The sequence below is a fragment of the Mustela putorius genome, unplaced genomic scaffold (genome assembly GCF_011764305.1).
Source record: "Mustela putorius furo isolate JIRA1106 unplaced genomic scaffold, ASM1176430v1.1 tig00003853_pilon_pilon_pilon, whole genome shotgun sequence".
Classification (NCBI taxonomy): domain Eukaryota; kingdom Metazoa; phylum Chordata; class Mammalia; order Carnivora; family Mustelidae; genus Mustela; species Mustela putorius.
The window spans coordinates 19,335,663-19,406,029 of record NW_025422005.1 but is presented as its reverse complement, the minus strand read 5'-3'; the positions used below and the strand labels follow the sequence as shown (position 1 = coordinate 19,406,029).

The 70,367-nt window shown below is 51.7% G+C and overlaps 1 protein-coding gene across 4 annotated transcripts; it reads right to left on the bottom strand.

Moving 5' to 3' along the window:
* Positions 1-11,585: 11,585 nt before the first annotated feature.
* Positions 11,586-50,321, bottom strand: RPS6KA1 (ribosomal protein S6 kinase A1). 4 transcript variants are annotated; one of them, XM_045064008.1, is made up of 22 exons: positions 50,084-50,321; positions 43,986-44,030; positions 35,287-35,403; positions 34,948-35,029; positions 32,695-32,775; positions 32,439-32,518; positions 31,052-31,158; positions 30,323-30,360; positions 29,833-29,975; positions 29,397-29,467; positions 29,034-29,122; positions 27,938-28,002; positions 27,566-27,668; positions 26,001-26,131; positions 24,556-24,681; positions 24,248-24,337; positions 23,724-23,882; positions 14,613-14,774; positions 14,304-14,380; positions 13,956-14,073; positions 12,895-13,032; positions 11,586-12,556 (listed from the first exon to the last, which is right to left on the bottom strand). In XM_045064008.1, exons 1-22 carry the CDS (start codon positions 50,144-50,146, stop codon positions 12,434-12,436), a joined length of 2,208 nt encoding a protein of 735 aa, XP_044919943.1. In that variant the 5' UTR covers positions 50,147-50,321; the 3' UTR covers positions 11,586-12,433. The 4 variants fall into 4 exon arrangements, with proteins under 4 accessions (XP_044919943.1, XP_044919944.1, XP_004741154.1 ...); XM_045064009.1 differs by lacking the exon at positions 43,986-44,030; XM_004741097.3 differs by lacking the exons at positions 43,986-44,030; positions 50,084-50,321 and adding an exon at positions 38,064-38,215.
* Between the last annotated feature and the right edge of the window lie 20,046 nt (positions 50,322-70,367).

The window sequence follows — 70,367 nt, the reverse complement described above, 5'->3', positions numbered from 1 at the left end:
TCCCTCTCTCTCTGCCTACTTAAGATCTCTGTCTGTCAAGTAAATATATAAAATATATTTTAAAAAGATATTAATTCTCCTCAAATTAAGTTACAGACCTAATGCAATTCCAATAAAAACCTTATAGCTCTTTAAAATTCCCAGATTATCCATCATTTAGGTTTAAAATTATGGAGGTAGGAAAGCAGTAAAGGTTAGGAGCATAGAATTCCAGCTTAGACAGACCTGAATTTAATCTCAACTCTGTCCCCTCTAAGCTCTGGGTCCTTGAGTAAATTATTTAATTTCCCATTGCTTAAGTTTTCTCATCTTTTTAGTGGAGATGATACTTTTGCCTCATGGTGGTCACTCTGATGATTTGGCACAGTGCTTGGTGCCAACGGCTCAGTAGTTGTTAGTATAATTTCCATTACAATTATGGGTTTCCCTTAAAAGAAAATATTTGTGACCATTAGGTAGGAAAAACAAAACAAAACAAAACCTCCTTGGATAGGAAAATATCAAAGTTAGAGTTTGAGAAATAAATTGTATTTTATCAAAATTTAAAAACTTCTGCTCTTTGGGGCACCTGGGTGGCTCAGTGGGTTAAAGCCTCTGCCTTCAGCTCAGGTCATGGTCTCAGGGTCCTGGGATCAAGCTCCACATCGGGCTCTCTGCTCAGCAGGGAGCCTGCTTCCTCCTCTCTCTGCTTGTGATCTCTGCTTCCTCCTCTCTCTCCACCTGCCTCTCTGCCTACTTATGATTTTTCTCTCTGTGTCAAATAAATAAAAGTCTTTAAAAACTGCTGCTCTTCAAAAGAATGTCACATCTCAGATTGAAATATTCACAGTACATATATCTGACAAAGGTGTACCAGAATACATAACAAATCTTTTACAATCTATAAGATAAGGTAATTTTTTTAAAGATTGTATTTATTTATTTATTTACTTATTTGACAGACTGAAATCACAAGTAGGACTCCCAGGACTCTGCGATCATGACCTGAGCCGAAGGCAGAGGCTTAACCCACTGAGCCACCCAGGTGCCCCTAAGATAACTTAATTTTTAAAACAGGGCAAAAGGTTTCAACAGAGTAAAGAATATATAGGAATAACTAGGAAGCACATGAAAAGATACTCAGCATCATCAGTCATGAGAGAAATGCAAATTAAAATCACAAAAGGAAACCTCTTCCCCCTTACTAGAATGACTAAAGCTAAAAAGGCCAATAATACCAAAGATTGGCAAGGGTATGAAGCAACTGGAACTTCTTTGTCTTTTGTTTTGTTTTGTTTTTTAGATTTTATTTATTTATTTGACTGAGAGCAAGTACAAGCAGGCAGAGAGGCAGGCAGAAGAAGGAGTGTTTCTCCCTGTTGAGCAAAGAGCCCGAAGCAAGACTTGATGCTAGCACCTTGAGCTCCTGACCTGAGCCGAAGGCAGAGGCTTAACTGACTGACCCATCCAAGCGCCCCGCAACTGGAACTTTCATACATTGCTGGTCAGAGTGCAAAAAAATTTTTTTAAAGATTTTATTTATTTTTTTTATTTGACAGAGACACAGCGAGAGAGGGAACACAAGCAGGGGTAGTGCGAGAGGGAGAAGCAGGTTTCTCACCTGGCAGGGAGCCCTATGTGGGGCTCAATCCCAAGACTCTGGGATCATGACCTGAACCGAAGGCAGACACTTAACAACTGAACCACCCAAGCGCCCCTGTAAAATGTATTTTAGAAAACAGTAATTTTTTTATACAGTTAAACGTACATCTAACCTGTAAGGTAGCAATGCCACTTCTATATGTTTACCCAAGACAAATAAAAACATATGCCCAGACAAAGATCCTACATGAATATTTCTATTAGCCAAAAGCTGGGGGAAAAAGAAATGACTATCAGCAGATGAATGGATTCAACAAATTGTGATATATTCACTCAGTGAAATACAACTTGGCAGCAAAAAGGCACAAACCACTGATATAGGCCACCATACAGATGAATCTTCACAGACATCACATTGAACAAAAGAAATCAGACACAGGGGGCACCTGGGTGGCTCAGTGGGTTAAAGCCTCTGCCTTCGGTTCAGGTCATGATCCCAGGGTCCTGGGATCGAGCCCCGTATCAGGCTCTCTGCTCAGCAGGGAGCCTGCTTCCTCCTCTCTCTCTGCCTGCCTCTCTGCCTACATGTGATCTCTGTCTGTTAAATAAATAAAATCTTAAAAAAAAAAAAAAGAAATCACACAGAAGAGCACATACTGTTACGATTCCATTTATACCAGGTCTAGAACAGGCAACAATAATTTGTGGTGACAAAAATCAGAATTGTGGCTGTCTAACACTGGGGGATATTGAGAAAGGAACACAAGGGAACTCTGGGTTATAATCCATTCTCTCTCGAGAGTGTTATGGGTTTCACCAGTGTGTGCGTTTGTTAGAAGTCATTCAACTGTACAAAGTGCATGCATTTTTACTGTACATAAATCCAACCCCAATATGGTTGATATAAATACACACGTGGCATTCCCTCTTGGTCAGCCAGCCCGAGCTGGAGCTTAGGAAGGGAAACCACCCTCCCTGAATCAGCTCACAAAAGGGCTCCTGGCAGTCAGTGACCTGCCACCTACAGGAAGCTCGGAGAGGTATGCCCATCGCCTAAATCTGGCTCCTTCATGTTGACTCCGGGGCCTTTCTTATGGAATGCTGACCCTGCTTGTCTTGGGGACCACAGGGAACTCTGGCATGCCACAGACCTGAGGGGGCCCCTCTGCTGAGACACACAGGGGCTGGCTTCACAGTCAGAGATGTGGGGTTCCAAACTGAACAGTAGGCTTCCTTCAGAAGTGGGTGACCTTGGCTAAGTGACTTAACCTCTCTGATGCACGGTACTGCAGAAAAGCAAGGAGGATTTCTCTTTGTATCTTCAGTGCCTGGAACATGTATGTCTTCTGAATGAACTAATGCCCAGTGCTGGGACAGAAAGTCTGTCCTGCACTTATAAAGTAAAAGCGCGAGTTATCTGCTCTCCTGGAGACAATAGTTCTTAACATTTTAGGGGATCACAAACCCCTTTCAAAAATCTAAAGAAAACCCTATACCCTCTCCTCCAGGAAAATATATGTATATATATATACACGCTGTTTTACATTTGCATATAATTTCCATTTTCCTGGTAAGCCTATGGACCCCAAGTTAAGCTCCTCTGATTCTGAAAGGTCTCACGTAGCTCTGAAGGTTCTATCAAGCATCTTGCAATTTAGCTACCCTTTGATCTGCACCTAATCACTGCCAGAGCTTTTGTTCTTTTAGCCCTTTCAAAAAAAAAAAAAAATGATTTTATCTGAGAGAGAGAGAGAGAGCACAAAGAAGGGGAAGTGGCAGAGGCAGAGGGAGAAGCCTTTCCCCATGGAGCAGGGAGCCCAACGCAGGGCTCTATCCTGGGACCCTGGGATCATGACCAGAGCTGAAGGCAGATGCTTAACTGACTGAGCCACCCACGTGTCCTTGTTCTTATAACCCTTGAGGATGGTTTGCAGATGAAGAAAATGAAGGTCAGAGGCCAATCTACTTGCCCAAGATCACAGAGCAAGTCATGGCTGGTGCTGAGTTTTGATTTCAATCTCCTGCCTTCTGATTCCAACCCCTACTCATTCTTCCAGGCGAGAATTTAGCCCCTTCAGGCGCTCTATGAAGTCCATGCAAAGGGTCTGATAACTAAAGTTCTGTCATGACGGCAGGAATGACTTTGACCAAATCCAGCCCTGGTCAGACGGGTTTGAGATGGCTGAGTGACTCCAGGCCCACCGCAAGTACAGTCCTCACATCCAGTTCAAATACGTGTCATTGGCCCCTCAGTTTCTCAATCTGGCTCACGGCCTGGGCAGTGGGTGTGGAGCAAAAGAAGGGAAGAGGAACAGAGGAAATTATTTATAATAAGAAGTTTCAGACTGAGTCATAAACATGAAGTGTAACTCAGAGTGTGGCTCTGGGGGTAGGAGGGGGAAAGGCAGAGAAGGTCCTTAAGGGAGGGCTCCATCCTCTCCCTGTGGGCCAGAGATGCTCAGATAGATGGGCCTCTCTCCAGGCTTTGGATGTGACACCCTCTACTTCAAAGGGGCTTGGGGAGAGGGAGAGGGAGGGGACTGTGCTCTAGGAGGAGGGAGTGGGTTAAGTTCTTCATATGTGTCAGGCCCTGGGCCATATACTTCTGAAAGTATTACCCCTTTCACCTTCACCAAGGAGCAGACACGACTATTAACAGCCATTTTAAAGAAAGAAAATTAAGGCAGAGAGGTTAAAGGACTTGCCCAACTCTGTGCTGGGCCTGGAGACTGCTTAGGATTCTCTCTCTCCCCTCCCCCTCCCCCCACCCTCCAACACCGCCCCCCTCTGCTTGAGTGTGCATGCACACGTGCGCGCTCTCTCTCTCTCAATGAAAAAAAAAAGTTTTAAATGTCTTGCCCAAAGTCACACAGACAAGTGGTCAAAATTGGATTCTAACCCAGGACTGCTTATACGTGAAGAAAACAGTTAAACAACAAAACCTGGGGAGCCTAACCTCAGAGTCTGCCCTTAACCACAGGTCTACACAGCTTCCTACATCCTGGTTACTGTTTGCTTGTAACTGAAAAGCTCTGTAGACACTTCACACACCCTCTCTTTTAATGTTCGCAATAGCCCTGTTTGACGGTTGAGGGAACATCAGAGCAGTACGATGACTCGCCCAAGGTCACACAGCAGGTCTGGGGGGAGCTGGGGTTGGAGTGTGATCACAGGTCTGACTCAACGTCCAGTAACTGTTCCCACTACTAACCCACTGTTGCCCTCGCAGATGAATTGGGCAGGAGTCGAGACAGAAGGGGACGGATGGGGGCCCCTTGCGTGGGCCTGGGGGCAGGGCCTGGGGGCATGACCACAGGGCCTCCTGCTTGCTTCACAGGGTCTTCCTCTCTTGGCAACATGGGCTTAGCACCAAGCCTCCGCCTGCTGTGGCAGCTGCCTTCCTGGGGTGGGGGCGAGGGGAGAGCTCGTTCAGATATCTCCCTACTACTGTTGACTCACTTCTCTGCTGAGTCCCTTGGAGTTAGTGGGAATCCCCCCAAGAGAGAGAAGCCACTCAGAAGATCTCAGTCAAAGTGGAGGAACTTTCCAACCAGGCGGGGACCACCTTGTGATGTGGCGGAGTCTCCGTCATTGACGGTCTTTGAGCAGAACCAGATAACCTTCTACGGGAGATTCCTGTAGTGGGTAGAGACAGGGGTGAAGACTTTCAGAGCCCTTTTGACTGTGAGATTTTTGTGAGTCACTGCGGGATGAAGCCCCACCTGTGTGTCAGGGTGGTATACCGTGAGCTCTAGGGCCAAACAGACCTGGGCTTAAAACACGGCTCAGTCACCAACTCACTGGGGACTGTGGGCAGGTTTTCTCTCTGAGCCTCCGAAGATGGAAATTATAATATCCACCTCATGAGACTGTTTCGAGTACAGGTTTCCTCCACTGTCTGAAAGCATAGTGTTCCTATGAAGACTTCCAGAAGCCGAAATGACATAAAGTGAAGAAGCAATTAATATTTAAAAATGGGAAATTTTTTTAGCTTTCCTGAGACCCCAAAAATAACTCTCTTAGGCTTTTCTGATACCTTAGAACCCATCTTGCTAGCAGATGCACAGAACAAACTGAGATAAAGCACAGATGCTACCAGACACGGTTCAGAGATGTAGTAGCTGGCTTGGTTGGTAGAATATGTGACTCTTGATCTCAGGGTCCTGAGTTCAAGTCCTGATTGGGTATTGAGCTTACTTAAAAAAAAAAAATGAGGGCACCTAGGTGGCTCAGTGGGTTAAGCCTCTGCCTTCGGCTCAGGTCACGATCTCAGGGTCCTGGGATCGAGCCCCGCATCGGGCTCTCTGCTCAGCAGGGAGCCTGCTTCCTCCCCACCCCCTCTCTGCCTGCCTCTCTGCCTACTTACTTGTGATCTCTGTCTGTCAAATAAATAAATAAAATCTTTTTTAAAAAGTCAAAAAAAAAAGAAAGAAAGAAAGAAAGAAGAGCCATGGAGGCTTGACAATGAGTGGGGCTCCTCAGGGAGGAGCTTGGCCGGGTTGCTTGAGGGGAGCTCTGCCTCTGTGAGAGCCGTGGAATGCTCTTTATTTTCACTTTTTGCCTTTTTCACATCAGTGAAAATCCTCTTTGGGTGTCTTTTGCTTAGCAGAAACAGATAGTTAAGTAGGTCCTTTTTTTTTTTTTTAAGATTTTATTTATTTATTTGAGAGAGAGAAAGCATGAGTGGGGGAAGGTCAGAGGGAGAAGCAGACTCCCCGCTGAGCAGGGAGCCCAATGTGGGACTCGATCCCAGGACTCCAGGATCATGACCTGAGCTGAAGGCAGTCGCCCAACCAACTGAGCCACCCAGGCACTCCATAAGTTGGTCTTTCATAAATGTGAAATGGCCTATTGTGAACTTGTGAAAACCATAACTGCATTAGGGATGATGTGTCCATGTGCTTGGTGTCAAGAAGGAACTCAATAAATCATACCTGCTATTACGGCCATTAAACAAATGGCCTGATCACAGATTGGCAAGTCCTTTGGTGGCCTTTTCTTATAAGATTGGATGAGACAAATCCAAGTGTTAACCAAAGTACCAAATGTTGGGATATCTAACATATGTAGGAAACCAGCCTTCTTTCTGAGGTTGCCTATCTTAGAAATAATCATGGAGAACATGGTACGTAGTGGGTAAAATGTAAGAAATGCTCGGGGACCTTGATCTCTGTGCCAACAGTTAAGAAACTGAGCCTCTGACTCGGAGGGGGACATGTAAAACCATTTAAACAGCCCCCAGCTGGGGACTAGAATCTCTTCGAAGATCCTGACAAGGCTCATTAGTTCTGTGTGTGTGCAGCCCAGGTGATGGGGAACTCACTACCTTCTGAGACTGTGCATAGGAAACTCCCCGCATTTCCCAGCGTATTCTCTGTTGTTTGCCAGCTGGGAAATGTAACTGTGGAAAACCACATCCTCTAATTGAGACCAGACCCCAGTATTATAGAAGTGTTTATGACCACACCAGACAGATCTCTGGGACATTTAAGTAGATTTGGGGCATTCTCGGAAGGAGAGAGATGGGACAGCACACTTGTTGAGGGAGTTTCAGAATCACACAGACTTCGTTTCGAGTTCTGCTCTGCCACTCACCCGTGTCCTTGGGCAAATCAACCTCCAAGCCTCGATTTTCTCATGTATGAAGTGGAATTAATCATCCCTCCTTCACATGAGGGTCAAGTGAAGTAAAACATGAATACACTTGGTGTCCAGCACTCCACATAGTTTTTGTTTATTTATTTATTTTAGAGAGGGATGGGGTAGGAGGGGCAGAGAGACGGAATCTGAGCTCAGAGCCCAATGTGGGGCTCGATACTATGACTCTTGAGATCACGACCCGAGTCAAAACCAAGGGTTGGATGCCCAACCAAGTGAGCCACACAGGCACCCGGAGAAAGAGACTCTTACGCAGGCTTCATACTCACACAACCCTGAGATCATGACCTGAGCCAAAATCAAGAGCTGGACCCTTGGGGTGCTGGGTGGCTCAGTCATTAGTCATCAGCCTTTGGCTCAGGTCATGATCCCAGGGTCCTGGGATTGAGGTCCATGTCAGGCTCCCTGTAGCCTGCTTCTCCCTCTCCCGCTCCCCCTGCTTGTGCTCCCTCTTCACCTGTCTCTCTCTCTGTCAAATAAATAAATAAAATCTTAAAAGAAAAAAAAGAGTTGGACCTTTAACTGACTGAGCCACCCAGATGCCCCTAGTATTCGTTTAATAGACGGGATCACGTATCTTATGGGAAAGGGTGTCCTATAAGGCGGAAGCTTGAGGATTGTCATTGAGCATTACAGGGAAGAGTGACTCTAGAATTTAGGGACATATGTATCAATAATTTGTCCCTCAAGCCAGGATATTTCTATTAGTGGGTTTTACCCAGGGAGTCAGCACTCAGAGAAGGAAGTTCCTAGCGGAGATGCTGGCAGCTGGGCACTTTTCCTGGAGTCCACTTAGCTCCTGGGGAGTTGTCTTGACTTTGTGAAAATTAGAACAAGCTTAATGGTAAAGCTGCTCTTTTGACTTCCTAAACATATTCATATTCACTTGCCCATTGATCTTCAGGTGATGCTGTGAGATGGACATGAATTATTATTATTTTTTAAAGATTTTATTTATTATTTGACAGAGAAAGACACAGTGAGAGAGGGAACACAGGCAGGGGGAGTGGGAGAGGGAGAAGCAGGCTTCCCGCTGAGCTGGAAGCCAGATATGGGGCTCGATCCGAGTACCCTGGGATCATGACCTGAGCTGAAGGCAGATGCTTAACAACTGAGCCACCCAGGGGCCCTGGACATGAATTATGATCCCGCTGAGCAAGTGAGGAAACTGAGGCGCAGAGAGGTGAACTATTTCATGCTTTAGAGTTTAGTTGCTGAGAAAACACCTGTGGGCTCCCACCCCACCCATCAACAATTCCTGGTTCTTGAATCTTCCCTTTGGTGCCTGGGACAAGACACTAACTGTTCTGGGCCTCAGAGCACTAGCTTCTCTTCCTCCTCCCTAGATGCCTTTCCAGGGCCCTGCAGCTTTGAGGACGTAGTTTCTATGCTTCCTCTAGTACCACCCACCATCAAGTTCACTGTTCCTGCTTTCTCTTGTGCTGACCCCTTCAACATACGCTATCTAAGGACCAAAATATTGTGTGCCAGGCCTGGTGCTAGGTGTTGGGGTACAACATGAATACATACCCTCAAGTTCACAGTCTGGTGTGGGGGAAGGGGGGCATCATTAGCTGTTTGGAAACAGTATGATGTACAAAGAAATGGATCATGAGGATATCTGGGGATCCCAAAGGAGGACTGCTTTCAACTTTTTCTAAAAAATGAGTAGGAGCTAATCAGAGCACATAGCAGCAGAATCCAGGGGAGGTAGGAGAATGGCAAGTACAGGTTTCGGGAATAATACGAGGATACGTTACGAGAGCCGTTGCCCAGAAAGGATCTGCATCACATAGGACACTGTCAGCCTGAGCTCTGTCTGTGAACTACAAGGAGCCATTCCAGGGCAGATGCTGGGTCCAATCTGTAATTCTAAATGGAAGGTGCTGGGGACATAAAAGACTGGAGGGCATTAGTAGGCTGTGGCAAAGGACAAAAATATGACAGGGAGGATGGAGAGGAGGGGATAAATCCCCCTAATATTTAGGAGACAGAATTGATGGGGCCAGGATGCAGATGGATGTGGGAAGGAGTCAGGGATGGTGCTCAGGAGTCCAGCTGGGGTGAAGAGGTCCAGGGTAGACAACCCTGGGTGGTGGGCAGGATATGTTGGTTTCACTGCACAGGTGGGGAAACTGAGTCTCAAGGGAGTGGAACATACCCAGGTCAGGCGCTCAGCGCTGTGTTTCTCAGTGGGTGTTCAGGAGGGTTGCTTAGCCCTTGGGACTCCAACACTGCCTTCCTGCCTCTTGTGGGGAGGCTGCTAGTTCACAACCCACATGCTTAGGCCAATTCTAGCTCAGCTGCTAGTGCCGGAAACTCCTTCCATCCTAACAGGATCTGTTCACCTCTAAGGCTCTGGCTTTCTAACTTATAAAGCGGGGAGGCTGAGAATAACAGGAGCAGAGGCCCTGGTTCATAGAGTTCATTTCCAACCTTGCCAGACTGGCAGGCCCTGCTCACTGGCTGTCCTGCTAGCATATTCCAGGGCTCAAGGGCAGTCCCCTCTCTTCTCTACTCTCTGTCCCTACAGCAGCACTTCTCCAACTTCAGTGTGAACACAAACCGTATGCAGATTGTGTTCACATGTAGAATCTGACTGAGTTGGTCTAGGGAGGGGCCTGAGTTTCTGTACTTCTAACCAGTTCCCAGATGCTGCTGCTGCCGGTCTGTGGACCACACTTGGAAAAGCCCAGCCTCTTGGTTGTCGGTTCTATAAACTTCCTCCAAGCTAATGACTCCCAGATTGATACTTCTAATCCAGACCTCTTTCTGGAGCTCCAACTTCTAGTTACAACTCTTAGCTGACATCTCTAATTGGGTATTTAAAAGGTCTCTCCTGGGGCGCCTGGGTGGCTCAGTGGGTTAAGCTTCTGGCTTCAGCTTGGGTCATGGTCTCAGGGTCCTGGGATCAAGCCCTGCATCGGGCTCTCTGCTTGGCAGGGAGCCCGCTTCCCCCTCTCTCTGCCTGCCTCTCTGTCTACTTGTGATCTCTCTCTCTGTCAAATAAACAAAATCTTAAAAAAAAAAAAAAATTCTCTCCCACAGAATTCTCAAACCTGTTCCTCCACATTTCCCTCAGTGTTCTACTGTTCAAGTCAAAAATATGGAAGATACTGTAAGACTCTTCTTCCTCTCTTAGCCTCTTTATCCAAATTGCCAACAAATGCTGTTTTACCTATAAAGCATATACCTGCTCCCTTCGTCCCCATCTCTCCTCCCGTCTTAGTCTAGGCCATTTCATCTCATATCTGAGCCACTGGCACGTTAGTCAGAGCCATCTTTTAAAAATGTAAATCAAGGGGCGCCTGGGTGGCTCAGTGGTTTAAAGCCTCTGCCTTTGGCTCAGGTCATGATCCCGGGATCCTGGGATCGAGCCCCACATCGGGCTCTCTGCTCAGCAGGGAGCCTGCTTCCTCCTCTCTCTCTGCCTGCCTTTCTGCCTACTTGTGATATCCGTCTGTCAAATAAATAAATAAAATCTTTTAAAAAAATGTAAATCAAATCACGTCACTCTTCTGCTTAAATTCTACTAGGAGCTTACATTTTCCTCTGAATCAAATGCAAACCCCTTACCCTGGGCCACAAAGCCTGGCATGAGCAGCCCCACCTTCCTTTCCAGCCTCACCTCATGCAAACCCCTGGCCCTGTCACAGCCCCGTTGGCTTCCCTTTGGTCCCACCCTGAGCATGCCCAGGCTGCTTTCCTCCTGAGTCTGCCCTGCCTCCCAGTCTTAGAGAGCCCCTTATCATTTAGTCTCAGCTTCTGGGTCACCTCCCCACACTGATCTTCCTGATTATGCCATCTTGTACCCCAATTTAATTCTGCATGTGTCTTCCCATAGCTGACCTCAGTTTGTTAATTGTCCATTGCCCCTATTAGGAGGAAAAGCCCGTGAAAACAATGACCTTGTTTTCTCCTTGTTTCCCCAGTATCTGGAGCAGGGCCATGGTGGGTGCTCAGAAAATACTTATTGGGGACAAATGTCATTCTCCTCTCTGAGCCTGTGTTTCCCCATCTATAAACACAGTTAATCATAGACTAGCATTTCTCTCACTGTGTTAAGATTAAATGAGATACACACGTAAGGCCCAGGCACAGTGCCTGGTACTTGGTCACTGGTGGCTAATAATATTATTACTCTTATTAATCTTATTAATACCGTAACGGAATCCCCTGGCAGAGATGTGTAAGAAGGGGCTGGTGGGACTCCCACGTGCTCCCCAAACGACCTGAGCTCCAAGCAGCTGGGCTCATTGGCTCTGGTCCATTTCTTGTTGCTGCCAAAGTCCTCGACACCCAGTAGCAGAGAGGGGAAGTTCAGGGATGAAAAGTGGAGGCAAGTGTGCTTCAACTCAACTGCAAGTTTATTAGAAAGGCCATGGACAGATGAACCCTGAGTAACCAGCTGAGGAAGAAATGAAAAAGAGCCCCTGCGTCTTTCGGCCCGCCCCACAGGCCTCTCGTGAACTCTGTCCGGAGCAGACTCCAACACGAGTCAGCCCAAAAGTGCTTTCTGGGTCCTCCTCCTGGGGCTTCCCAATCTCCCTGCAGGGAACCACCTGGCGGGGCCGGTGTAGATGCTGGTGCCTGAGCTGCGGGTCACAGGGTCCTGGTCCTCTCTTCTAGCAGGAAGAGGTTTAGACCAACCCCGCCGCCCCCCAGCAGAACAGAACGGAAAAGGAGCTGACCGTGAGTAGAGCAAGTTCCACTAAACAGCCGAGGGCTCTAGAAGGTGGTGCTGGACTGCCTTGGAGGTATGTGCAGATGGCTTACGGATGGCCCTTCGTGGGGGGCCCCGGGGTAGATGCCAAAGCTCTAAGGATTCTCTGCCGCAGAGAGCCCTGGTGTGATGCAGTGCCCCTCCTGGGGCCGCACTGACTATTTCCATTCCCGGAAAGGCAAATGGATCTTGTAAAAAAATCCATGGCGTTTGATGCCATTTTTTCCTTAAAAAAAGATGAGTTTGTACAGTGAACTGATTTCAACCAGCAGAGCATGAGCCGAGAAGAGTCCATCCCGGGAAAGGAGAAGGCACTTCTCACACCCTCAGTGGGGGTGACCTGGGCTGGCTGCTTCCTGGGCCCCTCAGGGCTCTGCTCCCTCTGGCCCTGGGACTCAGGCCTGCTCCATCTGGGAAGTATGCCGCCTCCATCAAGCTAGCACCGCCCTGTGGCCGGAACGACGTGGCTTCTCACAGGGTGGTGGATGGCAGCTTCCTCACCCGCCGCTGGGCCAGGATTGATGATTCGATGGGCTTCAGCTGAGGGGTGGGCTTGGAGCTGTTGAGTGCAGAGTAGGTGGCTGCCATGGCTCCCTGGGAGAGAAGGTGGGAGGTCAGATCACAACAGTTGGGGGTACAGGTGGGAGCGGGAACATGTGCTTCCCGGCTGCTTTGTGTTCCACACCCGCCCAGTCCCCTGCCAAGCCAGCCTTGGTGGTCTGTCATGGTTGGCCTCCTGCCTCCTCCATTAGACTGGAGGCTTCAGAGGTCAGAGCCTATGTCCCCCAGAGGACCAACGACACCCTTGCATATTAGACTGGGGCTCCCTAAGGGCAAATAGATATGGCATGTATAGGCTATGCCACCCGGGTTCTGGCCCACAGAACCCTGGCCTGGGCCACCAGAGGCCCAGCAGCCCGGAGTGGCCATACCTTCACAAGCTGTAGGTCCTGGTGGGACAGTTGGCTCTGCGGGAGCTTGTCTTTCTGGGTGATCCACGGGTGCTGCAGCACCTGCTTAGCTGTGAGGCGCTGGTGGGGGTCCACATGCAGCATCTTGGACACCAGGTCCTGGGGGCACGGCAAACAAGAGGGTTGCTGGGAGGAACACACACCTGGGTTCCTCTGATGAGAAATGGGCAAGTGGCCAACTTCCATCATCTCCCACCATCTTCAGCCTGAACCCTTCCAGCAGCCCCTGTAACCCACTTTCCACATCACTTCAAGGCCTCCCCAAGCACAGGCCCTTCTTTGGGACTTCTTTCTGGAATGTTCTTTCCCTTCTCTTTCACCTTCTAGAAGCCATGCAGGAAGGTGAGGAGAACCTAAAGTTGAGATCAGATAGACTCGGGTTCAAAACTTGAACTCCTCTGCTGATCGACTGAGTATCCTGGGCAAATTGCTTCCATGTTTTGAGCCTTAGTTTCTCCTCTGAGAAAGAGGGAGAATGACACGATCTGCCTCATAAGGCTGATATGAGGTACTATTCATTAATGGCTCAACCTTTTGTCTGGCACAGAGGCTCCCATAGCTGGAAGCTTGGTAATACAGAGAGCTCAAAAGTTGCCTCCTATGAGGCCTCTCTGCTTGACGTGGTCAGTAGCACTGCTCCATGCCTCCAATGCCTGCAGCCCTGGAGAAGAACTTGCCTTTCTCTGTGGCCTGGCATTTCTGTTCCTTGTATGCAGGCCTGTATCTCTGGGGAGATACACCAAGTTCCCACAAGGCAAGGGCTGTGATTACGCAGCCTTCTGTCCCCCCTGCACAGGGCTTAGAACATGGGAGGGGCCGTGAATGGTCACCAGGTTGTCCAAACAAGGCAGGAAGGCAGTCTGCCTGGGTAGCTTCCACTTGGAGAAGTACAGCAACAGGGATTTGTGGAACGTTCCGCTTGCGGAAACAAGATTGCAGATTACCTATTCACCAACTGCTGAAAAGCCCCAGGATGGGAAGCTGCCTCCCCACTGCAAATAAGCTGGGCCTCACGGACTCACCTTGGCCGTCTCTGACACGGTGTTCCAATTTCCCCCACTCAGGGTAAACTTCCCACTGCCGATCCGGGTCAGGATTTCCTCTGGTGTGTCACTGGGTCCGTTGGCAAATGGAGTATATCTGGAGAGAAGTCCAGAAAAGTTTGGCCAGAGCCTCTGGCCCCCATCCTGGGCTCAGGGTGGGGGTAGGGAGCTGTGTTTCTCCCTTCAGACTGGGTATTCCCCAGGGCAGGGCCACATCCCTATCTTCAGACCTTCCTGAGGTGGGGCTTCATCTCTCCCATCAGCCAAGCACCAGCCCCGCCTGTGCACTGGGGTTGGAGGTAGGGTCAGGGGAGAGGGGACGCTCACCCAGCCAGCATGGTGTACAGCAGAATGCCCAGGCTCCAGATGTCGCAGCCTTCATCGTAGCCCTGGCGTTTCAGCACCTGGCAGCAAGGAAGGCAGGGGAGGGTGGTTAGTCTGGGGTGGTGGCAAGTGGCCCCAGATGCTTGCAGGTTGCTCCCCAGGGTAGGACAAGGATCCCAACCTCCCTGGGCACCGAAGCCAAAACCATACAGACTGGAATCCTGGACCACGTGGGGCCTCCGTAAAAGGGGCACAAGGCCTCCTATGCCAGGCCCCCTTCCTCTCGCAGGTAAGGAGGCTGGCACGACTCACCTCAGGTGCCACAAAGTTGGCAGTGTAGCAAGGTGTCATGAGGAGCCCATTCTCAGCCCGCAGCTGCTTGGCAAAGCCAAAGTCACAGATGCGCAGGCATTCGGGATTCCCAGACTCGTCCACGTACAGGATGTTGCTGGGCTTGAGGTCCCTATGAACAACCTAGGGGCAGAGGGTCTGGTCAGTTCTCAGTGTGGGCAGGCTGCTAGTGACCCAGGTCAACTGCCAGGGATGAGGGAGTGAGGAAGACGGGCTCAGAGAGGAACAGAAGGACCCAGAATCTGAGAGGAAGGGAAGGGGCTGAAATGGGGCCCTTGGTGCTAAGGGTACTGCTGATCTGAATTTCATGGGGATGCCTGTGAGGCAGTCCTAATTTCACCCGTGTCCACACCAGACTCTGCTTTTTCTGCCTTTTTCTCCCCTCAAATGTGCTTATCACAGTTTTTCCCAACGATAACTCCGCCGATGTTTCCCATGGCTTGAGTCAAAATCCTGAGTCCTCCTCAATTCCTCTTTTTTTACTGTTTTTTTTTTTTTAATTTTTGAAGATTTTATATATTTCTTTGACAGAGAAAGGGCACAAGCAGGGAGAGCAGCAGGCAGAAGGAGAAGGAGAAGCAGGCCTCCCGCAGAGCAGGGAGCCTGACTTGGGGCTCGATCCCAGGAACCTGGGATCATGACATGAGCCGAAGGCAGATAGTTAACCGACTGAGCCACTCAGGTACCCCTTCGATTCCTTTTTTTCCCCTTACATTCCTCAATCAAGGCATCAGCAAGCTCTGCTGTCTCTACCACTGAAATATATCCAGAGCCCAAACCCTTTTCAACCCCTACACCACGTGGGGGGCACGTGTAGGAGGCTGAAAAGTCCCCCACGTGGTGTAGGAGGTGTAGGGGGCAGCACACTGATCCCTACCAGGAACACTATCATTCCTCCCCAGTATTACAGCAACCGCCTTCTAACTGTTCTCCCTGCTTCTCCCCTGCCCCCTACAGTCTGTTCTAAATACAGCAGTCAGGGGCACCTGGGTGGCTCAGTCCATTAAGCATCCGCCTTCTGCTTCGGTCATGAGCCCAGGGTTCTAGAATTGAGCCACATGTGGGGCTCCCTACTCGGTGGGGAACCTGCTTCTCCCTCTCCCTCTGCAGCTCCCCTGCTTTTTTGCAAGCTCTCTCTTTCTCTCAAAGAAATAATCAAATAAATAATCATTTAAATACATACATACATACATACATACATACATCAGCCAGAGTGACCCTGTTAAATATAAGTCAGATCATGTCATCCTGGCTGGAACCCCTCCAAGGCTTCCCCTTTTAAGAGTCCTTACGAATGCTACATGGCCCCACCTGATCTTTCCCCTGCCACTCATCCACATCTCTTGCACTCTGTTGTCCTGTAGCACCCTCCTCCTTGCTCACAGCTTCAGCTACACCAGCCTCTTTGCATTTCCTTCAACATGCCAAGCACACTCCTGCCTTAGGACCTTTGCACTCACTGTTCCCACTTTTGGGAACATTCCTGCCTCAGGCATCTGCCTGGCCCATTCTCTTGTTTCTTTCAGGTCCCTGCTCAAATGTTACCTTATCAGTGAGGAATTCTCTGGATCATTCCATATAAAATAGCAAATACCAACCAGTACCCCTTAGTCTCCTCACTCTGCTTTATGTTTACCCATAGCATTTACCTCCATTTGACACAGTATGTACTTAATTGTTTTTCTGAATCCAGCCACTGGAATGTAAGTTTCATGAGTGTTTCATTCACTGCTGTATCTCAACATTTACAATAGTTGATAGCATGCAGCAGGTATTCGAGGAACCTGTTGCCTGAATGACACTTACCACTGAGGCCAAAGCAAATGATTCCTCTGGCGCCCCCCTGCTCCCCTGAAGTCTGAGGGCTGACCCACTCCTCTTTCTATCCTCCCTGCTCCCTCTGCAGGGTTCTGTGTAGAGCCACTCCTCCGTTACCTAATTATCAACAACCTCAGATCACAGACCCTAGCCCAGAACTTTTCTGAGTCCAGAATCATATAGCTGCTTACCAGATAGCAACCACTGAATGTTCCATAGACCCCCGAACCCAACATATCTCACAACAAACTCGGTCTCACCCTCTTGCTCCTTCTCCCATGAGCTAAAAAGGTGTTCTCAAAAACCTTTGGCGGCTCCCTACTACCTGCAGGATAAAGCCCGAAGTCCCCCACCCGGTGTAGGAGGCTCAGTTATCCACTGTAGCCTCACTGTCTGCGATAACCTCTCACTAGTCCTAAGCTCAGGCCAATGAAAGTTCATCTGACCATAAATAACCATGTCTGTGGAACAGCTGCTCACCCCCAGCACTGAGCAAGGGCGAAGTGAACTGTGTACAATGAATGAACAAACCCGCCTCTGAAACACATGGAGATCTTGCAGGTGAGGTTAGCTCTCACAGATTAGCTGGCTTTATGAGATGGCCCCTTCATAATCCCAGTTGAGCCCCAAGCCCACTAGCAGGTGCCTGTGGGGTGGGTAGGCTGGAGGGTAGCCTTGGCCCAGGACAGTCCACGTCCAGAGGGAACAGCGAGATAAGGAGGAGAGGTCTACACCGGCAGGGGTGTCGGGATGACACCCATGAGTTGTAGCCAAGCTCTTGGGCAGCCCCTGATTGGGCCGTGCCTGACCAGCTCCTAGGGCTCTGTCCTTCCTAATCCAATCACATGGCCCCAAAGACAGAGCCAGACCCCACAAACGTAGACTCTTCCCTGAGGAAGGCCCAGCCTAGCTTCCCAGGAGTCAGGGACGCTCAGCCGGGCTGAGGACACTGACTACCCAGTATGAGTGATCTTCCTGGTTTCCAAAGAACTCCCCTGCCCAAAAGCTCACGGGGGCGCTGCCGGTTATACCTAGGTCAGCAGACAGGGCAGGGACTGCTGGCCCTGTTCCCCAGAGAAGGAAACCAGGGCTATGAGAAGAGAATGGACTTGGTCATGCAAGTAAAAAACAGAGGTGGAACTTGAACCCGTCTCTGACCTTAATTCCAGTCTTTGCAGTTGGTGTGACACAGATAACACTTTTGGAAAACTGGGATATGAAAGTTTTTGATCATTATCCTGCCCCCAAACTCCTCCAGGTGATGGTGGCTCACTACGGCAGGAAGCCCCCCATTCCCGCTGATTCTGATGTCATCCCTCCTGTCACTAGGTGTGTGTGTGGGGGGAGGGGGAGCCAGGCCAACCAGTCAAAAGGGACAGCTGCGACCTGACCCATTCCAGCCCACAATCCCCGCGCAGCACCTCAGGCCCACGTTTCAAAAGGAGCCAAATTACCCAACTCAACCAAACCCAAAGCAAAAAAAACCACCCCACGGCCTGCAGGCCAAATAAAATATGGACACAGTCAAATGTAGCCACAGAGGAGCAGTAGGCTGTGGCCTCTAGCAGAGCTGGGATTTCAGTCAGGCAGAGTGCGAATCCTGACTTTAACAGCCTGTGTGATCTTGGGCATGTCACTTACCCTTTCTAGGTCTCAGTTTTCTCACCTGGAAAATGGGGCTGGTGATAGTGCTGAGGGAGGAAGGAGCATATGAGTTATGTACCAGGAATATTTAGCACCGGGCTTGGGAAATGGCCCTGTAACTCCAGCACTCTCGGGGCCGAAGCCACCACCGTGCTGGACATTCAGATACAGTGCGTGCTTGTTAAGAAGCACTTAAAGGGTCGCCTGGGCAGCTCAGGTTAAGTGTCTGCCTTCGGCCCAGGTCATCATCCTGGGGTCCTGGGATCGAGTTCTGCATCATGCTCCTTGCTCAGCATGGAGCCTGCTTCTCCCTCTGCCTGCCATTTCCCCTGCTTGTGTGCTCATACTCTGTGAAACAAATAAAAATTTTTTTAAAAGATTTTATTTATTTATTTGGCAGAGAGAGATCACAAGTAGGCAGAGAGAAAGGGGGAAACAGGCTCCCTGCTGAGCAGAGAGCCCAATGCGGGACTTGATCCCAGGACCCTGAGATCATGACCTGAGCCAAAGGCAGCTGCTTAACCCACTGAGCCACCCAGGCGCCCTGAAACAAATAAAATCTTAAAAAAAAAAAAAAAATGAAAGAAAGAAAGAAAGAAAAAAGAAGCACTTAAAGATTAAATAAAGGACAATAAGGAGAGACTAGAGGACCGGGAAGCCAGATTAGCGAGGAGACTTTTACTTACTCCCAGAGCCTCAGCTCCCTCACTTATAAAATGGGCATAATGACAGTACCCAACTCCCAACTGTCTGTCGGAACAATTAAGTGAGTTGATAAGTAACGTGCTTAGAACTCAGGGGGCGCCTGGATGGCTCAGTAGTTAAGCGTCTGCCTTCGGCTCAGGTCATGATCCCAGGGTCCTGGGATCGAGCCCCGAAATCGGGCTCCCTGCTCAGCAGGAAGCCTGCTTTTCCCTCTCCCACTCCCCCTGCTTGTGTTCCCTCTCTTGCTATCTCTCTTTCTCTCTGTCAAATAAATAAATAAATAAATATATCCTTAAAAATAAAAATAAAAAGAACTTTGTCTAGCCTGTGGGAACTGCTGTGTGGCGCCAGCTACCGTCTGTCGCGGTCCCCATCACTAGAGGATGCGCGTTTAGGCGCCTGGGACCAGCCACACACACACACACACACACACACACACACACACACAGAAGTGAAGTTCTTCTATGTAAATCATCGGTCAAACAGAAAAGCCAAAGTGTCACTCTCTACTGACTTTTCAAACAGGCTCCCCCGGGCACAGTGAACCCTTCTGGAGGCAGCACAAGGGAAGCTGGGCTTAAAAGGGTTCCATGTGTTCCACAAAGAACTCTCGCAAATAAGATGAAAAAGACAGACAACCCAATTTTTAAAAATAAACATAGGACTTGAACAGGCATTTCATGAAAGAGGCTGTCCAAAGTGGCAATAAACACACAAAGAGGGGCTCAACTTCACTGGTCACCAGGGAAATGCAAATGAAAACCACCACGAGAAAGCCCTCCCCGTCTAGTCTACCGGAAGGGCTGGGATTACAGCCCTGCATAAGCCTGAGCATCGTCAAGGACCCAAACTCCCACATGCTCTGGAGGGGCTGTAAGCGGGCAAAAGAGCTTCGACGAACTATCTGGCATCACCTACTAGACATGAACACACACACACACACACACACTGCAACCCGGAGGGCCTGCTGCTGGTATGCACACAGTGTCACAACGCACATGAGTGGTCACCGAAAGACAAGCGCTAGAATGTCACAGCAGCATTATTTACTTGTCATAGTCAAACACTGATAACAACCCAAGGTCCATTAACAGCAGAAGGGACCGTGAAGGCATTGTCTGTTCACACAGTGGAAGCTACACCGCAATGAGGATCAGGGAGCTTCGGCCTCACAACCACGTGCAGGACAGTGTGTGATGTGGTGGGAGCCGGATACGACAGAAGGTGTGCACGTGAAATTCAAAGGCAGGCAAAATGAATCGAAGCTGTCAGCAGTCAGCTTAGAATGGTCATCCCTGGGAAGGGGGCAGGGACTGGCAGGGATATTAACACATTTGGGGAAACTGGAAACGCTTTGATTCTTGATCTGGGTGCTGATTATGTAGGTGCGTTCACTTTCGGAAAATTTACTGACTTGTACGTTAGGATTTGTGTTTTTATGTCCTACCTTCAATAAAAAGATAACATTAAAACAGATAGAAAATCCCAGGGGACCCTGTTGCTGGTTATCCCCTTTCCATCCCCCTTAGGAGAGTCCCAGCCTCTAGACCACAGATACTGCCAGTTCACAATCAGCTCAAAGAATCTCCCTCCAAATACCTCAGTTTCCCATTTCCTCCCCATCTCCCCTGGTATTTGGAAAGCGCCAGAAACTTCAGAGACCCAGAGACTCACGGCAGTGGGAAAGAGACAATGTCCTTCCATGCCACGCCCCCCACGCAGCTGTCTGTACTTGGGAGTTTATATACCCCTGGTAGAGAAGGCAGCTCTTGCTCTAGAAAGTCCTTCCTTGCTTTGAGCTTGACCCACTGGAAACTCCCTGCTTTGGCTCTATCTTCTAAACCTTCTTGGGGGTGACTTTAACTAGTACTCACTTGAGAACAAAACAGGAAAAGGAAACATTTACTATCTGACCTGACATATTTAAATATTAGTCTATTTGCACTGGCCATTTCAAAAGCCTAAACCACTTCAAACATGACCATTAAAACGGTTGGTACATGTGGTAACCAAAGTGAAGCTCAGATTTTTTTTTTCTTTTACAAAAGAACCCCCTCCCATAAACTAGACAGAATCAGACAATGCCATTTCTGTAAACCCCAGCGAAATGACTGATGCAGGCCGAAGATCCTGAGAGGATGAAAACACTGCACGGAAGGTTGGTGGGGGTCTTTACAACACCCTGCCAGGCTCACCCACTGATGCTGGGCTCGGAGTGACATGCCATATCAAGTACACACCGCACCTCCCATGAAGTGTTTTCTAACTCCTTGCTTCGGAAAAGAAGTTAAAGCAGGATATGATTAAGACTTTAGAAATAGGGGGTGCCTGCGTGCGGGAATGGCGGATCCAGCCTACCAGTGGCCGGGAGAGGGGTGGGGCATTAATTACAATTAATTACAGCCTGGCAGAAAAAAAAAAAGACTTTAGAAATAGAAGAATAGAAGCAATAAAAAAAAAAACAATGAAAATGATGCCATAGGGAGCCTGGGTGGCTCAGTTGGTTAAGCGTCTGCCTTTGGCTCAAGTCATGATCCCAGGGTCCTAGGATAGAGTCCTGAGTTGGGCTCCCCATTCAGGGGGGATCCTGCTTCTCCCTTTGCCCCTCCCACTGCTCACACTCTCTTTCTCTCAAAAATAAATAAAATCTTAAAACAAAACAATATTTTTTAAAAATGATGTCATAAGGTAGCAAACAAACACATTCAGAATGTGGGACATTTCCCAGAATTGATCTCTTCAACTAGTCTGTGGCATAAAAAAGGGAGGTTTCGGGGCATCTGGGTGGCTCAGTGGGTTAAAGCCTCTGCTTTCAGCTCAGGTCATGATCCCAGGGTCCTGGGATCGAGCCCCGCATCGGGCTCTCTGCTCCGCAGGGAGCCTGCTTCCCCCTCTCTCTCTGCCTGCCTCTCTGCCTACTTGTGATCTCTGTCTGTCAAATAAGTAAATAAAATCTTTTTTTTAAAAAAAAAAGGAGGTTTCACTACAGAGGTATATGGATGTATACATTCAACAAGGTCATCAGGTTTGGGGCGTCTGGGTGGCTCAGTCGTTAAGCGTCTACCTTCGGCTCCGGTCATGATCCCAGGGTCCTGGGATGGAGCCCCACATCGGGCTCTCTGCTGGGCAGGAAGCCTGCTTCTCCCTTTCCCACTGCCCCTGCTTATATTCCCTCTCTGGCTGTGTCTCTCTATCAAATAAATAAATAAAATCTTAAAAAAAAAAAAAGTCATCAGGTTTACACTTAAGACCTACTGTATGCAAATTTTATCTCTGTTTTTGAATAGAGACTTAAGGGGTTTAAAAAGTGAATGAAAAGTGTAAATCTCCCAGAGATTATGATTCCAGTATAATAATGGCAAAAATATTTTTTTGAAAGGACAATAGAGAAATGTACCTATTGACTAGGTAGCATGTGAACATGAGTAATTGTTAATTTTGAGAGCTGTTATGAAAGAAAATATCTTTTTTAGAGATAAGATAATATGAGTTCTGAGATATGGTTTAAAATACTTTAATTATAGGGATTTATGGGTCAAATGTCATGATGTCTGTAACTTCCTTTCAAAGGCACCTGTAAAAATACACATTTACATCCAGACAAAAGGATATAGAGCTAGAGACAAAGGCAGAAACAGAGATTCAAAAAATGTGGCAGACTGTTAGGATTTGATGACACTAGAAGGGAAATGGTTTTCACTATAAGATTCTTTTAACTTTTCTACAGATTGGAACGTTTTCCTCAATAAAAGGGTGGGAGAAATTCTTCAGTAACGACAAAAAAAGAGAGGGAAGGAAGAAGGAAGGAAGGAAAAGAGAAGAAAGAAAAAAGAGAGGGAAAAAGAGAGATAAAAATCTCAACAATTCTTTAATCTGGGTGATGGGTATATGGAGGTTCATTATACTTTTCTCATAGCTTTGTATATGTTTACAATTTTTGATAATACATTAATAATTTATCATAAAAAAAAAAAAAGCCATAGCCACGATCTGGCCCTCTTCCTCCCAGTGCAGCATTTCCTGCAGGGCTGCCTGGCCTATGGTGCCTTCCCAGCACAACGAAGTGGCTGCTCTGGCTATCCTGAGCTCGCAGAGGAGGAAACAGCTCAGAGGTGAGAGGCCTTCCCAGCTGTACACACAGTACTTGGACACAGCCAATCCTCGGATTCCAGAACCGGCCTTCTTAACCCCCAAGCTGTCTGGAAGCACCCCAAAACCTTGTCTCATCCAGACAGAAACTCATGCTAACTCTGTTCTCAGCTTCAATTCACACCACAGGAAATTTTCTACCTCCACCCCATGCGATGATGAAGGCCACATCGTATGGTTTGGACAAACACTTCTCGAGCACCTGCTATCTTTCCAGCAGCATCTCTTCCTACATCCAGTTCCTCTGTCCTAGCAGCTGAACCCACAACCAGATTCAGCTTCCGGCTGACCCGGCTGCTTCCTCACAGAAAAACCCACACCCTACCTGCAGTTCCCCAACCTCACTCCTCAGTTGGACACTCCGGCTCTATTCTTCCCTGGCTGTGTGACCTTGGGCAAGTGACCTCACATCTCTGAGCCTTGCTCTTCTTCCCTGCAAAGTGGGGCCAATAACAGCACCCACCTCATAGGGTTGTTGTGGAAAGCAATTGAGATAATGTAAGGAAAGAACTCAGCATGGTGCCTGGCACACAGCAAGTACTGTGTAAACATTCCTTTTCACCATCTGGCCTCATGTCTTCCTCCTTCCATTCCTTACATCCGTCTACTTACCCACCCACCATCCCTCGTCTCCCCTCTGGCTGGCTGCCTGAAGATGGCTACAGCCTGGGCCAGCCCGTGGCTCACGCACTCTACTGACGGTGAGACCCTTGGCAGCCCGCCACCCCCACTGGCTGCCCCCTACCCCAGACTTACCCCCTGGGAGTGCAGATACTCCACGGTTTTGCTAATAGTGTGCAGGACAAAGCTGGCCTCCCGCTCGGAGAAGAATTTCTGCCGCAGGATCTTGTCTAGCAGCTCCCCACCCCGCATCAGCTCTGTCACCAGATACACGTGCTTGCCGTCATCGTACACCTGCCAGAGAGCTCAGTGTCAGGGCCCTCCCGTCCATGCCCGGCCTGGGCCCCCTGGTTAGCCGTTCACCAGGCCGGGGAAGAAGGACAGGAGCCTTCACACGTGTTCTACTCTGTGCTCTGGGCCCCTGTCCTCCCCAGACAGGAGGATATTGGCACTGGTCCCCCAAGGGGCAGGAAAGCAGTCAGAGAATGCCCGAGTCTGAAGTGGAGGGCCTTGGGGCACAGCCAGACTGGAGGCACAAAGATCCTTCCCTCCCATGAGCAGAGGAAAATCAGAAGTCAAAGGAATGGCAGTCCTGAGACAAATCCCAGAGCTGAGTGCCCCAGCCCCCATCCCGGTCTCAAGGCCCCTCCCCCACTCACGTCTTTCAGAGTGATGATATTGGGGTGCTGTCCGTACCGCAGAAGAATCTCAATCTCTTCCGAGGGATCCCGCTTGCTCTTGTCGATGACCTGAGGGAAGGGGGCACGTGGGCAAAATCAGGGGGACATTCCCCGGAGTCCCTCCCTGCCACGGAGCCCACACTGCAGGGCCTGGGGGGAATCTCAGCCACATACCTTTCACCCACCTGCAGAGCCCAAGGCACCCACCCTCCGCCACCAAAGGGCCACGGCTACACTGGCCTCCCCCAGCCCAGCAGCCTTGGCTAAGACACAATCAAGAGGCCCACCTTGACAGCGTACTCCATATTGGTGGCCTTATGGACACAGCGCTTGCATACGGAGTAGGAGCCCACACCGATCGTCTCCTTTACGATGTAGCCATCGCTAAAAACCAGGTTTTTCCCATGGAGTTGCTGCAGGAAACCAACAGGTTGGGTTGACTCTCCGCTCTAGAATGCAGGGCTCGTCCCCCAGCTCCCACGGCCTTGGCTCGGTGGAGGTGGCACCAGGCAAGAGCCAGAGGCCTGGAGCCACATCCTGTAACCTCAAGCAAGAATCTGCCATGCTCAGGGGTGCCTGGGTGGCTCAGTGGGTTAAAGCCTCTGTCTTCGTCTCAGGTCGTGATCCCAGTGTCCTGGGATCGAGCCCTGCATCAGGCTCTCTGCTCAGCAGGGAGCCCGCTTCCTCCTTTCTCTCTCTGCCTGCCTCTCTGCCTACCTGTGATCTCTGTCTGTCAAATAAATAAAATCTTTAAAAAAAAGAAAAAGAATCTGCCCTGCACTGGGCCTCCATTTTCTACTCTATATGGGCACATGCCGTGGCTCTGGGCGTGGTCAGGCCGGGGTGACGGGGATAGGCAACACAGCCGCCCCACACAGGTCAAGAGGCCTGTGGCTCTGAGAAAGCTGGGCAGGTCTGAGGGACATAGGAGCCCTGAGCTAGGTCCCTGGCTCTGCCACTTCCTGTGAACTTGGGTGAGCTGCCTCCCCCTTCTGGGGTGTCAGAGCCCACGTCATGAGGCATCTTAAGGTTCTGAACCACTAACAATAGCAAATGCCTCTATAGCACTTGGTCACGGGGCTGGCACTATTCTCAGCACCCTCCAGCAGGGACCACAAGCCCCGACAGTCCTGGTTCACGCCTGTCGTTCTTGTATCCTGTCTGGTTTAGTGTTTGTCTTGGACAAAGATGTCCCAGCTGTATAATAAATTAGAGTCACCTTAACTCTACACACACAACAACCTATGGAGAAAGGTTCTCTCATCAGCCCCATTTATAGCTGAGGAAACGGAGGCCCTGGGAAGGTAAAAGTCTCCCTCAAAGTCCCTTACCTTGGAAGCTTTGAACCCAGGCCATGAGCTCTAGCGTCTACACTCGGGATTCCCAATTCTAAATTTCCCACAGAGCTGGGAAAGTGCACTCATGTAGGACAAACGTGAGAAAACATGAGGCCTCTGCCCCCCTTTCCTGCCAGGCACCCCACAGCGCCACCACCCTAGGCACCCTCTTACATTAATTTTTCTAGGCTCTACAACGTTCCGGGCCTGTGCTGGGAAATTTCAATCCATGTTGCCATCCAAGCAGAGAAACTGGGGCCCAAGGAGGTTGGGGGGCCCAACGGACTCGTGGTGACAGTCAGGGTTTGAACTCCAGGGCCCGTGCTCTTAGCCATTCTGCCCCGGTGGCTTCCAGGTAGAAAAGACAATAGAGCAGCAATCTCCTGCTCCCTCACCTGTACCACTGAGTGCAGAGGTGCCTGCGTGGCCCGAGGCTTGCCATCGTCTTCCATCAGGCCAGTGGCCACGAAGCTGAAGCCACGGAATAGCTGATGGGCACCAGCGCTTGGGGGGATGCCCGGGGAGTCTGTGGGGGTGAGAGGTGGTGTGTAACCCTGAAAAGGCACCCTTGACCCGGAAGCAGCTCAGCAGAGGGAGACCACGGGGCTTCCAGGCCTGCCTCAATAGCTGGCTATGAGGGGGCTTGGGCAGGCCATTCATGCCAGGCCTCAGTTCATGTGTGTTCAGACCAGCCCAGCCCTGAAACACAAGAAACAGAAAAAAAAAACCCTCTACACTGGGCGTCTGGCCCAAGCCAAGATACTCCATCCCTTTCTGGAGGCCTCCTCCCTCGGGCCCTCTTCCTTCAGGTCCATCTTCTGTGCAGCACCAGGACGGACAGTCCCAACTACAAATCCGCCCCTCGCCTGAACCCTTCAAATGCTCCCCTCTGCCCTCGGAAGAAAGCCCAACTCCTCGGCCTTGTGATCCGTCCCTGCTCTGCAGCTCAGCCTCACCGGACTCCCCAGGTCCTCAAAGGAGACCCTGAGACCCCACACGTGCTATTCCCTCAAACCGGGTACTCCAAGGCTTCTGAGTCCTTCAACGCTCGGCTGTCACGCTCCCCTCTGAGAAACTCTGCCTGAGGCTGCTCCTCCAGCTCCCCACCCCCGTGCAGCTGTAGTTGTCACACTGCCCCGCAGTCTTCATATCTCCCCCCCCAACTACAGTCGGACCCATGGGAAGGCAGGGCCAGCCCCCCGTGGCTGACCACTGGCACACACAGCAGGAACCAGGTACAGATGGGTCAGACACGTCGTGCAATCGAGATGGCACAAACTGTTGGAGAAGTGCTGAGCTCCCTGACATCAGAGATGTGCAAGCCACAGTGAAAAGACCACCCCTTCTGCTAAAACCCATCCATCTGCGAATCCTTCCAGAACGAACACTCCCCCCTCAGGATCTGGCCAATATATTGGGATTTATCTAACTCCATCTCAGAAGCCCCCTCTTTGGCTTCTCGCAGGAACCCCAGGAACCGAGTGGGTCTGTGGTTGAGCCCATGTTGTAGATGAGTACACTGAGGTCCAGCGATCAGAACAGCCAAAGGCAATTCCCACACTTGCCCTGACCTGTGGGTGCTGTCACCTCTGCTCTGCCAGACTCTCTCCACCTCATGTTTTTGCTGGGTCAGATTCTTTAGCCCTGACGTGAATGTGAGCCTCCTGTGTTCGGTCTTCCCAGTGGGCTGGAGGACGCCCGGGGCAGGGAGCCTGACTTTTCCACTGTGGCCTTAACCACCCACCCCTCTACCCCCTCACCCAGATACAAAGAGCCTACAGAGCCCTGGGGTGGGAGGGTCAGACCGAATAAGATAGGGACAAAGAGCCAGAGACCTACTCTCTGGTCTGCCCACACGCCTAGGCCTGCCTGAGTCTCTGGCCACCCCTCCATCCCAAGAGGCCCCCGACTCCCTCTTCCCTCCTGCACCAGCCCAAGACAAACCGGACCACAGACGCACCCTTGGGTGTGCGGGACGTGAACTCAGTGTCAAAGTAGAAGGTATCATCAGGTTGTGCCACAGCTGGCTTGAAGGGCGGCTTGATCTCACGACGGTATAGCTTCTACAAGGGGAGGCGGGCACCCCAGTCAGCACGGCACCCCCAACAGCCCACCAAGAGCCTCAGGTGGGAGAAGTAACTGGCTTGGAGCACAGGCTGTCTAGACAGGGAAGGGCACAACTGCTGGCCCCTGGGAGGGCAGCCCTGCCTCCAAGGCCATGCTGTCACCCTCTGCTCCACCTCTGGGGCCCTGATTGGTAGAAGCACCCCCCGCCCCGGCCAACCACAGGCGAAGCCCTGATTGGGGCTCTGGGGTGAACAGACACACTCACATTCCAGTCAATGGTAGAGTAGAAGGCATGCCGCTTGATTTCCTCTGCCCCGTCAGGGCCGGAGCCTGAAAGAGCCCAGGTGAAGGGTCTGCCCCTGGACCATCCAAGCCCCCAGATACCCATCCTGTTTGCTGTGTGACCCAGACCTGTGTGGTCTGGGACCAGTGGTTGCAGCTGCCTACTGGGAGCATGGGGGACAATGGGCTCCCCCTGCCCCAAATCCACCCAGCCATCACCCCAAAGGCCTACTGCCCACTTGGCATTTTCCACTTTCTGGAGACCCTTATGATCAAGCTGCAGGGTACTAACACAAGAAGAAAGAACCAGCAAGTCAGACAACTTGCCCTAGGCCATACAGAACAGAAACTGGCCTTGTTCTGAGATCTGCAAAAGCCCCCCATCTCCCTTCCAGCCAGGCCTCCTCTCTGTTGCTCTTATCCTATGTCCTTGAATGCCACTGGGCAAACTCTCAGTCCATCCAACCCCAGGGACCCAGACTGGACCTTACAAAGCTGGTCATGGTCCAGAGGAACCCAGGAGCCAAGGAGCCAAGACATACCGAACATCTACTACGCACCAGGCACGTTCATGCAACCTCACTTAGTCAGCAGGGCTCGTGAGCATCATCTCCAGTGGAGACGAGGACCCGGAACTCTGGGAGGTGAAGCCAACTTCCTTGGGTCACTTAGCTCATAAATGGCCCTCATTCAACAAATATTTATGGAGGGACTGCTGTGTGCGGGGCGGTGAGGACCTGACACGGGGCCAGGATTGGGACCTGAGCCTTCTGCCTCTTGAACTCACACTTTCTTTTGTGCCAGCAGCCTTGGTGAAGGAGCTGGGCGGGGTGGGGGGTGCGGGGGGGGGGGGCGGCTCTGTCCTTGTCCCCAGGGAGAGTAGGGATGACTCAGTTCCTGCCTTCCCCCTACACACAGGTCACCCCCCGCAACAAACACCACACATGGAGCCCGAAAGCAGGGTGGCCCGCGGCATTGTCTGCCCACACAAAGGACAACAGCCCCTTTCAGCCCAGATGTGGCTCTGTGGCCTAGGCTGCAGCTGTGGCCCGCTCCCCTCCCGAGCTGGGGCTGCTTACCAAGCCGGTTGGCAGGATTCCGCTTGAACAGGGCCCGCAGGAGGCTCTGGGCTTCCGTGCTCAGAAACTGGGGCATGCCTAGCTTCGCCCTAAAATAGCCCCCAGGTCTCATCAGGGCTGAGTCCGTGCCCAGAGGCCCTGTCTCCCCTCCCCGTTCTGTCTAGGTTGAATTTCCAGCTCAATCCAGACAAACCATCAACTAACTCAGGGATTCCCCTCCCAAGCCCGGGAAAGCATAAGGCTTATCCCAGGGGAGGGTCTCAATGGGGAAACCTGGGGCAGGCACAGGGTATTGTTCTGGCCCCCAGGCTAGGGCCGGCATCAGGGGAGCCCTGGAAGTGTCAGGGCATGGCTGGTGCTTACTTCAGAATCAACGTCATGGTCTCCTTCCGGTCCTTCCCCTGGAAGGGCAGGGAGCCGGTCAGCATCTCAAACTGCAAAGGACAAGGGTCTGTGAGGCTCTGGTCTCCATCTCCCATGTCCCCCACCTCCTCCCACCTGGGCCACTCAGCTCCTTTCCCCGGGTTCTTGCTGGACTGTGGCAGGGCCCCCCGGATCAGGAATTGTGACCAGTTCTCTTTCTCCTTCCAATCAGAACACCGAAAGCAGTGCTAGGGGGCTGAGGCTGGGGGATTCCTTCCTCCCAAGGAAGGAACCTGTGCCTGTGGGAAGGGTGAGGCAGCTTGGCGGGGAGAAGACAGAAGGAAGTCGTAGACACTATGAACCCCCTCACTGTACAGATGGGAAAACTGAGGCCTGCAACATGGGCTGAACGCTTCAGCCCTGCCTGGGCACTCACCATCAACACCCCATAGGACCACCAGTCCGCGCTGTGGGTGTGGCCCTGGCGGTTGACAACCTCGGGGGCCATGTACTCCACCGTCCCGCAGAAGGAATAGGCTTTTTTCTCATGGTCAATGGCCTCCTTGCTCAGGCCAAAGTCTGTGGCAAGGAGGGCAAGAGGACACATCTTTAGGAACCTCCTGCCTTCCTTGCTGCCAACCCCTGCACACCCAACCCCCCTGCCCACAGGCCTGAGGCATCACCCCCGTGACACTCGGGAGGAGGCTAACGCCCTGAGACGTTAGGTGACTTGCTCAAGGCTACCTAGTGGGGAGCCAGGGTTCACACCCAGGTCATCCAAGTCCAGGGCCTCGGCTTCTAACCACTTCCAAGGGCGTGGCACAGCCTCTGAGGAAGGATCTCCTGGTTCTCAGCCCAGGCCTCTCAAGAGCCCATCCCGCCCTCCCCTGGGACCTGAGGAGGGGGAGCAGGGGCCCTCCACTCACCAGTGAGTTTGATGTGGCCCTCCTCGTCCAAAAGGATGCTGTAATGGAGAGATACGGGGTCAGGCCCTTCAGCTGTGGCCCTTGGGATCTGTGACACCAGGGGGGCTATGGAGGGTGGGCCTAGCCCAGAGAAGGTGACCCACCCAGATCGATCTGAGGAGAGGCAGATGGCGCAGATGGAGCAGAGGTGTTGCCTGCCTTCTTTGCTAATCCTTGGAACAACGGGCTGATGTAGGTACTATTAGGGCCCTACTGCAACAATTGGGGAAACTAAAGCTCAGGGAAGTTAAGTAACCCTACACAGTCACAGAGCTAACAGGTGGTAGAGATAAGACTCGAATTCAGGTCTGCCTAATGCTAAAACCAGGTGTCATTCCAGCCGAGCACCTGTCCCTGGCTCCTCCAAGTTTACCATTTGAGGACTAATATTAAGGAAAATTCTAGAGAGGATCATAACAAGGAATGACCTTCCGTGATGGCATCTCAGACATCACACTGGATTAGCAAAAAATGTAGGCAATCACCAGCACAGAAGAGCCCCGGCCTTGTCAACAGCAGCCCCCCGAGGTGGGCCTGCTGCCACCGCCAGCCCACTCAACCCATCTGTTCACGGGGCACCCAGAGAGAGAGACTTTGTTGGGGAGAGCCCCGCCCACCCATCGGGCAACAACCCAGGGCTGGCCTCTGCACTCCCTAGGGCAGCTGGTGTGGAGGCCAGGCTTTACTCACTTTTCAGGCTTGAGGTCCCTGTAAATGATGCCCAGGCTGTGCAGGTGGTCCAGGCCCAAAGCCAGCTCAGCCAGATAAAACTTCACGTCCTCCTCCGTGAACATCACCTACAACGGGCGGGCAGGGGCGTCAGCTGGGGGCGTCTCTCCCTCAGGAGCTAGGGCGCTGGGCACTCAGCAGCCTTCTGGTCCTCAGGGCCGCCCCTGGGGAGGACCTTCAGACACCCCAGGGCCACACACTCTTCTCTTTATAAAGGGAGTTGAGTGTGAAATGACTCAAATACAAGTCACTCGTTGTGGCATTGTTCTGAAACAGCAGATGGGTTGCAAAGGGCCCAGGGATGGAGCAGGAGACTGGACTGAACTGTCTGTCCCACGCATGCGGCCATAACCGCACGGGGAGTCTCTCTAGGTTCTGATATGGATCGATCTCTAAGATACGCTGTCTCGAGCAAGGCAAGATTCAGAACGGTGTATACAGGGCAGTACTTTTTGTGTAAGAAACTGGGGGTTGGAATTCAGAACGTGTAGCAGAATGGTTGGTATTACTAAAGAAACATGGGGTGCTTAAACAAGAAATCAATAAAAACATTTACCTATGGGGGGGTAGAGGGACTGGGGTGGGAGGAAGACTTCTCAATGATATTTTTCTTTTCAATCATGTAAACGTTTTACCTATTCAAACATTAAAATAACATTTAAAAAAATCTTTTAGAGTTTGCTTCTCTTCTAAAGTCTGACTCGTGTTAGTGGTCCTGCTTTTATATCTGCCTCAAGTTATTTTAGGTCCGCTAAAATCCTTTCGGTTAGGGGCGCCTGGGTGGCTCAGTTGGTTGGGTGTATGCCCTTGGCTCGGGTTATAGTCTTGGGGTCCTAGGACGGAGCCCCACGTCGGGCTCCCTGCTTGGTGAAAAATCTGCTTCTCCCTCTTTCCTCCACCTCTGTCCCTCCCACTGATACTTGCTCACTTGCTCGCTCTCTCAAATAAATAAAATCTTAAAAAAAAAAAAAATACCCACATAGGACATAATGTTAAAATATCTAGATTTCGGGGAGAATTGGGGCTTTTTCCCATCCTCACAGCCCTGCCTGGGGCAGACTCAGAAGAACGGAGGTGGCGGACTGAAAGACCCCTTAGCTCTCGGGAACCAAGGATGGCATCAGACACAGGGCCTGAGCCTCCTCACCCACCCTGGGAGAAATTCTGTGGCTTGGCCAGGGTGTACGCTCTGTCCCAGGGTAGGTTCCTAGGTCAGGGTCTGCTGGGCAGGCCTAGATGGTCCCAGGTCCAAGCCACACTGGCCACGTTCTTCACAGAGCTCTGGGATGAGAGGTCTCGTCCCTCCAGCTCCATCCCGGGGCCCTATGGTGGTGGGGTGTCAGCTCACCTCCTTAGAGAGCCGCGTGAAGAGATCCCCGCCACGCAGGAAGTCCAGAATAAGATAGAGCTTTCCCTCAGTCTGGAAGGCTGGGGAGAGGGGAAAAGGCAATGGCGCAGCCAGTCCGGCCTTGGGCCCTGCCCCTCTGCCCTAAGCTCCCTTGGCCTGCTGGGGATGGGGACAACATCCAGGAAAGGCAGCAGCCCACAGGCAGGGCAAGGGCTGGCAGGCAGGCTGGGAACTCAGGTAGGGTCTGCGGTCTCACCATAGTGCAGCTTCACCACAAACGGGTGATTTACATCGGCTAGGATGTCTCTCTCCATCTTGGTCCGAACGCGGTCACGCACTGGCCAGAAGAGAAAGGCAGTCATGGAGAATCTGGCCCCCCGAAACAATCATCCCTAAGCTCTGGCTAAGCAGGGATCTCTTTTCCACGAGTTCCTCACACCTTATGGGAGTGCCCCAACCCTGTCCCATTCAATCCAGCCAGTCTGAGCAATCTGTTCTGTCCTCTGTGTGCTCTTAACCTTTGCCCCCAAGGCTCCCCATAGCAGGATGCTTTTACCAGCCCCTTCCCCACCTGGCACAAAAAAATCCCTAATGTTGCTCTGGGGCGGATGGGGATATAGTCACCTGGGAGCTAATTAGGCAGATTCCTTTCCTTGAGCCTAAAATTCAGATTCATGGGCCTAAGCAGGCACCCTCACATATTTTTTCTTTTTCTTTTTCTTTTTCTTTCTTTCTTTCTTTTTTTTTTTTTTTTTTTAAGAATTAAAGTCCTGAGGCACCTGGGTGGTTCAGTGGGTTGAGCCTCTGCCTTTGGCTCAGGTCCTGATCTCAGGGTCCTGGGATCGAGCCCCACATTGGGCTCTCTGCTCAGCAGGGAGCCTGCTTACCCCCCTCTCTCTGCCTGCCTCTCTCCCTACTTGTGATCTCTCTCTCTGTCAAATAAATAAATGAAATATTTAATAAAAAGAAAAAAGAATGAAAGTCCTTAGGGTGCCTGGGTGGCTCAGATGGTTAACCGTCTGCCTTCGGCTCAGGTCATGATCCCAGCAAGTTCCCTCCACAAGCTCCCTGCTCAGTGGGGAGCCTGCTTCTCCCTCTCCCATTCCCCCTGCTCATGCTCTCTCTCTCTCTCTCTGTCAACTAAATAAAATCCTTTATTACAAAAAAAAAACAAAAAACCAAGAATAAAAGTCCCTAGGCATTCTGATCACCAGCAGCTTCTTCTTTGACTCAGCTCAGGCCTCACCTCCTCCAGGAAGTCTTCCTTCAACTGCGAAACTGAATGAGCACCCTCTCTCCTGCAGTGCTTGTGCTTGCCCCTTCAGAGCACTTTTCACCCTCTCCTTTAATTTCCTCGTTTCCTTCACCAGACGTGGCATGGGCCATGCTGGAGCCGGACTATTCCAACCACTGTTTCCCAAATACGCCTTATGTTTTTACACTTTTGCTCAGGCAAACACCTTCTCCTTTCTGGAGTACATTTTCTCTATCATTTTTAGTCTGGAGAAATCCTAACTCATCCTTCAAGGCACAGCTCAGGTGGCCCCTCCTTATGTGAGCCTACCCTTTGTGAGGCCAAAACCCTCCAGCCCCTGGGCTCCCCACTCACAGCCCCAACTGCCCCACACTGTAGGCTTGACTTGGCTACTCACACCCTGGCCTGGGAGGCCTTCAGAGCAGTGACCAAGTCCTCCGCCCTCCCTGCCATGGCTCCCATCATCCCTCCTGGGGAATGACTTCTACCCCTACCAAGCTGGCATGAGGGTATCAAAGCTACAGCACAGTCCACAGGACCCCTAAAGTCTACAAGGTCAACACTTCTGATCCTCCCCCACCTCACCCCAGCCAGGGCCCACTGCCCCTACCACCCGCTGGTCAGTGTGGCTGCCCTGGTTCCCAGACTGCTCTAAGGGTCACTGCCCAGCCCAAAATCCACCACCACCCACCATCATGCCCTTTCTGAGCCTTGGAATTCCAGATCTGGCCTTGGGCTCCCCTCTGAACCTCCCTGCTCTCCGTCTCTGTGGCTCTGCCTCAACTTCCCCTCTCCTACCCTCCCCCACTGTCTCCCAGACTCCCTGCCTCTTCCTTCATACCCTTCTCCACCCTGAGAGGTTTCCCTCAGCCTTCCAAGCATGGAATAGCTCTCCCAATTCATGTCAATGCCAGGCACGTGAGGACCCCTGCCACAAACACACGTACTCACCCCCTGCCTCCTTTCCAGATCCTTATCTTCGGCTATGGCAATGGGTGCTTGGCTCGGGGGAATAACGGAGGGATGAGGCTAATCCCCCAGAAGTCTTTTCTTTGAAACAGATGCTGTCTTTGCCATGAGGTGGGAGGGGGGTAAGGGGAGGCTGAGGACAGACCTGTTTCTCTACCTTCAGACCAGGTGCTCCTGGAAATAGAGCCATCTCCTCCATCAGACCCAACACTCTGGAGAACAGGACTGTCTCCCTCAATCCTGTGCCCAGCCTGGGCTCTGCATGGGGAGGTGACCTTCACTCACCTTTCAGTGTTGCCTTCTTTAGTACCTTCATGGCATACAGGTGCCCACTGTCAGGTCGGGTGACCTTCCGCACCAGGAAGACCTGAGAATGCAATGGGGAAAAGGCAGAGGAGAAGCTGGAGAGACCTGTGAGCTCCCATCCCCCAGGCCCCAGGCTGACCTCTAACTTCCCTGAGCCCCAGGTTGACCTTTTGCCCTCCCTGGGTACCAAGGTGACCTCCTGTCCTCCCCTGAGACCCAGCAACACTTACCCTCTGATCCTGAACCCCAAGGGGACCCCTCGCCCCCACCTCTGACACAACCAGTGCGGCCCCCCCCAGTTGCGGGCCCAGGACTCACTTTGCCAAAGGATCCCTGGCCCAGAACCTTGAGCAGCTCAAAATGGGACGGGTCGGCCTTCTCAGAGCCAGCCTTGACGTGGTGCGTGATGGAGATCTCCTTGAGGACGCCCTCATCCTAATGGGAGGGATAGAGCTGGTGAGCACAGGGGGGCCCATCCAAGCCCCCTCCCCCTGGAGACAGGGCTCTGCTGGCCACACCAGACAGCTGTACCGACAGGGCCGGCCTCCTCTTGGTCAATGCCCCAAGGGTCTCAAGGGCCAGGGAGGGTCAAACCACCAAGTGCTGGTCAGGTGAGGCCCAGCTCCCACCGCTCCTGCTGCCCTGGCCCGGGGAGGCCCAGGGAGATGCCTGTGCATGGCACGGGTTGTACCTGTGGGACTCCCTTCCCCCTGCTGCAAAGGTTTTGCTTTTGCTACAGTAGGAAGTAGAGCTTGTTCTCATACCGGGGAGGCAGAGCTGGGCTTTTATTCCTGTCAGAGTGGATGATAGGATCCTTCTGGCCAAAAGGATAGCCCAGAGTCACAGGGACTCAAAGTCCACCAGAGACTACCCACACTAACCCAGTTAGTGCCAGTCTGGGGTGGCTAGGAGCTGAGGCCAAAGACTCGATGAGCTCCTCCGCCCACCCTTTGAGACTTCCATCACAGGAGTCTACTAAAAATCCCTTGCCAGGTCCTAGCTCTTCCGGGACCCTCCTGCCCTCCCTCCAATAAGCCACTGGTACCCTGGAGCCTGAAGCACCTCCTCACGTCCCCAGGAAGCAAGTCTGGGCAGGGGCCAGTTGTCCAGCCAGGCCAGGCCGGGGCCAGGAAAGCCGGAAGCCAACTGAAGCCAAACTCGCTGTCCAGGCACCTGCTCCAAGGGCCCCAGCCAGGCCGGGACCAGACATCTGGGCACACTCACCGAGTCCCGCCTGGGGCCAGAGCCAGGGCCAGGGGCAGGCAGAGAGGTCTGGCTGGTCTGGGGCCGCTGCTTCCTGGGCAGCCAGGGGAGCAGGGCCCAGAGCCGCAGGCGGGGCGGCTTGGGAGCCTGCTCCATCCGCCCGGCAGGGCCGAGGCACCATGGCAGGAGCAGGCAGTGTCGGGGGCCGCCTCGGAGGTGGCCAGGCCCAAGGCGGATGTGCAGGGTGAGGGCGGGGGCTGGGCCCAGCTCAGGGCCGCCAATCACCCAGGGCCTGTGGTTTCCCAGCTCCAGGCCTACAATCTTACCACGGTCCCTTCCTCTCTTGCCCCCCCTCCCCACCGCCTGCGGGCCGCCCTCTGGCCCTGTCCCCCTCATCATGCCCGTGGGCCTGCAAAGGGAAAGCCCCATGCCAACACAGCTGCTGGGGGCTAGATGGGTACCTGACGGGCAGAGACAGGCGTCTAACATGTAAAGGCGGATGAGGGGGGACGCCCAACAGGCAGAGGCGGGCATCCACAGGTAAAGACGGGTGAAGGTGGGCAGCTGTCAGGCAGCAGTGGGTGGGGACACGGGCCCACAAGGCACGGACGGAGGGGGACACACACCCAGCCAGCAGAGGTAGGAAGAGCACACACACAACAAGCAGAGACAGATGGGGACACGTACCCAACAAAGCTGAGGCAGGAGGAGACCCATACTTAACAGGCAGAGGGGCCCAGGGCATACATCCAACAGGCAGAGACAGAAGGGGACGTGAACTCAACAGGCAGAGACAGATGGGGACCCAACAGGCAGAGACAGATGGGGGCTGGCATCCAACAGGTGGAGACAGATGGGGACACGTACTCAACAGGCAGAGACAGAAGGGGACACAACCCAACAGGCACCCAACACATGACATGTACCCAACAGGTGAAGACAGGCACTCATCAGGTGGAGACAGAGATGGGGACCTGGTAAGAGAGGCGGGTGGGCCACAGAAAGAGAAAGCCAGTCAGCGAGGCCCAGGGAGACCAACAGACATGCAGGCCAGACACACAGAAAGCCAGCTCCGGGACTCAAGGGCAGATCTCCGGGTTCTTGCTGGTCTGCCAGGGGGCCAGTGGGGGGAGGTGAGAGGACATCACCCCGCATCTGGGGCAGCAGTCCCGGCTTTGTGGCAGACACCCCTCTGAGTTTCATCCCTGCAGGGCCTGCGGAGGGCCCAGGACCGATACAGTGGGTGAGAGGGCCACCTCCTGAGTGCAAGCTGATAGCTTTGTCTCTGATCCAAATTCCCCAAATCTGTTATCCCCACTGCAGATACAGGCAGCTGAGGCCCAGAGGCCAGTGACTCACACAGGCTGAAAGCAGACCAGCGGCACAGCCGGCTGACACTCAAATCCTTCCCCTAGTTACTGCCTGGCTTGGGGTCAGCGGGCCTTCAGTGTCAGGACGGGGTGAGCAGGGAAGTCAGCCAGAGCCCTGCCCTGCCCATCCGATCCCACCCCCTCCCTCAACACCGGGGTCAGTCCAGGGACGTCCCATTCTAGGTCTGGGACCTGACAGACGCAGCCCCATCTTTAGGCGACCTTGAACAGCCACAAAAGCTGCAGCCACAAGAAGCTGCAGGCTCTGCAGGCGCCTGAGGAGAAGCCTGGGCAGGACAGGCAGAAAGCCTGACTCAGAGAGGGGCTGAGGTGAGCCGAGACCACACAGCAGCCCCTGCCCACCCCGCCCTGAGGTTTGAGCCTCCGCTCGCCTGCCTCTGAGGACACTCCCTGGGGACAGAAGCAGTCACCCGGAAACCCCAGGGGACAGAGCCACTCCCAAACCCATTCCTTGCCCAGGGTCATGGGGACAGAGACTGGGCAGACCAACCCTCTGCTCACCTTTCTGGGACAGGGGAGTGAGTCTCTCTCACCCCTGGGGAAATCTGCCGGGGTCTGCATGGTGGGACTCAAGCGGTGGCCAAAGGGCCCCGGTACTCCTCTACTTCTGCTTTTTCAGCCTTCCCGGCCCAGAAGGCAGGGTCCCTGACCCCCTCCTTCTCACTTCCCCCTCTGTAAGGAGGAGGGACAGAAGACGGGTCAGGCTCCCCAGCTGAGAAGGGGACACTGGAGACCCCAAGCCCATGACTCCGGGGTGGGGGCGGTCCAGGGATACAGCCCTCATCATCTCCTCTGATCCTAAGGAGGGGAGACTAGAACACAGACAAAAGTCACAAGATAATGAGGTGGTGACACACTGGACATCCCAGCACCTGCAAACAGCCCCTTGAGAGAATGTGGGGCAGAACTCAGCAAAGCCAAGGTCTCTGAGTGCCCCAGGCCAGAGTGCAGAAGCTCCTTCCCCAGCAGTGACCTTCCTATGGCTGGGCCCACCCAAAATGGCAGCCCCCAGAGCAGGCACCGCCACACCCAGCCCCGCCTGGCAGAAGCCTGCCAGGCCAGGGCGCTGGGATGGGCAAGGGGGCCAGAGGGCCTCACTGAAGTCTGAGAGGAGGAGAAGGTAGCAGTGAGGCAGGGGCTGACCAGGCCCAGCCCCCTTCCGCACGGCCTGGCCGCATCAGTCCCACCAGTACCCCCACAGGAACTGGCACACCCACAAATACACACAGGCCGATGATCGGAAACCATTTCCACAGACATGTGGAAACACACGCCCCCACGTACACACGGACTTCCCCTTCCAGTCCTCAAAGGGCCTCCAACGACAGTTTGCTGCTGATGGCCTGCTGGCGGTTGGGAAACAGGCCTCCTCAGACAGGCTGCTCACTGCACCCAGCTCCGACAGGGCTGTAGAGACCGGGACAGCCCCGGAAGCCCCAAAGCTCTCTGGGCTGGAGCCAGCTGGGCCCCCACCCCCCAACCAATCCTCAAATCCCTGAGAAGCAAAGGAAGACTTTGTGGCTAGCAGAGTACAGGAAGGGGCTACAGGAAGGAAACAGTCTCAGAACTGCCTTCGCTGGAGGGTCTGTGCTGGGACTGTGAGGCCTCTGGTGGCAGGAGTGGGGGAGGACAGGCACCAGACCACATCCCTTGGTCCCTGCCCCATTCTCCCCTACAGACACTTCCTCTTACTTACTTCCTCCTACAAGGCAGCTGGGAGAGAAGCCCAGAGCCCCTCGGCCTGATCCCTGGTCCCTAGGGTCCCAGCCACGGGCCTCCCTCCACCACCAGCTGCAGCCTAAACCCAGCTGCCAATCCCAGCAGTAACGGACACCCACAGTGCCTTCCCCAGGTGGCAGTGAACACAGGGCCTCCCAGGCCTACCCCCTCCGGTGGGTGGGACAGATGGCTCCTGTTCTGTCTCCTGGTTCCTTGGGGCAGGGGAGGAGAGGCGGGCAGTTCCCAGGCATGCCTGCTGCACTCGGCCAGGACCGGCATGAGTGACAACAAGAACTTGCCCCTTCTCAACGAAGCATGTACTGCACGAGGCCTTTCTTTCCTTCAGCCTCTACCGGTGTGGCTTCTGCCAGGCCCTGTGTTTTAGCTTTGACAGAGATCCTGTCATCCCATTTCAGAGCCACGAAAACCAGACTTGGAGAGAAAATGACTTGTCCGAGACCACATGGCTAGAAAGGGGGACAGCTAAGGGCAAAATCAAAGAGTGTTTGCTTCTGAAGTCTACATTCAAGACCTCAGTGCGAGCCTGGTTCCCCTTTGGACAACCTCAAAGCTACGCCACCCTGACCCACCCCCTCCGGCCCCGTCCCCAAGCTACGAGCCTGACGCTAGGAGGCGCACATGTTAAGACTCGGGCCTTGTTCTCCGGCAACTCCTGAAAATCCATGGTAACGAAACACAAGTGGCTACAATCCTACAATCCAGTATTACGGGTGCCCAGGGGCAGTAACAATCTGCCAGGGGTGAGGTCCCAAAAGACTTTCCAGAGAGGGTGCAGCCCAGCTAAACCCCGAGGACGAACAGGAGCTGTCCAGGCAGAAAGGAGGGGAGAAAAGACCCTCTTTGCCGAGAGAGAGACCCGCATGAAGAGGCTGAGGCCGGGAGTGCAGGGTACGAAGGTAAGACCTGCGCACTCACTAGCTGAGCGCTCCCAGGCAAATTTCCCTCCCTGTGTGAGCCTCAGTTTCCCCTTCTGTAGAACAGAGGTTAAAACTAAAGACTCCAGCCCGGGAAGGTTGTTGCTACAAGTACAGTGGGCCAGAGACGAACGGATGCTGCAAGCAGGACTTCTCCCTGGATTGGGCGGGCAATCTCACTGCTGCAGTCTCCTCCCGGCAGGCTGCGGGGACACAGCCCAGCCACACGGTCCCAGGGTCCACGGGAGGGTGGGTGGCCTACCCCAGCCAGTCCGAGGGAAGTTTCCCCCAACACCTGAGGCCCCCAAGGCTCCCCAAAGTCCACAGTCACATCCTGCTTGTGCTCCGGCCAGAGGAGCAGGAGGGATCCGGGATGGATCAGGGTTTCATAAACAGGAAGAGAGGATGGGAGGGGGGAGACGCTCAGCTCTCAAAATAGACCTGCCGGTGCTTCAAAGGGGTCCAGCTCCGGAGATGGGGGGGCTGGGGGGCTGGGGGTGCCTGGTCCACCGTCATGGAGAGAGAGAGGGTGAGTGGAGCCCCAGTCTGCCTGAGGACCCCAGGAGTGCCGGGGGTGCCGAAGGGATCCGGGGAGCTCTTGCCCTGGACTGCTGTCCATACCATGGCAGCTAAAACCCAAATCCCCCTTTCGGCCTAAAATGAATAAAACAATCAAGCATTAAACACCAAGCTTTGAAGAGGCCTGGCTAGCTCAGTCAGTGGAGTAGGCGACTCTCGGTCTCAGGTTATGAGTTCAAGCTCCACACTGGATGTAGAAATTACTTAAAAATACAAACTTTTAAAAAAGAACAAAACAAACCCAACACACCAAACTTTGTGGGACTGTTTAATTTATACATATCACACCCCCTCCCCCAGGGGGGCCTGAGGACAGACCCTGTTCGTCCTCCGATTCTGGAAAAGCATCAGAACCTCAGAGGAGCACGGCACCTGCCCAGGGTTCCACAGCAAATGAGAAAGGGGCAGGATTCTGAACTCAGAATGCTGGACTCCCAAGGGCCCCTCCCTGCCTCATTTCCACCTGGAAGGCCCAATGCTCTCTGGGCCTGCCGAATCTGGCCGCTGGAGGCCCAGCCAAATGCCAGTTCTGCAGGGAAGGGGGCCGGGAGCCCTAGAGCCCACCATGACACTTCCTCCCCTGCCACTCGGAACAGCAACCATCCATCTGGTCCATGCTGGCCCTGAGCACAGGTGCCCCTCGCTGGTTCCCCAGGACTGCTCCTCTTACCATGTCACTGGGAGAAACATGGGCACGTGGAAAGGGGTATATTTCTTGGCCTGATATGGGGCCTGGCACAGAATGGAGATTCTCTGTGCCCACGGTCATGTTCTCTACCAACCCAGCATCCACTACCACACGGCTTGTCTGTCTCCACCCTCTCCTCAAGCCTGAGAGCTACCTGAGGCTGGGCTGCTGACTCATTTTAGAGCCCTCCGGTGTCACAGCACAGTGTCCCTAAAGTCTGATGAAGCAAAGGAGAAAATGGCCTGCTCCCAGCTCATTGCACTGCACAGTGATGAGGTCCTGACCACAGGCTGAGCGCCCCCTGGTGTGCCGAGCCCAGAAGCAGGCACCGGGGATAATGTGAGGTTCTGGGGGCAACAGAAGAGATAAGCAGGTGTTTAAAAATGGTGAAACTGGGGGTCACAGGGACCCAATACTCCCCCCCACTTCAGCACGCAATGTTCTCTGGGCTGGGAAAAGTATGGGCTCTGTAGGCAAGCAAGACCTGACTCCATTGTGCACCAGCTATGTGACCTCAGGCCTTGATTTTCTCATCTGTAAAGTGGGGATAGTAACAATCTCTACATCAGGGGTGTTGTGAAAACTACACGCAAAGCTCCTGGAGTGGTATGGGTTAAGCTCTTTCTCTTCTTTAACGTGGCCTTCAAGGCTCTCTGTGCCCATCCATCCCCAGCCTTAACTACCTTCCTATCCCAGGGTCTTCTGCTTGAAAACAGGCATCATAGGCTTGAGACCCAATGTAGGTTACCTGCCTGCGTAAGTTCCTGCCCTCTCCCAACAGGCCTCTCTAGCTCCTGGGGTAGCTTACCACCTATCCCCCCAAAGCTGCGAGCTTCTCTGCAACCCCCAAAACTTGAACCCTAAGATCTGAACATCCTGGTTCTTCCTTGAATCCTTTGGTTTTGTTACGAAGCAACTAGAAGCAGGTACTCCGGAAGGAGATTCTCCAGACCAGGGGCCCAGACAAACCGAGGGACCCAGTCTCTACCACTTGGTCTGGCTGCTGCTGGCTAAGGTGGCCAAAGTGACCATCAGAAGAGAGGTACAGCCTGCTTATCTCACCTTGCCATACCTCGGGCAGCTCAGCTCCCTTATCTCAGGAGGCTGAGACAAGGCAAACCTCGGGACCAGCTCTAGGTCTATTTCAAAGGTCAAGCTCATGGCAAGTCTGGTGCCCAGGCCGATCCAGGTCTAGAGGGTGTGGCCCCTGGAAGGGGGCAATACTGTCATACCCATGCTCCTGGTGCTGAAGTCACCGTGCGTGCACGTGGGGCAGTTACAATCTAATCTGTCCCTCCCCCTACTCCCTTAAGCCCGGCGCCATCATCCCCAATTTACAGATGAGGAAACTGAGACTTGGAAGGGAGCACACCTCTGGCCAAATAGTGAGCGTGGAGCCAGGAATTAAACGCAGGTCTGCCCTAATGTCAAAACCCAGGCTCCATCCTCTCTAGGCAGCTTCCCAAGCACACGCACCGCCTGCCGCTCTCCCCCAGCCCCCCAATGGCCGGCAGCTCTGTGGCCTCACAGCTCCTGAAAACCGGCTGTGCTCTTTCCCAACAGAGAAATGAGAAAGCCCAGGCCCAGAAGGAATAAAGGACCCACCCAAGGTCACACAACTGTGGACACACAAAACCAGCAACAGGGACTGAAGGGCTAAAGGGAGGCGCCCAAGGGAAGCAAAGACAGTATGGGAGGGAACCAGCCCTGGGCTGGGAAATGGGAACCCAGAGAAACGGCCAGGTGCCATGTGCCAGGCACTGGGCCCTGGTTAGACCTGGGGGGCCACCCTGTGCCCTCCCTTCATGTACCAGCACCGCATACCCAGAAGATTCTAGGCCCTCATCATGCCCAGCTGACCTCAACCTCTCCCATCACCCCTTCAGCTCTTTCCTTATAGCCAGCCCAGCTGCCATGAGGAAATAAACCAAGGAAGTGGCCTGGGTGAGGAGGAGCCAGAGTTCTAGCCGAATTCTGCTCCTAAGCCAGGCTCAGCCGTGGTCCCCTTGCCTAAGAAATAGGAAGGTTGAGGGGCTCCTGGCTGGCTCAGTGGGTAGAGTGGGCGACTCTTGATTTCAGGGATGTAAGTTCAAGCTTCACACTGGGTGTGAGATTACTTAATAAAATCTCTAGGGATGGCTGGGTGGCTCAGTTGGTTAGGTGACTGACTCTGGCTCTGGTTGTGATCTCAGGGTCCTGCGATCGAGCCCCACATGGGTGTGCACATCTCTCTTTCTTTCTCAATGAAGAAATAAAATATTTTAAAAATAAATAAATAAAACAAAATCTTAAAAATAAAGGAAGGAAGGAAAAGAAAGGAAAGAAAGAAAAGAAAGGAGGAAAGAAAGAGAGAGAGGAAAGTTGGAGCAAGCTATCTCTGTGCACAGGGTCACCTCGAGGACTCAGTGGGCCCAGACAGGAAGGCTGAGCTGGGTGGGCCTCCCTCCTCCTTTACAACCATGCAAACGGTCCCTTGCTCAGGGTGCTTGCCGTGGTCCTCACCTTGGATGGCTGCAGTCCAGCTTCTTCCCCTGAGGCCTGTCCATTCTAGAAAAGAGAAGGGAAGGAAGAATGGGGAATATTACCAGAACTTCCCAGGGTGGGAGGGAGCAAAAACAGACTCGGCCAGAACCCCTCCTCCCCCACCCCGGTGGGCTGCCCCGGCTAGCCAGGGAGGCCATGTAGGTGAGGGCCATCTGCCCCCACCTTCAACGCAGGGGGACAGGTATCAGGCTCTCCTGCAGCAGCCCCTCACCCGCATTTCCCCCCTCCCTCCTTCATGCTCTCTGCCTGGCAAAGCCCTCATCTCTGAAGACTGAGCTCAAATGTCATCTCCTCCCAGGGAGAAGGAAAGGGCACGTGTGGCTCCCAGCTCCGCTGGAGACAAACTGAGTATGTGCTAATGAATCGACTGCCAAGAGGCCTCAGTCTCCGGATCTGTAAGCTGGGGAGAGTTACCCCCACCTCCCAGAACTGCTGCAGGGACGTAAGGAGACCAAGTCTGCACCAGTGACCAGCCTGGAGCTGCTGGCTGCCCTCTCCTTGCCCCATTCTCAGACTCCTCCCCTGCCCCTGCCGGGCAGAATCACGGCCACCACACAGTGCCCCTGCATTCCTCCCCTGTGCCACTGGCGACGCGGCAGGGACTATATACACAGAGGCTTGCCCTTCCTCATAGAGGGGAGGACGGAGATTAGGCCTTAGTGCTAACAGCTGCGCTCTTCCGTGCCCCCGCTGCATGCCAGGCACTGGGCTTGGTGCCTCCTGCTTGTGGCATCATTAAATCCTCCTGACCTGGGAGGGAGGCCCTGTCCCCACTTGGCGGACGAAGAAACTGAGGCTCAGAGAAGCATGGCGATGGCACCTAAGGTCACAGGACTGGGAAGCGGAGATGCAAAATCCAGACTCTGACACCCAGGAGGTGATCAAGGAAAGGTCTGTTGAAGAGGAGCCCAGCCTCAGCAGGGCGAACCACCTGCAAAGAGGCGGCCACTGGGGCCCATTTCTAGGCAGTCCTGCTTCTTCCAGCCCCTAGACTTTGCCCTCAGGGGTATACCAAACCCAGCCCATCCTTTTCCTGTGTGATAGGAGGTGAGTAACCAGGCCTTTGGAAGTAAGGAAGGAGCAGTCCCCACCCCACCTGGCACAGCCAGTGTGTGGGGAGGCAGACGGCGGCTCCTCCTGTTAGCAAGACCCAGCCTCGGGCAGGTCAGGACTTTGGAGCCAGGGGCTGGGTCCACAGGGCAGCTGTGGCTTTGCCTGGCAGAAGCAGGCACAGCTGTGCTCTGCCCATTACATAATCTCCCGGCCCCTGGAGCGGCTCCTCCCTGCAGCTCGCAGAACATCCTGCCCCCTGAGCCCCTTTAATGCCCCAACCCACCCCAGGGCCCGCTGCTCTGCAGGTCCCTCCACACATCCATACACATACATGCTGTCATCTCTCAGCAGCCTGAGGGGAGGGCTGGGTGGCTAAGGGCCAGGGAGTAGGGAGTAGGGGCCATGATGTCTTTATATGTTGAGTTTACCTGGCATTCTAGACTCCTGCAATAATTCCCACAGTAGGTCACAACAGCCTACCTGCAGACCAGCTCCCCCTGCCCTGCCCCTGCACTCCTCATTCCAAACCCCTGTCCTTCCTCAAACTCAACTGTGAGCCTCGCATTGAGCAATCAACTCTCGCTCACACACTCTCCTTACTGAGAACCTTCTATGGACCCAGCCCAAAATCCTTCCATGGCTTCCCACTGCCCACAGAATAAAGTCCCAGCTCCTTGGCATGGCATTCAAGACCATCATCCCCAACTGCCCAATACAGGCAATTAAGCATGTGGGTTCTAGAACCTGGCCTTTTGGGTTCACATCCTGGCTTCTACCACTGCACGACCCTGAGGTTACTTCATTTCTCAGGGCTTCGGTTTCCTCATCTGTGAAACGGACATGAAAGCAATGTATCTCATTGGGAGGCAACAAGAAGCAAACAAAATCTACCCAGTCCACAAACAACAGCCATCATCATTACTGGGTCCTGTTCTTGAGCGTAACCGAATGACCTGGGACCCTGGGCAGACCAGCTTGTTTCATATCCCTAGCATCTGCACTGTGGCTCCTTCTACCAAGAAAACCCTTCCTGCCTTGTCACTTTGGCAAACACCTGGCCTTCTTCCCTTCTTCCAGCAATGTCCTCTCCTCTGTTCACAAGGTTTCAAGTCCCTTCCTCCCTCTTCTGGACCCCAGTGGCACTGAGCAAACCCCAGGTGAACTCAGGAAGAAGCCAAGGCTTGTCCATCATCATTTCCCAGCACCCAGCTCAGGGCCCGGCACGCCGTCGATCACAGCAAAGCGCTGCTCAGCAGAGAGAGCAAGAAGCCCAGACCAACTTCAAGTACTCCTCTTTTTCAGATGAGGCTCAGAGTTAAGGGACTTACCTGAGGTCCCTCACCTAGCAGGTGATGGACATGGCGCCGTAACCTGAAGTCACAAGGCTGCAAGCCTAAATCCCCAGTGAGGGAGGGGAGGAGGCCTCGGATGCCCCCAGAGGTGTGGGCTTACTGAGCAATATCTGGGTGATTCAGGGGACCCCAGACAGAGGCCCTGCCTGGCTGTCTCCGGTCCCGGGGTCTCTGGCCTGGGTGCCACCCTCATGAAACCCCATGCCTGTAAGAGCTGATGCACGATGTTTCTAGAAAGGGATGGGCAGCCCTGGAGAAAGGACTGAGAGTGAAGAAACCATAGGAGAGCCTCCTCCTCAAAGCCAAGGTCCTGGGAAGACAGGGTCCATGTGCCCCTCTGGCCTGACTGTTGCACAGGCAGGTGGGAAGAACACAGCTCCCCAGCCACAAAGACAGCTGCTAATCCGGCTCTGCCGGCCGCTTGCTCTGACCTTGGGTCTGTCACGTCACTTCTCTGACCCTCGGTTTTCTCATCTGTGTCAAGGCCAGGTCTGTCTTGTTCATAACTGCACTGTTGCTTGGCACAGTACTTGTCACATGATGAGTACTCAATAAATATTTGCTGAATGAATGAATAAATGAATGAATGAAAGGGGACAATGACGCTGACCTTGCAGTATCCCGAGTCAAAGACCTTGTCTAAAAAGTCTGGCAAAAGAAGGGCCCTTGGGCCTCACCCACTCTTCTTGCTGTTCCTCAGGGAGCACTGTTCCTAGGGCAGCTGCCCTAGACCACCGTGCCCCCTCCCCAGAGGTCAGAGATGGATTCCAAAAGGCATTCGTCCTTCTCGCCCAGGCAGCTCTGTCTTGAGAAGTGGGGCTCAGGGAAGCATCTGGAGAAGCCAGGCAGCAGATGGACAAAGACAGCACGTGCCCCATGGGCAGGAAGCAGCCCCAGGAGCTGGGTTCAGAGCCCAGCCCTGGCAGCCCTGCACGCTGCTGGAGGCTGGGGGCCAGGTGCCAGGATTGGCTGGCACCACCAGCCCTCTGAAAAGGCTGGACAGAGGCCCTGTGGAACAAAGAGAGTCTGCCAACATCCGGAGCCTCTCCTGTAGTCCCTTCCACCTGGGCCAGTTTGATCCCAGCCCTTCCCCATCCTTGAGCCCTGACCCCACAACTTGTTAGAAGACAGTGAGAGCTCTGGACTCTGATCCTGTCTCAAACATGAATTCATAGGCCAGTTCTCCCAAGTTCAGCTGTCCCATCCAAAAATGGGGGTAATCCCCTTTTTTTAAAAAAAAGAAAAGAGGTTCCCCCCTAACATGGGGCTTGAACTTACAACATTGAGATCAAGAGCCACACGCTTTACTGAGTCAGCCAGGCACCCCAATGATCCCTACTTTGAGATGATGTTTAGAGAATTATTTTAACAAGGTAACAGAGGCAAAGCAGGGACGGTGGCACACAGTGAAGCTCTGTACAGGGCAGGGCTGGGCCCCTGGAGAACGTTCCTGCTTTCAGCAGGGCCAGGGAAGGCCCAGGGCGGAATCCGCACCCACATGGCCACCTGGGCCAGGCCCTGCCTCCCAGCAGCCCATTTTCGGCAGCGTCATGAGGAGGGCAGGGCCGTCCAGACCTCAGGCCTCTGCCAAATGCCCCCAGCAGCCCCTTGCCCGCCTCTTTCCCAGCCAGGAGGCAGTGGCAGCGCCTGTACCTGTGGGTCAGGCTGCTGTATCACTTACATGTCACCTGGGCTAAGAACAGCAAGGCCCTGTTCTCCAGTGAGAGCGGCCCAACCAGCGCCCCGGCTGCCCCGTGGCTCCTGTTACCCAAACAATAACACCCAGACGCCTGGCACTTCCATGCAGTGGGGGAGGGGGAGAACAGGCAGCAGCGCCCAGGGCTCTGCACCTCTCAGTCCCAGGAAGCATGAAGCTACGACCCAGCACTGGCCGCTGGAGGAACAGAGGGGCAGAGAGGCTAAGGACCGGCTGAGGGTCACACAGTGTTTCCAAGGTGAAGCTCAGAAATCACGATGCCCCCAGTCCTAGGAAATACACTAGTCTTCTCCTCTCACAGAACTCAGATGCAGTTGTACTCAAAACTGAGTCGAGTTTCCTGTTTAAACCTGGTCCCCTGCCCCAGGATTCCCCAAAGGGAAGCAGGAAGTAGTGCCCTGCACTGGGAATTGAGCTCCTGGGTGTCTGCCCTTCCTGTGAGCATAACCCAAGGTAAGTCCCTAGGTTAAGTACTTCCCCGCCTCCCTTCCTCTAGGGAGGCCCAAGTCACAGGGGCATGCCAGGGCAAAGGCATCCATCTCTGAGCGCCCCCCCAACCAAGCCCTGATGCCCCAGGCCTTGTGGGGGGGGGGGTACTGCAGAGGGCAGTGTTCCTCACCTCAGAGGGTGAGTCAGCGAGAGAACCTCCTAGAGCCGTGCAGGGCCTGTAAAAACCCCATGGCAGGGATCCCAGAGCAATTTACTCCAAATTGCACCTTCAGGTTGGTTACCTAATCCTGCCGCGCCCACCATCCAATAGCCAGTGTCAGCTACGACCATCCCTTTAAAGGGGTAGCACACCCTGGGTGCTGGGGACCTGGGGTCTTCACTCTAAGCACAACCTGTGGCCCTGGGAGGCAGGGTACTTGGTGGTTGCCCCAGGTAAGAGGAGGCAGAGGAGGGGAGCTAGGCTAGGGACCAAAGCCAAGAGAAAATCACCTTGGCTCCCCTGCTCACTGAGGTCTTCACACCCTCCCAGTATACCCCCACATCCCCTCTGGAAATGGAGTTTCATCTGCTTCCTTCCCAGCATGAGGCTGAGAGGAAAGTTTTCTTAATCTGCTGGTTCAGGGCCTTGACCTTGACCCTGGGGGTCAAAGGGCACAGGAAGAGCTGCCCTTCTGCATCCTAGGGCTTGGCACCACAGAATCCTCGGAGGAGAGCAGAAGCTGCTTCTGGGAGAGGCTAGGTGACAGAGGCCAAAAACCCCAGGGGCCCAGCCCTTCCTATGGGAGGGCTCACAAGGAAAAAGGCAGGCACCAAGGTCCTCCATGTCTCCTGGAATAATCCTCACAAGGTCTAAGGGTTTTTCCCCACTGTCTTCTCCACAGCTTGGGGTAGGGGACACATGTGTCCTCTGGCCCTAACCCAGGGGCAAAAAAACCCGAGAGTTTCAGCCCTAGACAGGTGGTGTCACCCCATATCCCACAACTGCCAAGGGTCAAGAGGGGAAACCCTGCTAGGGTAGCAGCAGAGAAGCGGGGCGCTCTCGGGGTAGGGCGCTGTGAGACATGAAAGAGACGTGGGGTTCTCATGACCCTCATCTCTTGTAGAATCCTAGACATCTGGCACCTTAGCCCTGCCCTTCTGCGCTGATAGAGGAAGCTCCGACAGCTCCCGTACAGGTCCTAGGTGTGTGGGGTGACGGAGGGCCAGATCTCAGGGCCTCGCGGGATCCCCTCCCCGTGCTAAGGGGGTTCTGGACGCTTGGCGGAACTGTCCCCCGCGCGCGCGCGCGCGCACACACACACACACACACACACACACACACGGGACATAGGGGTGTGGAGCCGAAGAAGGGCACAAGAGATCGGAGTGCACTCACGCCCTCGAGAGCGCCAGCCAGCCTGCAAGCGGCGCCGCGAGCCGCCCCGCCCCCGTGGGGACCCAGGCTCGCCTGCCGCCGGCGCCCGTCCCCCGCCCCGCTCACTCACCTCCGGGTCCAGCGGCACCAGCTCCATGAGCGGCCAGGGCTCCTTGAGCTGGGCGAGCGGCATCGCGCCGCCGCCAGGCCGCCCGCGCTCCTCTGGCGGCCCGGGCCGCGCCGCCTCCCGGGTCCCGGGGTCCCCGGCTCTGCTCCCCTGCGCCCCCGCGCCCCACAAGAGACCCCAGCGCTGGGGCTGGGCCGTCCGCCGCCGCTACCGCCGCGGCACTCGCACTTCGGCTCCCTCCGTCACCCGGAGCCGCCGCGCCCATTGGCTACCTGCGCGAGGGGCGGGGCAGCCGAAGCCCCGCCCCAGACCCCGCGGCGCGGCTTTCCCGGAGCGGACCCCAGCCCCCGGCGCGCGGGAGGGCTCCGCCCCGCCTCCGCCGCGAGCTCCTGACCCGTGCTCTCCTCCGCTTATGAGAGGCCTTCCCGGCTCCTCCCTACCAAAACGCTGTCCTCCCCGTGCGGACCACGCCGGGGTCATCGCTTTCCCCTCATCTGCTCGCGCGGAGTCACGCCCCAGATATTCCTTCTCCATCCTGGGGGAGGGATGCCCCTTGTTCCCTCAGCTCCCATCCGCCCGCCTCTCCCCTTCCCGCTCCAGGCAAGCACTCACACCGAAGGACCCAGGCCAGGGCTTGAAAGGAACCTGGGCCCCATGCCCCTCAGGCCTTCAGCTCACGAGGCCCTAGAGATCCCCGGGGATCTTAGCGCCCCAGCTCGGGGTAGGTTCCTATTATGTTGCCACCATCAGCACCCATAGCGCCACCAGATTTTTTGGGTAATCTGTCCTTGAGGGGACCCCTTTCAAGCCAGATCTCCCCAGAATCTCTCCAACTTCAGGCCCAGCCCCGGGGCTAATTTATGTTTGTTGCCCCCTCTGAGGAGGGCTCGGACCAAACTCCCAGGGTTGAGGGACACTTGGGCTGCACGTGGAGTAAAAGGCCAGGGAAAAGGGTTCCTCTTGGAGAGATTCAACCAACATCTAAAGAGGTGTTAGGGGTCCAGGTGCGGAGAGGTTTATTCACAGGTGGGGCAGTGGAGGGATGGGCTTGCAGGTTCATGGGTGGGGAAGAATGGCTAGTTATTTGCAAAGCTTTTGGAAGGCAGGGGAATGGTTGGGGCACCCGGGTGGCGCAGGGAGTTAAGCATGGGACTCTCCTGGTTTTGGCTTAGGTTATGATCTCAGGATTGTGAGACTGAGCCCTGCCTTGAGTAAGACTCTCTCCCCCTCTCCCTCTGCCCCTACCCCCACTCTCTAAATTAAATAAGTAAATTTTAAGGCAGGGTGATGGGGAGGATTGTTTATCAAAAACCTTCTGTGAACCAGCTCCAACAACCTGTGATTTCTTTGAATTCCCACCACCACCTAGTTTACAAATCATAAAACAGCCTCACAAGGATGAGATGATTTACCCAAGGTCACACACCAGGTCAAGAACAGATTAGGAGGGCGCCTGGGTGGCTCAGTGGGTTAAAGCCTCTGCCTTTGGCTCAGGTCATGATCTCAGGGTCCTGGGATCGAGTCCCACATCGGGCTCTCTGCCCGGCAGGGAGCCTGCTTCCTCCTCTCTCTCTGCCTGTCTCTCTGCCTACTTGTGATCTCCGTCTGTCAAATAAATAAATAAAATCTTAAAAAAAAAAAAAAAAGAACAGATTAGGACTTTAAGAAATCAAAGTTTATGAATATTTCTCCTAAATCCAGATACTTCCCTTATTCCACGACTTTCCTACGGTAGCAAGTGAATTGGGATTTCAGTGAAAAAGACTGAAACCCAACAAATTTTTTTAAAAGATTTATTTATTTTGGGGTGCCTGGGTGGCTCAGTCCTTGAGTGTCTGCCTTCTGCTAGGGTCATGATCCCAGGGCCCTGGGATTGAGCCCCACATCCAGCTCCCTGCTCAGAGGGAAGCCTGCTTTTTCCTCTCCCACCCCCTCTGCTTGTGTTCCCTCTCTCACTGTCTCTCTCTCTCTCTCTCTGTTAAATAAATAAATAAAATCTTTTAAAAAAGATTTATTAATTTTTTATGGGGGGGTGACCAAAGGGAGAGAGACTCTAGCAGACTCCTCTTAGCTCAGAGCCCTACTTGGGGCTCAATCCCACAACCTTGAGATCATGACCTGAGCCAGATCAAGATTAACCAATTAAGCCAAATTAACCCACTGAGACACCCAGGAACCCCCCCCCAACAAATTTCTTTTGAAGCAGGCTCTATGTGCAGCATGGGGCTCAAACTCACAACCCCCAAATCAAGACTTGCATGTTCTATGGATCGAGCCAGCCAGGTGCTCCAGAACCCAACAAATCTTGATTTGAATCCTAACTCTTTTACCTCCTTAACATGGGAAAACTAATTTATATCGCTTAACCACAATTTCCCTATCTGTGAAAGAATTATAACCCAAGTCTTTCAGGTAGGTACTGAGCACAACAGTTACTTTATTTTATTTTTTGTTTTTTCTTAAGATTTTATTTATTTATTTGACAGAGAGAGACACAGGGAGAGAGGAAACACAAGCACGGGGAGTGGAAGAGGGAGAAGCAGGCTTCCCACTGAGCAGGGAGCCCAACGCGGGACTTGATCCCAGGACCCTGGGATCATGACCTAAGCCAAAGGTAGATACTTAACAACTGAGCCACCCACGAGCCCCTATTTTATTTTTTTTAATATTTATTTATTTATTTGACAGAGAGTATGTGAGCTGGGGGAAGGGGCAGAGGGAGAGGGCGAGAATCCCCAAGCAGACTCCCTGCCAAGCGTGGACCCCAACTCAGTGTTCAATCTCAGGACCTGGAGGACCACGACCAGAGCCGAAATCGAGAATCAGCTGTCCAACCAACTGAGCCACCTGGGTGTGCCTACATTTGTGTTAATCAGTAAACATTTATGCCTACATACGACATGCCAGGCCCTCTTCCAAAGCATGTATAGTATCCCAGGACTGCTTCTAGATGCTGAGGATAGAACGATGACAAAACCAAGCCCCAGCTCTCCCAGAGTTGACGTTCAGTCTGGTGTGATTACAGAAATAATTACAGCCAACACACACCCAGCACTTACTCTGGACCAGGCACTGTTCTAAGCACTTCACCTGTATAAACTCATTTAATCCTCACAGCATTATGAGGTGAGAGCTGTTACTCTCTCCAGTGAACAGAGGAGGAAACTGAGGACAGAGGAATTAGGCATCCCATTCTTTGGGTCTCTCCGAGGTTACACAGCTTGAAAAAAATGGTAGAACTGAGACCACTCTGGCAGTGTGGGCCCAGATTTTGGTGTCTTGTTCACTCACTCTCCACGTCCCTGATGGGAAAGGGTGGGGGCTTGGACCAGAGGCAGTGGCCATTATTAACCTCAGCGTTAGTGTCGGCCAGTTCAGCTGCCTGGAACCATTTGCAATGTCCCAACCCCTGCTGCTCGGGGCTAGCCTTGTAATATGTAGACGGACTTACCCTAAAAAAAACTGTTGCTAGGGGCGCCTGGGTGGCTCAGTGGGTTAAGCCGCTGCCTTCGGCTCAGGTCATGATCTCAGGGTCCTGGGATCGAGTCCCGCATTGGGCTCTCTGCTCAGCAGAGAGCCTGCCTCCCTCTCTCTCTCTCTGCCTGCCTCTCCATCTACTTGTGATTTCTCTCTGTCAAATAAATAAATAAAATCTTTAAAAAAAAAAAAAAAAAAGGGCGCCTGGGTGGCTCAGTGGGTTAAGCCGCTGCCTTCGGCTCAGGTCATGATCTCGGGGTCCTGGGATCGAGTCCCGCATCGGGCTCTCTGCTCAGCAGGGAGCCTGCTTCCTCCTCTCTCTCTCTCTCTGCCTGCCTCTCTGCTTACTTGTGATTTCTCTCTGTCAAATAAATAAATAAAATCTTTAAAAAAAAAAAAAAAAAAAACTGTTGCTGTCTCTCTGAAATTCAAATTTAACTGGGCATCCTGTATTTTGATTTGCTGAATCTAGTGATCCTACTTGGGGTACAGAAGAGATGGCACACAGGGGCCAAACATCTGATGGCAAGCCGGACGGAAGTGAGACAGGAAGAGGTCCCAGAGCATCAGGGCAAAAGACCGGGCGAGGAAGATGGGATAGACAGGCAGGAGTAGAGGAAGTGAGGGGAAAGCAGGAGCGATTTTGTCTTCAGTCTGCCCCTTTCCTGGGGCCCCTGGCCCTCTTCCTTTCGCTTCTTACAGGAAACGATTCCCTATCAAGTGCATCGTTTCCGCTTAAGGACTGAGTGGTGACTATGCTTTCCCACGAACAAGTTTCACTTCATATGTCCCCTCTCCCAAAGGTACTGGAAAAGCCATGGTGGGTCATGCTGGAAAAAGAAAGCCTAGAGAACAGCCAGGCCTGGTCTGGGCAGTTTGGGCAGGTCAGCTTGCCTACCTATGTTGTAGTGACAGCAGTCACTCCACAGAGAGACATGGAGACCAAACCATCGCCTACAGGGCAGTGATTCTGCTATAGCCTCAGCTCACAATTTCCCCTGTTTCCCTCTAGACTCCAGCCCCAACTCCTTCAGTTGCCCTGCCACAGGGCCTTTGAACATGCTGCTCCTTGTACTTGAAACTATCTTCTCTCTTCCTCAAACCAGCGTATCTCCACAATCACTTCCTCCAGGACATATTCCTTTGCCTCCCTGTTATACACACTCGTAGCAATGGATACTTCTCACAGTTGTCCCTTTCCATGTGTTTATGTGATTATTTGATTAACACCTGGCTCTTCAATTAGACAGTAAGCTCTGAGAGGGCAGGGGTCACATCTTGGTTCTTCATGGTCTTCCTGGCACCTGACACACTGCCTGGCACATAGTAGGTGCTCAAAGAGGCTAAGTGATATTCCAGCATCATCTGTGTATGCAATGGTAGTAAATCCAGGACTCAGACCCAGGCAATCTAACCCCACACTCTGAGTAGTGGATACATGCTAGCTATTATTATTAATAATAATAATAACGGTGTTAGAACAGGCTGTTCTGGGCGGTCACTTGAGGTGTTTGTTAAATGAATGACTCATAAAAGGGCTTTGCTGGACACAAATGAGGTTATTATTTTGTATCCTGTTGGAGAGATTTTTCTGGCATGGAGCAGGGGTACTGAACTGAGAGGGGCCGAAGGCTGGGTTTGGGTCTCTCTAAAGAGAGCCTGGCCTTGTGCTTGCTATAATAAAGAGCAGAAGGCATTGCCTCAGGGAGACGGTCTGTCATTATACTTTCCTAGCCTTTCCGTAGAGGAGGGTGTTGGCACACGTGTCTCCTGGCAGCAGGTAGAACACAATGAGAAGGATAATCATAAAGGCAGTCACAGTCCTCTTTGACAAGTGATTACAAGAGGCCCGAGCTTGGCTAAGTATTTAAATAATAATAACCAACTAGAAGGGCTCATTGGGAGAGTACAATAGGGCCTGCTTGGCGCTGTTTAAAGAAAGAGCTCATCCAATTGTCCCAACACCACTATGAGATTGAAATCATTGTCCCCATTTTTCAGATGAGAAAACTGAGGCACATAAAGGGACAGAATTGTCCATGGTCAGACAGCTGGTAAGTATTGCAGCTGGACTGAGAACCTAATTCTCTCAGACTCAAAGACTCACTTCATTACACGGTCAGCCCAGAACAGGAGCTCAGGGGTACCCAGGGTACAGACAGTGGGTAGCAGTGAACAGGGAAGGGGGTAGAGTCTCTCGTCTGCTCCATCCAGGTCTAGGGGGCTGGAGGTGCCATCACTCCCCTGCTTGAAACCCTCATGTGGCTCCACCATCACATTTCAAACAAAATCCACAGATTTTGCTGGGCCTGCAAAGCCCCACAGGACCCGGCTCCCTGCTGCCTGGGGCATCTCCTCTCCTTCAGCTTGCTCAGTGCCTTCCTGCCACCAGGCTTCCTTCCTGCTCATTGACATGCAAGGCAGCTCCCACCTCAGGCTTTCTCTCCTGCTGTCCCCTTCATGTGGAAGGTTCTCTCCCTTCATTCATACCTCTGCTCAAATGTCACCTCTTCAGAGAGAACTAGCCCCTTCTAAACCAGCTCCCCAGCAACGACATCACCTACGTTATCTTGTTTTCACTGCACGCCTCTCCACCAGCAGCAGTCGCACTGCCCATTTACCTGTTTGCTATTGTTCGTTGCGCCCAGTAGAATAAAGTTCCACGAGGCAGGGCCTATCTGTTTTGTTTACCGTTGTATCCCAGGATACATCTGGCATATGGCAAGCCCTCAAACATACTTATGAATGGAGCCACACCAACCTGGGCTCTCATCCAGGCTCTGCCCCCTCCTAGCTCTGTGACTCGGAACATTTAGTTAAACTTGGTTTCTGCATCTCTAAGCCAGGGGTGTCTGAATTAAGTTAGATCGGGCAATAAAATATCTGTGTGGTGCCTGGCACATGGTAGGTGCTCAAGAGAAACCATACAAACAACCATAGCCTTTCTCCCCTCCTCCCTAATTCTTCCCCCTGGAAAGGAAGGGAACGCAGGAGGCTCGGACTTGGAGAGTTCACTGGATGTGTTCTCCACCGGTGTGAGATGAAGATGTGAGGCGAGGCTTCGGTTTAAAGGCACTCCCGTGACCGTGGTCACAAAGCAGGGAAAGAATGAGGCCAGAGATGTAGTCGTCAGAAAGGAAGAGGAGGAACAGGAGTGTGCAGGCGGGACGGTCTCCTGGAGAACTGGCTGGGGGCTCTCCTGCTGCCCTGGAGCCTGGGGATGAGGCAGAAGCTTGCTGCTATTAGTTGGAAAGGATGGAAAAGGAATTAGAGTTCGAGGGACAAAAGAGGAAGCAGTGGGTCATCTGTAGATACTCATCAGAAACCAGCTCTGTGCCCGGCACCGCTGTGGCCACTGGGGATACAGCAGAGGAGGAGAGGGAGAGGGTTCTCTGCCCTCTAGGATAGGATAGGGATGGGTAAAATTACGGCCCACGGGCCAAACCTGACCTACTATTTTTGCACACCTGTGCGCTAAGAATGGTCTTTACCTTTTTAACTGATTGAAAAAAATCAAAAGGGGCGCCTGGGTGGCTCAGCTGGTTAAAGCCTTGCTTTTGGCTCAGATCATGATCCCAGCATCCTGGGATCGAGTCCCGCATCGCATGGCATCGGGATTTCTGCTCAGCAGGGTGCCTGCTTCCTCTTCCTCTCTCTCTCTCTCTCTGCCTGCCTCTCTGCCTACTTGTGATCTCTGTCTGTCAAATAAATAAAATAAAATCTTTTAAAAAGAAAAAAATCAAAAGAAGACTATTTCCTGACCCGTGAAATTTATATGAAATTCCAATTTCTGAATCCACAAATAAAGTTTTATTGGCACACAGCCAGGCTGCGTTTATGTGTGGTCTAGAGCTGCTTGGCACTACAACAACAGAGTCGAGTAGTTGCAACACAGACCATATGGCCTGGAAAGCCTGAAATGGCTTTTTTGCGTTTTTTGGGGAGGGGGGGGTAGTTTGTCAACCTCTGTTTTGGGACCTTCCATTCTCTCTGGAGAGACAGTTAAGGAAACAGTAAGTGGGTTTCAGGGGGCATCTGGTAAGGGAGCCAGTTCCTGCCTCAGCCACCTACCCCTGGAAGGGAAGTACTCCGTCCAGCTGGACTACATTACAGCTCAGAGGCGCTGGGGTCATTGTCATCAGCTCTCCGCCTCTGGGCCAAGAGGAGTGAGCCTTTTCCTGAAAAAAAAAAAGAAACATACTCAGTGATCTGCAAACTCCAGTACTACTGGATCCCCTTCTTTCCTAGATCCTCAATGCAAGAACAGCACCTCGGGGCGCCTGGGTGGCTCAGTGGGTTAAGCCGCTGCCTTCGGCTCAGGTCATGATCTCAGAGTCCTGGGATCGAGTCCCGCATCGGGCTCTCTGCTCAGTGGAGAGCCTGCTTCCCTCTCTCTCTCTCTGCCTGCCTCTCCATCTACTTGTGATTTCTCTCTGTCAAATAAATAAATAAAATCTTTAAAAAAAAAAAAAAAAAAAGAACAGCACCTCAAAGGAATGTCCCCTTTGTCACCAAGGCCTGCCACCTACGAGTCTCCTCCCACACTACCTCATGGAACCCTGACAAGGATTAGGCATGGGTTGGGATTATTGTTCCCATTTCACAGACAAGGAAACTGAGATTTAAAGAAATTACCAGAGTTACCCAGGGCCACACAGCTTGAAACAGCTTGCAGATCCAGAATTAAAAAGGAGTGGAGTGTCAGCTTTGAAAGGGCCTTCAGGATTGTCTTAGTGAGCCGTGGAAAACTGGTGGCCTGGGGCTGAGGTGAATCAGGTAAGGGTGGTGGCAGGTCCTTCATGTGCAAGACATAAGGCTTGCATTGTCTGTGGAGAACTTAAAAACATGAATGAAACTGGGTAGGTCTGCTTTTTATTATCACCCTGCCCTGGTACCTCCAGACAATGTCGGGCATAAAAATGCTCCCTCCTGAAGAGATCTTTCTGTTAGTCTAAGTTCTAAATCACTGCTGTGATTATTAAGAGTTTTAAGAATATAATATATATGGAGGCTTCAAATTAGTACATTTATGTTACCTAACCTTTGATAAATAATATATGCTACAATGGGAGCTAATTTGGAAAGCTATCCCCCCTACACAGTTGACCCTCAGCATGTGCCTTCAATTTGAGACTTCCTAGCAGCTCAGAAGTACTGGAGTCGCTTCGAGAATGTTTAGGTCCCCCTGTCTCTGTGTATAAGCAGATTTGAAATCAACAATGATGATACAGTGACTGTAAAAAATGAAGGAACAGAACTTGAGCTACTGTAATTCTTTCATTCTCTGTGCTGCTCATTCTTTGAACCCTGCCCTGTTGCCCCTTTTGGAGGCCCTTTTTCTTGTGTATATGTACATGTCCTTTCTATTAAAAATAATGATAATAATAGTAATGTAACTAAAAAAATATTGGTCCATTACTTTTTTCTCTTTCATTTTGTAATTTTTTTTTTTTAATTTTGGTTGTCTGGGTGTGTATATGAAGTCAATAAAAGGAAATATTTTTTTAAAGATTTTATTTATTTATTTGACAGAGATCACAAGTAGGCAGAGAGGCAGGCAGAGAGGGGGAAGCAGGCTCCCTGCCGAGCAGAGAGCCCAATGAGGGGCTCGATCCCAGGACTCCAAGATCATGACCTGAGCTGAAGGCAAAGGCTTTAACCCACTGAGCCACCCAGGCGCCCAATAAAAGGAAATTTTTACCGTGTTTCTTTTCTGGCCATTATTATTTGTTTTGTTTCACAATTATTATTGGAGAAAATTCTGTCAGGTTGTGGTTAAAAAAATGATCCAATCTGGGAGTCAGATACACACTAGGTTTACCGTTGACCTGAAAACAGAAGAAGACCCACAGACAATGGCGTTGTCTTTTCAATTATGATCATCATTATTATTTTACTGAGTACCTACTTGGTACCAGGCCCTGTTCTAAGGTTTGACATCATCTCTCTCTCTCTTTCTCTTTCTTTTGGGGGGGGATATTCAGCAAATATTTATTAATATCCTACCCTGTGTGAGCACCATTGTAGGTGCTGGAAATATGGCAGTGAACAAGGTGAAGTGCTTTTTCTCTATTACCCTTGAACCACTGGACCCGGAAGTGTTTCCTTGTGTGTCATCTCACTTTAAAAGTGAAGACAGACTCCCACAGGGCTGGGATTAGGGTAAAGTGAGTAAGGCCAAGTCATGCAGTGCAAGTTCAGATCCTGTCTTTATTTAAAATATTGATAGTTTGTTCATCGTAAATATTTATTGGATTCTTTTTGACTTTTTTTTAATTAACATATAATGTATTATTAGCCCCAGGGGTACAGGTCTGTGAATCGCCAGGTTTACACACTTCACAGCACTCACCATAGCACATACTCTCCCCAATGTATTTTTGACTTTTTTAAAGCATTTATTTATTTGAGAGAGAGAAAGAGAGTGGGGGGAGGGGCAGAGGGAGAGAATCCCCAAGTAGACTCCCCACTGAATAGAGTCTGACTTAGAGCTGTCCTATGACCCATGAGATCACAACCTGAGCTGAAACCAAGAGTTGGACATCGAATCAACTGAACCACCCAGGCATCCCTACTTTTGACTTTTTTTTTTTTTTAAATTTTTATTTTTATTTTTTTAAATATTTTATTTGTTTGAGAGAGAGAGGGAACACAGGTGGGTCAGGGGGAGGGGCAGAGGGAGAGAGACAAGCAGACTCCCCTCTGAGTGTGGAGCCCAACATGGGACTTGATCCCAGGACCCTGCGATTATGACCTGAGCTGAAGTCAGATCCATAACCCACTGATCCACCCAGGTGTCCCTACTTTTTAAAATATTACATTAATACATTAGTTATCTTGACTGTTGAGTTTTCAGGTGCCCCCTTAAATCTTACGCCCAAGATGATTCCTCATTAACCTCACCCTAGTCTCATCTTTGCTCATCTAACCCTTGCAGCAATCTTGTGAAGGAAGTGCAGTAATTATCCCCATTTTACAGAAAAGAAAAGTGAGGCACAGAGTGGCTAAATGATTTGTACAAGGACACACAGTCATTAAGTAGTAGAACTGGCACGTGAACATCTCTTACCTTAGAGCCCACGCTCTTAATACTACTTTACATTTGTTTGGCCCACACAGGTTGCTGAATAACCCAAATAACTTGCCATTGCTTTAATTTAAGATAAAAAATTAAATTAAAAATATAAAAATAGGGGCGTCTGGGTGGCTCAGTGGATTAAGCCTCTGCCTTCGGCTCAGGTCATGATCCCAGGGTGCTGGGATCAAGCCCCGAATCAGGCTCTCTGCTCGGCGGGGAGCCTGCTTCCCTTCCTCTCTCTCTCTGCCTGCCTCTCTGCCTACTTGTGATCTCTGTCAAATAAATAAATAAAATCTTAAAAAAAAAAAAAGAGTAGGATGCCTAACCAACTTAGCCACTCAGGAGCCCCTCCAGCTTCTTTATAAGTCTGTCAACCTGGGCTCACATTCCTGTTTTGGAAGTATCAGCAGGATGAGTAGTAGCCCTTCTTAAATCAGGCAAGGTTGGGGCGGCTGGGTGGTTCAGTGGGTTAAGCCTCTGTCTTTGACTCAGTTCATGATCTCAGGGTCCTGGGATGGAGTCCTGCATATGCGCTCTGCTCAGCAGGGAGCCTGCTTCCTCCTCTCTCTCTGCCTGCCTCTCTGCCTACTTGTGATCTCTCTCTCTGTCAAAAAAGTAAATAAAATCTTAAAAAAAAAAAAAAAAACAACCTCAGGCAAGTTCATCAGGCAGCCACACCCCCACCCCCACCCCCACCACCCACTATTGTCTCAACAGTTTCACTGTCTTGTTGCCTGCCTGCTCCTGGGGGCATCTGGATTTGAATCCCTAATCTAATCCCTAATCCCTAATCCCATTTCACAAATGGAGAAATCCAGGCTCCATCCAGAAAAGAAGAGGCTTACCCAATGCACCTAGCACTTCTAAGACAAAGCTGGGCTCCAAGCCAGGTCCCACACAGTCCCTCAGTCACAGGAGACAATTGTGAGTGACTTCACTTTTAAAGGAAGCTTAGAGAGGGAGCTCCTAGACTCAGAACGAGCTAACACTCATTCCATGAGCACCTCCCAATGGCTGGCGCTGAGACCCGCATGCCTATATCCAAACAGCTCCCAGTAACTCTGACAGGTCGATCTTGACAACCTCCATCTTACAGGTGAGAAGATATGGCTTGGGAGGTCAAGTGACATTCCTGGGATCTCACTGCAAGTTTGCGGCCAATCTGCCTAACTTTCTAGTTCACTAGCTCTTGACATAAGACCGGAGGAAGCTACCTCCAGCTTCCTTCCTGCAACTCCCACTCTCACTCTTGCTGGGATTTTCTGGGGCTGAGGCTATAGTCACCCCAGACTGAATTTACTCTCTTCCAGGAGGATATTGCCACCGAGCAGCCTGAGAAGCAAGACTGAGTTGTCAAAAATACCTGCTAGGACACCTGGATAACACAGTCAGTTAAGTGTCCGACTCTTGGTTCCAGCTCACGTGATTTCAGGGTCCTGAGACAAAACCTAGGTGGGGCTCCACGCTCAGCAGGGGTCTGCTTGAGATTCTCTCCCTCCGCTCCTGCCACTCAGGCTCATTCTCTCTCTCTCTCATACTCTCAAATAAATAAATAAATATTGGGGCGTCTGGGTGGCTCAGTGGGTTAAGCATCTGCCTTCAGCTCAGGTCGTGATCTCCAGGTCCTGGGATCGGGCCCCCCATTGGGTGTGCTTAGCCAGAGTCTGCTTGTCCCTCTCCTTCCCCCAAAACTCCTCTCCTGCACTCCCACTCTCCCTCTCAAATAAATAAATAAAGTCTTTTTAAAAATAATAAACAAACAAATAAATAAATCTATCTTAAGGAGAAGTAGACCCTGCTTTATGGGGAAGCCTGGCTGGCTCAGTGGGTAGAGCGTGCAACTCTTGATCTAGGGGTCATGGCTTCAAGCCTCACCTTGGGCATAGGATGTACTTAAAAAACATTTAAAAATAAAATCTTTATAAACAAAATACCTTCTTTATGACAGGCGTGTGTTAGATGCTTTTCACAAGGCTTATATTCCCTTCTTTGTGTTTACCTGGATCCTCTACATTTTCCATAATGAATATGTTTTACTTCCAGTACAAGGAATTGCCTGATCACAGCCTGGAAATGAGTCTACTAACGATTTGGGGAAGTTGGGGGCTCAGTATCCACAACTGGCAATCGAGGAAGCTGAGACTCAGAGGATTGCCCAAGGTCACGCAGATGATAAGTGACGGAGTCAGGATGCTGCCTGAGTCCAAGGCCTGTGCTCCTTCCACTCCACGCCTCTGCCTGCCTTTTTTTCACATCTTGTTGCACAAAGGAGTTCAGGCAAATTCTAAACATATATAAGAGAAAGCAAGCATTTATCCTACTATATTTCAGGAAGATCAAATAATGAATGAGGAATAGTTCTTTATGTAAGAATTTCAACTAATGAATGCAAGAAAGAATGAAGAATTAGAAAATTACCTTTTGGGCTGCCTGAGTCAGTCGATAGAGCATGTGACTCTAGATCTCTTGGTCATGAGTTCAAGTCCCATGTTGGGTATAGAGATTACTTAAAAATAAATAAAAATTTGGGGTGCCTGGGTGGCTCAGTGGGTTAAGCCTCTGCCTTTGGCTCAGGTCATGATCTCAGGGTCCTGGGATCAAGCCCCACATCCGGCTCTCTGCTCAGCGGGGAGCCTGCTTCCCCTACCCCTCTCTCTGCCTGCCTCTCTGCCTACTTTTGATCTCTCTGTCAAATAAATAAATAAAAATCTTTAAAATAAATAAACAAAATAGATAGCTAGATAAAAACTTGGGGTGCCTGGGTGGTACAGTCAGTTGGGTGTCTCATTCTTTGTTTGGGCTTTGGTTGTGATCTCCAGAAATGAGATTCACCCCACACCCCACATGGGCAGTGGGGAGTCTGCTTAAGATTCTCTCTCCCTCTCCTTTTGCCCCTCTACCCATCTCTCTCAAGTGAATAAATAAATCTTTTAAAATAAATACATAAAATATTTTGTAAAAAGAAAACTTTTTTGTAACATCTTTTTTTAAAAAGATTTTATTTATTTATTTGACAGACAGAGATCACAAGTAGGCAGAGAGTCAGGCAGTGAGAGAGAGAGGAGGAAGCAGGATCCCTGCTGAGCAGAGAGCCCGATGTGGGGCTTGATCCCAGGACCCCAGGATCATGACCGGAGCCAAAGGCAGAGGCTTTAACCCACTGAGCCACCCAGGCACCCTAATTTTTGATAACATCTAATGAAATGATGGTTCATAGGTGGATGTTAAAATGAATAGATAAAACATTGATGGGGATTTCAATGAAGAGAGCAGGCCAAGAGCCCTGACCAGCAGATCCATCAATAAAAATGTTTCAACTAAATATCATGTGCCTCCAGATATGACCTAATAATAAGTATACAGCACCACTGCCAAGAAGTTACTCTTGCCAAAATCGTTAAACCCAAACGAATCAAGCCACTAGATCTAACTTTCAGTTTACTGAAATATAAATAACAGAAGAACAAGTTAAACTACACCATTAGGAAGCAATCAGCCAAAACTTCTGCGACTTGGGAAACTTCTCAGGACAATGCTCTGTTTTCTCTTACAAATAAATAGCATGAAAAAAAAGAAAAAAAGAGAAAGGTGAAACTATTACACATTAAAAGTTACTTAAGAGGGGCACCTGGGTAGCTCAGTGGGTTAAGCCTTCAGCTCAGGTCATGATCTCAGGGTCCTGGGATTGAGCCCCATGTCAGGCTCTCTGCTCAGCAGGGAGGCTGCTTCCATGTCCCCCACCTCTGCCTGCCTCTCTGCCTACTTGTGATCTCTGTCTGTCAAAAAAAAGATAAAGAGACATAGCAACAAATGACATGTGTGAACCTTATCTGAATCCTGATTGGAACAAGCCAAGTATTAAAGAAATTTGAAATGAACTAGGCATTCAGTGATTTTAGGGAATTTTTAAAAAAGATTTTATTTATTTATTTGACAGGGAGAGAGGAAGCAAGAGAGCACAAGAGGGGAGAACAGCAGAGGGAGAGGGAAAAGCAGGCTCTCCACCAAGCAGGAATCCCTATGTGGGGCTTGAGCCCAGGACCTCAGAATAGTGACTTGAGCTGAAGGCAGATATTTAACTGACTGAGCCAACCAGGCACCCCAGATTTTAAGGAATGTTTATTAATTTTGTTAGGTATGATAGTTATGTTTGAAACAGCCTTATCTGTTAAAGATATATGCTGAAATAATTTGGGTGAAATGATATGATGCCTGGGATTGCATTACAGGACTCCAGCGAGAGGCAAAAGTGGAGAGGTAATTAAAGAAGATTATTATCAAATTATCAAAACATTGATAATTATTAAAAATAGGTGATAGGTACATGATAGGTACAGTTTATTATATTGTCTCTACTTTTATGCATGTTTGAAGTGTTCCATAATAGAGAGATTTTGGATTTTTTTTTTTTAAGATTTTATTTATTTATTTGACAGAGACCACAAGTAGGCAGAGAAGCAGGCAGAGAGAGAGGAGGAAGCAGGCTCCCTGCTGAGCAGAAAGCCCAATGTGGGGCTTGATCCCAGGACCCTGAGACCATGACCTGAGCTGAAGGCAGAGGCTTTAACCCACTGAGCCACCCAGGCACCCTGGTTTTGGGGTTTTTAAAAAAGATCTTATTTATTTATTTGAGAGACGGGGGAGCACAAGTCGGGGAGGGGTAAGAGCAGAGGGAGGGAGAGAAGCAGACTCCCTGATGAGCAGGGAGCCCAATGTGGGGCTTGATCCCAGAACCCTGAGATAATAACCTGAGCCTGAGGCAGATGCTTAACGGACTGAACCACCCAGGTGCCCCAATAGAGAGTTTTTTTTTTTAAAGGATTAAAGTAAATAATTAAGAGAATTAGGACAAGGAGAAAATACAGATGAAGAAATAGAAATGTTCTGAGCCTCTTAGCAGCCAAAGCAAAAAGGGAAATAAGAGTCATGGTAGCCAAATGTTATGAAAGACAATCTTATGCTTGTAGTCTTGTGATTCCCACTCAGCTGCATAAGAATGCGTCCCAGGCCTGGGACACTTCCTAACCAAGAGACAAAGAGCCCACACAGCTTGCGCTGGGTTTTCACCTTGTGTGGTATTATCTTCCCTTGTCTCAAGTGCAATGTGTATTCTTTTGTTTCTTCTTAGAGCATGTATATCATATGGCATCTGGCCAACCCCACTGCTCTATCTGTTCTCTGGAAGGGGATGAGGTCCTTCCACCACAGAATGAGAAGAGTGAGCATATAGGCAAATTGCCCCACGTCCACCACTGGGGGAGGTCCACTGGCCATGGGGACCAAGGCCCAAGATTGAAGGTGATCTCACTCCTTCTCTTCTCTATGTGAGTGATGCTTGACTGCATGTGTTTTCTTTGGCGACTCAAATACCAAGACAAGATGGGTTAGAAGGGTTTAGAGTTCTCCCCTGGGGATTTGTAACAGGTGCACAGTACTCTGCTCTCTTGGGATTGATAACTGATGCACAGTACTTCATTTGACACCAAGTGATATAGAAAACCACCAAACCCATATAGTCTCTTATGTATTTTATTTAAATTTTGTTAGTTAACATACTGTTCACATAAACCAACCAAAAAACTGGTTTCTGGAGTAGAATTCAGTGATTAATTACTTACATACAAAACCCTTCTTTTTTTTTAATGTTCTTTTTTTTTTTTAACTTTATTTATTTATTTGACAGACAGAGATAACATGTAGGCAGAGAGGCAGGCAGGGAGAGAGGGGGAAGCAGGGTCCCCGCTGAGCAGAGAGCCTGATGCAGGGCTCGATCCCAAGACCACGGGATCATGACCTGAGCCAAAGGCAGAGGCTTTAACCCACTGAGCCAGCCACCCAGGTGCCCAACAAGTGCCCTTCTTAATATCCAACACCAATCTAGCTCATCTCCTACCCACCTCTCCCCATCAACCCTTAGTTTGTTCTTTATTGTTAAGAGTCTCTTATGGTGGGGCGCCTGGGTGGCTCAGGGGGTTAAAGCCTCTGCCTTCAGCCCAGGTCATGATCACAGCATCCTGGGATTGAGCTCCACATCAGCCTCTCTGCTCGGCGGGGAGCCTGCTTCCCCATCTCTTTGCCTGCCTCTCTGCCTACCTGTGATCTCTCTGTCAAATAAATAAACAAAATCTTAAAAAAAAAAAAAAGATTATTTACTTACTTATTTGCCAGAGAGAGAGAAGCAAGAGAGTACAATCAGGGGGAGCAGCAGAGGGAGAGGGAGAAGCAGACACCCCACTGACCAGGGAACCCGGTGTGGGGCTTGATTCCAGGACCCCGGGATCATGACCTGAGCTGAAGGCTCTTTAACCAGCTGAACCATCCAGGCACTCCCCAAAGCCCTTTTTTCAGAAAAGATTTTATTTATTTATTTGAGAGAGAGAGAGCACGCTTGTGCAAGAGAGCTGGGGGAGGGGCAGAGAAAGAGAGAGAGAGAGGGAATCTCAGGCAGACTCCCCAGTGAGTGGGGAGCCTGAAGTGGGGCTCAATCCCAAGACCCTGAGACCATGACCTGGCCTGAACCATGAGTCACCTGCTTAACCAACTGAGCCCCAGACAGGTGCCCCAGAAAACAAAAGTCTTTACCAAAGTTCTGTAGAGGACACTGCACACCTCAAAATCTCCAAAATTTTTCTTCCTCAAAGTTCCGTGCTATCAGAGTAGCTCCCCAAACCTCTTCTTTCTTTTTGTTTTTTTCCAAATTCCTGGCCACCCAAATTCTGCCGGCTCACTCCCCTCCGTCTCTCCATAGCAGCTTTTCCTGAGTGGGACTGGGAGCAAATTTCTCAGGTCACTCCTCTCCTTGCTCAGGTCTGTTTCTCTCTCTCTCTGCCCTCCTTACAAAGACCCCTTAGAACTTAGTCTGGGAAGGAGGAAAAGCCATGAATATTTACATGTGAGTATTTTTGTCCTGTTGCATAGAAAAAAAGATCAGAAGGAAATACATCTGAATGTTAACAGTAAGAGACCAGCAGAGCTTCAGAATCAGGTAAAGTTGGGCGCAGGTCCAGGCTCTGGCACTTTCTAGTTGTGTAACCTTGGGCAAGCCTCAAGGGAGATATTTCTCTAACACTCAGATTGATGTTCCATGAATTACTTAGCATGTACCTGGCATACAGTAATTTTTCTGTCAGGCGCAGCTCACAAAATAAAGGAGTTATCTCAACCTGGTAGGAATATGAACTTCATTTTTTCTTTATCACTATTTTTTGCTTTTATCGGTATTTTATTTGAAATTTTTTACATTGAAGCATGCCAGGGAGTTTAGGTTGGTGGAGCGGCAGATTCTTAGTTCAGTTCAGGTCAAGATCTTGGGGTCCAGAGATCAAGCCCTACCTCCAGCTCTCCCACTCAGCAGGGAGTCTGCTTGGGATTCTCTCTCCCTCTTCCTCTGCTTACTCACAGTCATGCTCTGTCTCTCCAAAATAAATAAATAAAATATTTTTAAAAAATTTAAAAAAATTACAACGAGCACACATTTGCATTTTTTAAAAAGATTTTATTTATTGATTTGACAGAGAGAGATCACAAGTAGACAGAGAGGCAGGCAGAGAGGGAGGGAGGGAAGCAGACTCCGCGCTGAAGAGGGAGCCCGATGCGGGCCTTGATCCCAGGACTCTGAGATCATGACCTGAGCCGAAGGCAGCGGCTTAACCCACTGAGCCACCCAGGTGCCCCACATTTGCAATTTAAAGTAAAATACCATAAGAATTATTATAAACATAGGCATAAACTGTTTATCAGTAGAGCGCTACATGAATTATGGGGCATTCATATTCTGAAATACTACAAACTCGTTAAAAATGTCAGTATAATGACATGGAACAAATGTCCACGGAATAGCAAGTTGCAAAACGGTATGTGGAGCATGACGCCTTTATGTATATTTTTACACACGTTAAGGATGTAAATACACAGAAAAGGTGTAAGGCCACTCAACACCATAGCTATCTCAGCAGTGAAGATGAGGGTTTTCCTTTTTTTTAATCTATGTTTTTGTAAGGTTTAATTTTTTAATAAAACTCATGAATTACTTTTTTTTTTATTTTTTTTTTCTTTAAGATTTTATTTATTTATTTGACAGAGAGAGATCACAGTAGGAGAGAGGAAGGGAAGAGATCACAGAGAGAGGAAGGGAAGCAGGCCCCCCGCTGAGCAGAGAGCCCGATGTGGGGCTCGATCCCAGGACCCTGAGATCATGACCTGAGCCGAAGGCAGCGGCTTAACCCACTGAGCCACCCAGGCGCCCCATGAATTACTTTTATATAAAAGAAAACATTTAAGGTGGGGGAGTGGTGGACAGGGTTTCCCCTGGTGTTTCTCAGGCCCAACAACAGAGCATGGCAGAAAGCCAAGGACTCCAGGAGGATCAGCTCCGCAATCTTGTCACTGTGCAGTCGGCTCCAGCCAGCTCCTCGGTGGGGAGGGAGGGGTTAACAGCCGCACCCCCATCTTCAGCCCTCAAAGTCCACCCCAGCCAAAGTCCTCTTTTGCAAAGGCTGCAACAGAAAGAAGCTAGTTGAGGTTGCTCTCTCCTGGACTCCCCCATCGGGGGCCCAAAGGCAGGGGGAAGAAAAGGCCCTGGGGGCTGGAGGTCTTTCGAGATGTGGCTTATGGCCCCGAAGACTTCCGTCCTCCCCCAAGAAGAGGAAGGACCCTGGAGGGACTGCAGGGCCTCCCCAGGTTCTCAGGGTAGGGTCCGCCCCTCAAAGGTGTGCAGGGAGGGAGCCGCTAAGTCCTCGAACACTTGGGGGACAAGCCTGAGCAGTTCCTGGAATGCAGGGGAAATAAGTGTGATGACACACCGGAGGGCCCCTATCAGCGGTCTCTATAAAACCGTCGCCTCCAGATCTAGCCCCTAGATTGAGTCCCAGGATATCCTGGCTGGTTCCGAGAACCCGGTCCGGAAGGTGGGCGGGGTTCCTGCCCCCTCCACGCCCCGCTCCGGCCCTTCTGGCCTGTGGGTTCCAAATCCCAGGCCAGCCCCGCGGCAGCCCATTCAGCTCCCAGGTTTACTCTTCCCCAAGCTCCCTCAAATCCTCCGCCCCACCCCCACCCCGTGCCCGCTCGGCCCTGGGCGGACCTCTGCCCCGCCCCCCCAGTCCTGCGCCCTCCCCTCAACCCCGCGCCTCATTTCCGCATAGTTCCCGCTCCCGGCACCCCGCGCGCGCCTCGCGGACTCCGTGGCCCGCGGGAACCTGAGCCCGCGGACCCCGCCCCGGACCCCGCCTCCTCCGAGGCCCCGCCCCTGCACGTGCCCGCGCGTGGTCCGTCGGGTTCTCTGGGCCTGCAAGGGTGTCTCTGTCCCAGTGAGTCCCCGGAGCCCCATTCGGAGGGTTGACAAGAAGGGCGTTCTGAGAAGCTCGGAGAAGATGCAGGCCCGGAGGCGGAAGCAGAGGATGGGAAGGTCCGGGGTCGGAGCAGTGAGGGCCGCAGAGCTCGAGTCCACGCCCACCTCCTTTCCTCCAGCCGGCGCAGTTAGGTCTCGCGGGCTCGGAGCCCGAGTTTGAGCCACGGTTGGCTCGGTACCCGCCAGGTGCGCTGCGCGGGATGGTAGCGAGGCGGGGCGGCCCGCGGAGCCCTGGTTCGTCTGGAGGGCGAGTCACGTGAGCTGGGGATGTCCGACCCAGGATCTGGAATCCAGGGGCCAGCGGGAGGTATTGCGGTGAGCTCAGGCTCAGGGACTCCCTCACCATGGATGCCGTGACCTGTGCTGGCAGCGGTGGGGAGCCGGGC

Excerpts from the sequence above, each read along its gene's own strand:
- RPS6KA1 (XM_004741096.3), bottom strand. The coding sequence starts at position 36,327 with ATGGAGCAGGCTCCCAAGCCGCCCCGCCTGCGGCTCTGGGCCCTGCTC. Across the intron at positions 35,404-36,192 it reads CTGGCCCCAGGCGGGACTCG|GATGAGGGCGTCCTCAAGGA; the intron begins GTGAGTGTGCCC and ends CCCTCCCATTAG. Across the intron at positions 30,361-31,051 it reads AGGGACCTCAAGCCTGAAAA|CATCCTTTTGGACGAGGAGG; the intron begins GTGAGTAAAGCC and ends TCTCCATTACAG.